This window comes from Camponotus floridanus, unplaced genomic scaffold (genome assembly GCF_003227725.1).
Source record: "Camponotus floridanus strain SB8 unplaced genomic scaffold, Cflo_v7.5 scaffold175, whole genome shotgun sequence".
Taxonomy (NCBI): domain Eukaryota; kingdom Metazoa; phylum Arthropoda; class Insecta; order Hymenoptera; family Formicidae; genus Camponotus; species Camponotus floridanus.
The window spans coordinates 282,404-343,456 of NW_020229298.1; the positions used below are offsets into that span (position 1 = coordinate 282,404).

General features: G+C 32.3%; 1 protein-coding gene across 1 annotated transcript; it reads left to right on the top strand.

Annotated features, from left to right (window-relative positions):
* Positions 1-43,861: 43,861 nt before the first annotated feature.
* LOC112637526 (histone-lysine N-methyltransferase SETMAR-like) lies at positions 43,862-44,890 on the top strand. Its single transcript, XM_025407432.1, has one exon. It carries the CDS (start codon positions 43,862-43,864, stop codon positions 44,888-44,890), a length of 1,029 nt encoding a protein of 342 aa, XP_025263217.1.
* The last annotated feature ends 16,163 nt before the right edge of the window (positions 44,891-61,053 follow it).

The following is a 61,053-nucleotide window of genomic DNA, read 5'->3' on the forward strand; positions in this document are numbered from 1 at the left end:
AATGACATCTGGTTTTAACCGAATGACTATTAAAGAATATGTTTCAGCATGCTTTTCTGCTATTAATAGCCACCATACCAAAATTTTTGAAATTAATAAACCAGCAGATACATATATAAGAGTTGATGTTGCCCATTTAATCAAACTCGTTTGTCATTGGAAATGTTTCGATAAAAAACATCCTGACATAAAAACATTTTTTGTAAGATGTGTTGCACTTATGATAAGTTGCCAATCATTCAAAACATTTGAATCAATTTTATTGCTTACATTAACTGTCAGTATTCAACAATATGAAGGATATTATAGTACAGGATTGCCTTCACCAGCAGAAGAAGCTAAAAACGAATTAGAAAATCATATTGCAACTGAAATTCATCATACAACTCTTGATATTGACCATGTAGAAATTACTGATAGAAGAGAAGAAAATGATATTACACTGGATATCAATGACAAAGAGAATGATTATAGTAACGATATTCATCGTTGGATTGAAAAATTAAAAATGCAAGCGGAAATAAATAGTGATAAAAAAGCTTCTCGTTTAAATGCTTTTTATTTACCTGAGTTCTATAAACAAATAATAAGATTATGTCTAGAATTTCCATTATGGTCTGGAGTTTTAGCTCCCATATTTAATTCGGAATATGTACGTGCAACATCAGCGCATTGTGAAGCATATTTTAAAGATTTACGTGAATATATTTTCAAAAATGTACAAACTCCTATGCGTGCGGACAAGTTTATCAAGATGCATTTACGATCTATTGACGGAACTATGAAAATAGCATCTGCTGCTATTATAACTTCTAATCTGAATAATATAAACAATATGAGTATTAATCGCAATGATATTAATATGGGTAATAGTCATATGGATAGTAATATTAATAAAGAAATTGAAAAAAATAAAGATATGCATCAATTTGAAAATTGGATGAATAAAGGTAAAACCGAAATATTACAACAAAATGAAGAAATGAGTGAAAATACCAAATTATCAGAACACAGAAAATTACGTAACACTCTTACTAACAGTAAATCCAAATATTTCAAACCGTATCCAGAAATAAAACATATTAAAAACAATAAGATTAAAAAATCAACAAAAAAATTCCTTCTCCGAAATGGTTCTTTCTTACAACCGTTGAAAATCAATAGAACTACATATGAAATTCGGAATACGTGTCCTTTTGATTCAATTGCTCAAATTATTACACTTGCTGCTTTAGAAGATACAAATTATTTTAATTATATTAGTAATTCAAATAATAGGTTTCTAAAATTGTGTGAATTAATTTTAAAAAATGGTGTCAATATCACTGTTTATAAAGAGAGAATCGCGGTTTTATTAGATAATAATGAATTAAATTTACCAACGACGACAGATGGCAATATACATATCATAGATGTATATAATAATATTGCTGTAATGTGGACAAATCTTACAAAAGATGAACCATGCATTAACAAAATATCTGAATGTTCCTCAAATGAATGTCAAAAAGAGACAAATAATATATCAGTACTTGGTGTTAATCATAAATTAATTCAAGAAAAGGGATTCATGTTTTTAGAAGAAGCACTTTCCTATAATTTTCAAATAAAGAATGTCAAATGCCAACACTCTGAATGTTCTGGACGTCGCACTGAATATGTTAAATTTAATGTACATCTATATATTGAACTTGACATTCGGGTATCTTTGGATACTAAAACAGGCATGAATTGTCAATTAAAAGATTTTCCTATAATAATAAATGTTTTGAAACAAGAATACAGGTAAGATTAATTATTTGCCAATTTAAAAATCTATCTTTATTGAGTTAAAAATTTATGTATTTTTAATATATAAAAAAAACTTTCTCGTTAAAAATAAGAAATTAAATATATTTAACCTTGTTGCATATATAAAACAATTTTATTATAGCAACTGAAATAAAAATTATGATAATATCATAATTTTAATTATGATAATAGAAATAACGAATAACAATAAAAAAAATGATGGAATGAACTTTCGCAATAAACTTTCTCATAAGATAAGTTTATTTTCGCAAGTATAATAATATGCCTGCACAATTGCACGTTTTTAAATAAAACTTCATGTTTTCTTTTTTTCTAGTTAAACTAATTACTTCCATTGTTTTATATAAAAAATATTAAATATATGAAAATTATTTATATACTTAAATGTATTTATTTTATAATTTAAAAATACATTCTTCTGTGTTTTTCACATTTTTATACTTATTTATATTGTTTTCAGCAAACATAATTTCAGCTTAATTTTTTTTAAGATGTGGCTATATAAATTCTTTTCACGCTCATTCACAATACATTGATGATTCATAGCTTTATATTAAATTTTTAGATTGGCGGGTATAATAGCATATACTAATCTACATTACATTGCATATGTAAGAAGAATACATGGCACTTGGAATGTGTATAATGATCTAACGAACTCAGTGCAATCTTGTAATGAAGAACATAAAATAGAACCGCATGGAGCAATATATGTAATAAGTTAAAAATAAACATATATGATATACATATATACATACATATATATATATATATATATATATATATATATATATATTGGGTTGATGCAAAAGTTCGTCCCGTTTTTGCGTTAACAAAAATTAAAAGAAAATTTTATTTATTACAAATTACATTTAATCAATATAGTATGTGCCGTTCTGTTCGATGACCTTTTTCCATCTTTTCGGTAGTTGCATAATCCCATGCTCATAAAAGTTCTGAGGTTTCTCGCTAAAGAACTGATCCAGGTGATTTTTGACGTCTTCCAAGGAAGTAAAGTTTTTATCATCTAAGCTATTTTGAAGCGATCTAAATAAATGGTAGTCAGAGGGTGCAAGGTTGGGAGAGTATGGTGGATGGACCAAAACATCCCAGTCAAGTTCTAAAAGTTTTTGTCGGGTGGCTAAAGACACGTGTGGTCTAGCATTGTCCTGGTGGAACGCAACTCCCTTTCTATTGGCTAATTCAGGCCGTTTTTGGTCGATTGCTTGCTTTAATTCACTTAATTGTAAACAGTATTTTTCCGAAGTAATGGTCTGATTTGCAGGTAACAGCTCATAGTAAATGATTCCCTTCCAGTCCCACCAAATGCATAGCATAACTTTTTTCGGATATAAACTGGCTTTTGCGCTGGTTGAAGGGAGATCTCCGCGCTTAGACTATGATCTTTTACGCTTAACATTATTATACACAACCCATTTTTCATCACCTGTAACCATTCGCTTTAAAAATGGATCGATTTCGTTGCGTTTCAATAGAGAATCGCAAGCAGAAATTCTGTCTATCAAATTTTTCTGCGTTAATTCATGCGGCACATACATCGGCTTTGCTAACCATTCCAAGTTGACGTAATCGTCTTGAAACTGTTGACTGGTTAATTCCAAGAATTTCTCCGATCTCTCGAGTTGTTTTATGTCGATCACTTTCAATTAGCGCTAATATTTCCTTGCCGTCAGCCTCAACCGGTCGTCCAGAACGTGGTGCATCGCTAAGATTAAAATTGTTTTCACGAAATTTTTTGAACCACTTACGACAAGTGGAATCGTCAACGGCACCCTCCCCGTATACAGCACATATCTTTTTTTGCGTCTGCGAAGCATTCTTGCCTTTTCGGAAATAAAAAAGCATAATATGTCGAAAATGCTCCTTATTTTCTGCCATTTTTAATGCGTAATAAAATATAAAAAACACAACCAAATATCACAATTTTTTTTCTCAAGTACTCGTTGATATTCCTTCTGTCAAACTGCATCAAAATTTTAAACGTGTGAAGTTGATAACACTTCGGTTTTGCGATGCAATGCCATCTAGAGCCAAAAACGGGACGAACTTTTGCATCAACCCAATATATATATATATATATATAAATTATATATTTATAATATATTTATAACTATATATCTACATATATTTAATAACATATATTTATATCAAAAATATATCTATATTAAATAAAATATTATATATATATCTATATTATGCATATAAATAAAAATATATAAATATCAAATAAAATGTAGTCCATAATAACCAAAAAATGAATAACAGATTTTACATACACATGCATGCATACACACACACACACGCGCGCGCGCGCGCACAAAACTTTTTATTTATTACAGAGAAAGCATGATAAAACTTTTTGAAATTAGAAGTAGACGAAATTTGTATGAGACGCATAGTTACTAAACAAATGCTTACAGTTATTGTTACTTATGCAGGAAAGACAAATTTTATGAAAGAAGGAGCTAATATTTCACGCGCGCATGCTTCTTTTTCGTATTATTAAATATAATTTTGGCTACCAATCATCGGGAATGGACTACCAAATGTCATTAAGCGACCACCAAACGAATGCATATAACTATTATTACTTATGCAGCCTGGAAAGCCGAATGTTATAAAAGGAGGGGCTAACTTCACGCGCGCATGCTTCCTTTTCGTATTATTTATTATAGTTTTGACTACCAATCATTGGAAATGGACTACCAAACGTCATTAAGCGACCACCAAACGAATGCATGTATTTATTATTACTTGTGCAGTCTGGAAAGTTGAATTTTATGAAAGGAGAGGCTAACTTCACACCGATATATTTTTTTTCGTATTATTAACTATAATTTTTGCTACCAATCATCGGGAATGGACTACCAAATACTACCAAACGACCACCAATCGAATGATAATGGTCATTTTTTAATTTCAAGTAGTGGGGGGGCTAACTTCACACAGCTAATTATAAGATATTTGGTGAAATTGGGTCTAGCCTTAGTGATCCTAACAATCTTAGTGATTCTAACAATTCTAATGATTTTGACTAACAATCTTAGTTGCCCTATTTGCTAGTAAACCCAGGGGAAACCCGCGATTACTTGAAGTTTAGAAAATATATTCTAATCAAGATTTTATCCATAAAGCACCGGTTATTTTTCTATCCTTGTCAATTTTTCGCGTTTCTATACTACATTTGCATTTACTACACCTATTTTTTATATGTTATCGTTTATTTTGTATAGATTACATGCCATTGCACAAAAATACATAAAAATACATGCATTTTTTTCAGATGTGTTTTTTATAATATATTCACTGACCAATTTTGATCATCTATCGTGCATATCTTACATCTAACATTTTCCAGTATTTGATCTATATTATTCTGATCGCAATCATTCTGGCTACATCTAATCAAAGATGTAACTTTAACTTCTATTAGAAATCAATGAAGGAGGAAATTTCTTCCGTTGCCAGATAATTATCATTGCTGAAGCATGAGCATGTAATTTTATGTTTGAATACGATCTTAAGATATAACAATCGTTTATTATGCGTCATTGAACTTAATTTTGCTTTATATAATGTCAAATTATCGCTCAAAATAATTTGATTGATATTAATATTGATATTAATGTATAATAATATATATAATATTTTATATAATATTGTTATATTATATATATATATATATATATATATAACAATATATATATATATATATATATATATATATATAACAATATATATATATAACAATATATATATATATATATATATATATATATATATATATATGTATGTATAATATAACAATATTATATAAAATATTATTTATTATAAAATTTATAATAAATTCATAATAAAATAAAATTAATTAAACGTACACATTATGATTTAATCGATAACTTGAATTTACATTGATCAAGACAAATTTTTGATATGTTAGCTAGATAGACTACAAAAAATTGGCATATATATTAAGAATAAGATATCTTTATAATACCTTGTTATAAGTAATAAAATTATTAACGCACGCGCACTTTAAATAAATAAAATAAAATGAATTAGTAAAATTTCTGGATTAAAATTTTTTCTATCTTTCTTTAATTTATGCTTTAATTTATACTTGTAATATGCTTTAGCTTTAATGTTGAAAGAATACATCAAAAGTTATGTAATTTATTTGTTCTAGCTCATCCATTTTAAGGCAATAGATCTATCTACAATCTATAATTTATATATATTTTTTTAATTCATTACTTCAAAATTAAATAGAAGTTTGTTACTTAGTGATGCGCAACAGTGGAGTTATTGATATTGAAGCTTGTCGGTAACATATAAAATCCAAATTATAGCGCTTAAAATAATTAATAGAAATTCAAGAAATTATTATTATTATAAACATCGAGTTTTATATCCAATGCGTATATTACTGAAAAAATTGTATTCTCATCTTAAGAATATGTCACTTATCCTTATAATATATTGTACTAAATAGACACCAAGAGGATCTTCTTAATTTAACAGGAAAATCTTCTAAAGAAATATTCTTATAATCAATTAAATATTCTTACTAAATATTCTTAACAGGTAAGAATATATACTTAATGGGATGTTTTTTATTATTTAATATTTGAGTTTTAGCGCAGAAGTCGCAAATTAAGATATATTCTTATTTATTAAGAATATTTATTAAGAGGACTTCTAAAATATACATTTCAAGAATATAATTTTTTCGGTGTAAGAATAAACAAATATATATAAATATGGAATAATTTTATAAATTCTAAACAAACTATATTTTAAGTAAAAATTTTTATATAATAAAATTTTATTATATAAAAATTTATTATATAAAAATTTTATATAATAAATTTATATAAAAGTTATATATTTATATATAATTTAAAAGTCTTTCTGAATCTGTTTAAATAATTTAATTAAATAAAACGAATTAATTTGCGTATATGATTTATAATAATTAATATGCAAATGAGAATACCTTGAAATTGTTCCGCCGAAATTGTTCCAAGAACCTCTTCCAAGCCTTTTGCTCCTCTCAGATTGTCAGAATCAGTAAACTTTGAATCAATAAATCACAATAATGAACGATAACTGAGTAAGAATTATGTCTTAAGTAGAAGAAGACAAAATCGATAGCGGAGTCCATTGGACTTTTGTCCGCACATGTTTTCATCTTAGGCCGACTTGAATTCGGTTAAGTAAGATTTCAGATGAGATCAAAGTACTCTACGACAAGCGACATCATAAAGCTAACAAGGAATAAAGTTACTAATTTAGAAAATAAAAGTTCAATTTCTTTTATGAGCAAAAATTCACAAATAGTAATTTAATAAAGCGATTAGTGAAGCAGCGATTAGTGAAGCAGCGAGCACAAAGAAATTAAAAAAAGTTTTAATTTCTGATATTTTTTATATCCTGTGATAATTTATTATTAATAGCAAATGTTATACACAGTCGAATTATTTAATTATTAATTAATTTTAATAAAAATTTGAATGGTTGATCACATCATTTAAAAAGAATTAATAAAATTAATTTGTAACTCTAATTAATTTAATCTAAATTTGAAATATAAACAATTTAATTGTAACTCTTTAATCTAAATTTGAAATATAAACAATTTAATTTTGTTTCATCTATAAGATGAAAATTATATAATTTATCATTATCATTTTAACATTCCAGTATTACTGTAGAGAAATTGGCATAATTTTGATAAAATAAGAAAATAAATTGAGACATTTAAATTGTATTATTTATTCATTAAAACAAAAGTTAAAACAAAAGTTAAAACAAAAGTTCTTGAGAAAAATAAGATAAATTTAATTCTCTAAGGAAAGTAAAAATTTACTATTATGTTTGCGATGATTTGCTCATCTATCGATATTAATTTAATCGATATTAATTTAGAACACAAGAAAAAAATACAGAAAGAAATTAATTAGTTTGCATTTGTATTATAAAATGTTAACTATTTCGGGGCGGCAATAAATTAACTCTCATTGAATTTAAATTTATAATTAACAATATTTGATCGTTTATTATAATACATATAAGATGTTATTGTTAATATTCATTTATTCTGTCAAAACAGTTAATAGAAATAATTATTACTATTAATTATTATTAGAAATATTATTATTGTTAGTAATTTGTTAAGGAACAATATTGAAAGAGTTTGCTATAGTTTGAAATTCTCTCGCTCTTGTATATACATATAGGTTATATACTATAAAAGCATTCGTAGCAATTATATCAGTTGTTTTACGTAAAAAAATTGCAATATTATACTATTGATGATTGATGATTAAATTATAATACTATTTGAGATTATCCACGAAAAAAATATTATTCTAAGGAGTTCAAAAGTATTTTGATTTGTTTTTGTGTTTACTTGAATGTTTTCTTAAAAATTCGTGATTTTCTTTTTCTTTACGTTTCATGTAAAATTATTTTTCTGTAAAATTAAAATATTTTTACATAAAATTACAACACCTTCTTTATTTCAAAAATGTTTCAAACTTCAATGTATTTGAAAATTTCTAATTTTAATTCTGAGATATTTGGAATAACTTACTAATAATCTTAACAATGTAAAGCAATTATGCATATAATTAGATTTTGTATAATATTAAATTTTTTACCATGTATATTGTTCAAGATATTAGAGATTTATATACATACAGCCATTATATATCTTTTATCTTTTAAAATTTGATGTTTTTTTTCTCTTAAATAGGATTTCTCTTAGATAGGAAATTTGATATTTTTTCTCTTAAATTTTCTCTTAAATTCTCATTTTAGGAATTTATCTCTCTTAAATATTTGTTTATCGAGACATCTGTTTTTCTTTGACTTCCTGTTTTTTTCTGTCCTGTATGCTCATAGAAAATTGCATATGCATTTTTAAATAGACGCAAGAATATGTAGAAATGTCATCGAGAGAGTGAATGAGAAAGTATAATAAAAAGAGGAAAAAAAGTACTTGCTTGTATGTGCTTTGCTAAAAGCTTCTTATAAACAGAATCTTTTCGTTCGGCTATAAATTTTGTTATTATTGAAAATCCTTTTCGCTCGCCTCAGTGATACATATGTGTTGGACAGATTGAAAAAAGTATCAATGTACACGTTTTAGAAATAATATAAATGAATAAAAAAAAGTAAAGATAAATATGTCGATGAAGAGAGCTCGCTTCGATTATCTTGACTTTGACATATGTTGTCAGGGTCACTGCCCTGTGTAACATCCAAAAGATTTTAACTGTTGCTCGTTGTTTATTAAAAAGTTATTAACAAAGGAATTTCATAATTTTAATCTCTGCTTGCTTTTTATCTCTGAAAATATTGATTTGAAAAAAAATTTTAAGCAAAAAATAAAGCCGTTGAAAAATTCTATAAAAAAGATTATATGCATTTTTTTATAAACTTATTATTTTAGCTGTTGTATAAAAAATTATAAATTTAAATATATTTAATACAATTTAAATTTATATAGAACTTAATACAATTAAAAAATATTACAAATGTATGTGTATCATAAAATTAAAATTTAAAATTAAATTGGATAAATCTAAAAAAAATTTAATTATATGTAAATATGTAATATATATAATTATATATACAATACATATAATTATATATACAATTATATATACTTTCTTAAAATTAAAAAAGTTATGAGGGTGGAACTTTTAAAATGGGACACCTTGTATATATATTATATATATAGGGTATCCCATTTTAAAAGTTCCACCCTCATAACTTTTTTAATTTTAATTGTAGAAAAAAATGTTTCAGACAAAAGTTATATGGCTTGAAGGAGGACATAAGATGTCATTAGTTTGATTTTGAAGAATCATTTGAAGAACACGTGAAGGTCACATCCAACTTTTTAAACGGGACATTCTATATGCTTTTGCATATTCTTATAGTTCTGCATCTCGAGAGCTTTCCAAAACGCTATAATTAAATTAGTTTTCATTAAATACTTTCCGAGTTATGAGGCTTGAAATCATTTCTTAATTTTACATAAACCGTAAAATATCTAGTAAAATATTTATTTTTCGATTAGCCTATTTTATGTACAAAATAATGAGAGGAATCAATTGGTGTAAAGAAAACACATAATTGTTTCGAAGAAAAAATGTAGAATTGTTAATTGCAAATTAAATATTTAAAGACTCGGGTTCGATTCCCGATTTAGCGACTTCGCCCCGATATTTTTCTTGTCTACATCTCTTTAGGGGGGTAAAGAGGGTTTTATAGAATTCTCAAAACATGAGAATCTATATCTTGGTATACACCAAGTAAAATATATATATATAAATATATATATATATATATATATATATATATATATATATTTAAACATGCACAAGGCATTTATATATATATATATATATATATATATATATATATATATATACATATATATATATAAATGCCTTGTGCATGTTTAAATTTTCGCAAACAATTAATGTTTATGAAATTTACGCATTACCATCCGCGTTTGGCTCTTAATCGCTCGTTTCTTAATTATAAAATTTAATTAAAATTAATTTTTAAATTAAAATTAAACTCACGAAAGACGCGTACAAAGTGCGCGTTGTATGCTAGTCCACTCTTAAAAAAGACATGTTAAATCAATACTTGCAAATATTGTCTTTGATATGCGATTGTCTCTGATGCTGATTATCTCAACGTTGCATTGTGTATTACTTTATATCGATTAAAACTTGCCATGGCTTAGCGACGCATTTGACATCAAACGTTAAGTATATATAAAATAAGTAAAGCAAATAAGGCCCGCGCTTTAACTAGTTTTTAAATTTTTCATTAAGTGAAAACGGAAAGATGTGACTATATGATAGTGTGAGTGCCTACAAGTGTCAAACATTTGTTTCGTCCAGTTCACTCAAACGCGAATTCGTCAGTGCCTGCAATAGTATAACATCAGCGGAGAAGTCCGCTCCCTTTTAAAAGTTGTTGCAAATATACGAGTATTTTTATTTGCATGAATATATATTTGATTTTTATTTACATTTTGTTTATTTAAGTATCTATCCTGTATGATACAGATACATTATTACAATATTTCTTGTACTTTTTGTTAAATGCATAAATATTTATTCATTTGATTTGAAGTTTAATATGGGTTTTATTAAGAACTAGGGTTCCTTATAAGGCTTAAAGTATGTTTTTTTAAAATGTAATGAAAGAAATGGAAATTTTTAGAATAAAGCAATTCCTTAAAGCTTTTTTAAGTTTAATAAATAAACACTTTAACAAAAATACAATCTTTTTTGCATAATCCTTTAACTTGTTAGCATTAACAATGAAAGGAGCTTATTCGATTCACCTATTTTTATTTTAATTCAATTAATTTTAAGAAAGAGAAGAAATGAAGAACTAGAATAATAAGTAATTAATAATTACTTCAGGAATGGGAAAGTTACTTTTTAAAAGTAACTCGTTACCGAGTAAAAAAAGTAATTTGTTACCGTTATTAGTTACTTATTTTTAAAAGTAACTAGTTATCGTTACCGTTACTTTAAAAGTAATGATTCGTTATTTTTCCCGTTACTTTTAATATTAAAACAAGATAGAATTAAATAAAAAATTTACTTTGGTAATATTTTTTATTAAAATATTAATATGAAAGCAACAAATTCTTTATTTTAAATTTACAAAATCGTAAAAAGTTTAAAGAGATATAGATTTTAAAACACTTAACATGTAACTTCACATGTAAATAGAAAAATTTTAATTTCCATTAAATTTATAAATACAGCTAAATTTGCATTCTTTTTGTGCTCCGATATTACGTCAAACTTAAAAGTTGGCCAATCACATTTATTTCTCAGAAGAATGAAATAACTGTGATTGACCAAAAACTGTCATTAATCGCTCCAGAGCAAGCAGAGAGATTTTTTAAATAATTATTTATAAAATAGTAAACGGTCGGAACTTTGCGTAAAAATGTTTCTAAAGGTTAGAACTTTTATAGAACTGTCCAGAATTGCCATTAAAACTAGTGAAAATCATCAGCACGACACATTTTCACTAATAATTGTCGTGCTGGTCAAGAACATTAAAAATTCATAAAAAATGATTAATTTTTGGAATATCGTTCTAAAATTGTATATATAGGCTAAACTATAGCAGAACTATCGAGAACTGTTGTCAAAAATAATAATTTTCATCGCGTTTTACTACTTTAGAAGGAGAGCGTCGTGCTAGATAATTGTAAAAAAATTGTTTAAAAAATAGTAAACGGTCGGAACTCTACGTAAAAATGTTTCTAAAGGATAGAACTTTTATAGAATCGTCCAGAACTGCCGTTAAAAATATGGAAAATCATCAGCACGACACATTTTTACTAAGTGTCGTGCTAGTTGAGGACATTAAAAATTCATAAAAAATTATTAATTATTGAAATATCGGTCTAAAGTTGCATATAAAGGCTGAACTATAGCAGAATTATTGGGAACTTATGCTAAAAATAATATTTGACGCGTTTTGGTTCTTTAGAAGGAAGAGTGTCGTGCGATTCGCGAAGTTAGCACGACATTTTTTCGATTTCGATTTATTAATATAAGGAATGCGGAACTCTAATTTTTATCAGAAACTGTAGAACTATGAAAACTGCTATTAGAACTCTTAGTATTTTTCTGAAAGTCATAGATTGTCGTGTCAGCTTCACAGACACCTCTCAGAGCAATAAATTTCATCCAAAATATTATCGAATTTTATATGAATGTCAGTCGATGACTAAAAATTAAATATGACAGAAATACGATGTCATAAGTATTTTCAAAATATGAAAAATAACGGTAAAAGAGTTCTTTACTGTTAAAAAATAGTAAGAATGATAAAAGAACATATTTTTTATAAGATTATATAAAAAATATTATAACTACATATACATATATAAAATAATAAAAAATGAATAATCAAATTAAATATTTTTATTATCTAAAAAAATGTTTATAATTAGAAAAATCGCTGTGCAAAAAATTTATCTAATATATATAAATCGTTCTAAATTAAAAATAAATTAAATAAATTTTATTCTAACGAAAATAGTCTCAATAGAAATGATTGTAATAATAAAGATGCAAGAATTTTATATTTTTCCGAAAATAAGTAGAACAAGCGCGTTTTGGGTCAAACGGAATGACGTTATTCGAATAATCTCATAGTGGACCAGTTCTGAATACATCTCATGCATTCATCGAAATTCAACGGTGATCGATAGGCAAATTTAACGAACATCAAATTGGAGGACCATGCATGAGAAGAGAATCCCGAAAATGGCTCTCGATATCGAGGGACATAAAAATCATTTCGATAAAGGAAGCGTCATTTCAGGAACTAATACGTAGATTATCACAAAAAATTCGAGTTTCTCTCAAAATAACCCAATGGATTTAGCTTCAGGAGCAAAGGAGTTTTCTCGAGGTATTTTAGATAGGATCAAGAACACTTGATCGAGCGTGCTCGCAATTACGACGACGGTGTTTGAAAAGAGGAACGAGTGATGGTACTCAACGTTTTAGTCCAATAAAAACTAAAAAATTCTCAGTCGTACAATGACTCACAGCAAAAATCTCCCTTTTATGCGCTAATTGTGAAGTAAACATGAATCAGCAAGCTTGTTTTTGAGATTTACTTATCCTTCCATTTTATTTATCTGTCACATTTTTACTAATTATAAACTCTTCCGCAATTATAAATGATTCATCGAATAATCTACTCTTTCCTTAATAAAGTAAGAGTAAAAACCTCTATTTGGATTGTATATTATATGTCCGTTAACATCTCCGTTGTTCACTCGTAAAAATATCGTAACTCTACCGTTCTCTATTCTTCCTTTCTCCTGGTGACAAATGCGACAAGATGGTAAAAGAAAGTGGTAAATCTCTCCGAAAGCTCTTTGCCTTACATAGAGGGTCGAGTAAAAAAAACTATCCTTGTGCGATGGTTCGCTCGTAATCATGGACGTGTCCGGATGAGAATGACAAACGAAATGACGCGCGGAAGTACCAACAAGAACACGAGTGCAATGATCTTCACTAGGTTACGTTCTCGTTTCAAAAAAGAGAATCAGTTTCTTATTGTATTTTTGTGAGACAGCAGAATTGTATTTAGAGAGTCGAGAAACGCAACATAGACTCATATAAATGTATGATAAAAAAGTTGAAAAAGGATTTGGAGGTTCATAATATCAATTCCGCTTTTCTCCCCAGAATTTTCCTTTTTCTCTTAGTATTAAAGAAATAATTGTCACTAAAATATATATAATCCTATTCCTTTCCAAAAATTGATCGGGGATTTTTAAACCTGCTATTTTTGCGAATATATAATCAATAATATCAACAAATTTTCATAATTCAATTTCAATAAAAATCAAAATAATTAAATGTTAAATGTATGAAATGTATGTTAGGTACTTAGGACTTTACTTTGATCGGAAACATATTAAATATCGAATAATAATAATAAAAATATTAATACATTTTTTAAATGCACAGTAGTATATCAAGAATAAAAAGCTAAAGAAATATAAAAAGAAACATATTTAAATAAATAATGTATCATTGCCATTCATATTAAGTTTAGTATTGCAGACTTGCAGATATATGTACATATAAATGCGACATAGTTATCAAAGTAAATAAGAAATAACACATTATGTAAATAGACATTAAATATATTCAATTAAAATAAGAAATGTTAGATAACGGCTGATTTAAAGGATAAGAGATAAAAAAAAGAGAAAAATTGAATAAATAACAAATTAAAATATTCTATTGCAATATAGAAATATCTTCTTACAGAATATACACAAGCATATGCAAATCTAATTACATTATTGGAATGCATTTTTCTTAGAAAGTGATTGTCGAAGAATAAAAGTAAAAACATGAATTAAAAGTGTTAGTTCCATGTGACGATACAAAGTATAAGCATGAAATTCAAACAGGTGCATGGATTAAGGAATTTTGGCCAAACTTAAGAAATTTCCCATTTTTCTTATGGTAAAATTTATGCGACGCATTATTCATGATAAACATAAAATCTCCATAGGACTACCTTTTATCGGTTCTCATAAAATGGTCGATTCGTCTCCCGACGTGCATGCGTTTTGGATCTTCTTCCGATAAATCTACAAGAACTTTCTCTTTGGGAACATCGATAAATATTTAACGTATCACCACTGAATCAGTTGCGAAAAAATGCTTCAGATTATGAATTTGTTTCCACAAAATAAAAAATTCATTTTATATTTTCGAACAATCTATTGTGTGTTCACTTGTACTTTATCTAGCTACAATAGTTTATCTATGGAATATCTAAAATTGATATTATATAGAATAGATGTAAGCAATAAATAATACATTTTTATATTAATCGAAAATGACTTATATGTCACATTTATTTTTTATATTTTATATATTTGGAAAATTAAAAAATATTATTAATTTTAGTATTTAAAATTAATTATGAATAAAAAATATTTAATGTGATGAAATTACGAGTAAATATTCAAATATGTATTATTTCATATAATAAGTATTCATTTTTCACTCAATAAAATCTAATAGTGAATGAAAAATATTTTTCACTCACTTATAAAACTATATTTTCTGAAATAAAGTTTTTTCAATTATTCTGACAATTAATAAAATTATATTAATAAAAATATAAAAATAAAAATATATTTTAGTTTATATATCTTCTCTCTCTCTCTCTCTCTCTCTCTCTCTCTCTCTCTTTCTCTTTCTCTATTATATATATATATATATATATAATATTCAATAAGATTTTCTATTCAAGGTACTCAATCTATTCTTTTTTTACTTAATCTCACATACATAATATTTTTGGAAAAATTTGATTTTATAACAAATCTTACGTCACGTAATACTTAATGCGTCTGTCTCGTATCCAAATGGCCTTGGATGTTCTTATGTTTTCGCATTCTTTCTATTTTTTTTCATTTCTAAGTCATACGCGAGGGTGCTTAAGAAAGGAAGTACTTATTCACATGTATGTGTGACGGAGAGCTAACACGCGTAAATGTTTGTGAAGCGGATTAAAAAGCGAGGAGCATCTGCTCGTAGAAAGAAAAAAAAGTTAGCTGTGAGTGGTAACATAGAGGGTGAAGAAAGGAAGGCGTGAAAGAAGCGGAGGGGTATAATTGCACCAAATGTCCTCTTTGCGTTTCAATGAAGCCGTTGTGACAGCTTTTTTACACCACCTGTCAGCCTCTCTGTCATTCTAATCCTTTTCTTTCCTCGCTCTTTCGTCGTCATTTCTCTTATTGCAGCCTTTTCATTTAATTTAGATTTTTTTATCATTTTTCTGGGAAATTTACACAACGTAGAATTACTATGTCCATGTATGTGAAATTTTCACGTTTCTTTCGTATCATATCATTTTAATGAGCAGCGAATGATACTATGTATTTATCTGTTGATTATAATCAAAATTTCTTCACCTTCACTTTTAAACAAATATCTATTTTTTGTATTATATTTTATATACAGGGTGTTTCATTTTAATCCGACCACCTAAATTTCTCGGAACCTAAGCAAGATAGAGAAAAATGTTTTAAACAAAAAGTTGTATGGTTTCAAGGGGGACATAAGATGGTATCATTAGTTTGATCTTGAAGAGCCACCTGAAGGACACGCGAAGGTCAGCTCCAACTTTTTAAATGGGACACCCTATATGCTTTTACATATTCTTGTAGCTCATCTCAAGAGCTTTCCAAAACACTATAATTAAGTTAGTTTTCATTAAGTACTTTCCAAGTTATGAGGCTTGAAATCATTTTTTAATTTTACATAAACCGTAAAATATCTTGTAAAATATTCATTTTTCGATTATTTTACCTTAATACTTTTATGTACAAAGTAATGAGAAGAATCAATTGGTGTAAAGAAAACTCATAGTTGTTTCGAAAAAAAATATGTAATTTGCAATTAACAATTACATATTTTTTCTTAGGTATGATAATCGAAAAATGAATGGTTTACTAGATATTTTATGGTTTATGTAAAATTAAGAAATTATTTCAAGCCTTATAACTCAAAAAGTACTTAATGAAAAGGTACTTAATTATAGTGTTTTGGAAAGCTCTCGAGATAATCTACAAGAATATGCAATGAAAAATAGGAGGTTCCATTTAAGAAATTGAATATAACCTTCATGTGACCTTCAAATGACTATCCAAGGTCAAATTTTTGCCACCCATCTTCTGTCCCCCTCGAAGTCAAGCAACTTTTATTTGAAACATTTTGTTGTATATTCAAATATAAAAAAGTTATTGGGGTGGATAAATTAAAATGGCTCACCCTATATACAGGGTGTCAATTAAGTCCCGGGACGGCTGAATATTTTCTCATGTAAGGTATTTTTGAAAAAGGTCAAGGTCATTTCTGAAGTAATTTTCAACGAGGAATTCAACGGTGACCTTCAATTTGACCTTGAGCTTGACCTTCAAGGTTATTTGAAGGTCAAAGTGTTTTTTTTAAATAGGAACCCCTATTTTTGATTGTATATTCTTATAGCTGACCTCGAGAGCTTTCCAAAACACTATAATAAAATATTTTTCCCTCAAGCATTTATCGAGTTATGATGCTTCAAATCATTTCTTAATTTTACATAAACCGTAAAATATCTTGTAAAATATTCACTTTTCGATTATTTTATCTTAATACTTTTATGTACAAAATAATGAGAGGAATCAATTGGTGTAAAGAAAAGACATAGTTATTTTTAAAAAAAAATATGTAATTGTTAATTGCAAATTATATATTTTTTTTCGAAACAACTATATGTTTTCTTTACGCCAATTGATTCCTCTCATTATTTTGTACATAAAAGTATTAAGGTAAAATAATCGAAAAGTGAATATTTTACAAGATATTTTACGGTTTATGTAAAATTAAGAAATGATTTGAAGCATCATAACTCGATAAATGCTTGAGGGAAAAATATTTTATTATAGTGTTTTGGAAAGCTCTCGAGGTCAGCTATAAGAATATACAATCAAAAATAGGGGTTCCTATTTAAAAAAAACACTTTGACCTTCAAATAACCTTGAAGGTCAAGCTCAAGGTCAAATTGAAGGTCACCGTCGAATTCCTCGTTGAAAATTACTTCAGAAATGACCTTGACCTTTTTCAAAAATACCTTACATGAGAAAATATTTAGCCGTCCCGGGACTTAATTGACACCCTGTATATATATATATATATATATATATATATATATATATATATATACGTAAAACTTTAGTAATTTTTATAATTTCTCATAATTTATATTTTCTCTTTCTTTCTCTAATTAATCGTAATATTATACATTTTTCTAATATTCTTTATATTTTAAAGTATGATGTGTGTATACTCTTTTTCCTTTACTTCTTTGTCGTTTCTTTCTTCTTTTGTTATGTTTTGCATTTCTACTTGTGATTATTATTATGTATATTTACCTCTTTTTCTGTTCACACACACACACAGTTCTTTTCTTCTTGTAACTCTTGAAGTCCGCGCTTTTCTTTATTCTCCTTATACCTGCTTTCTCTTTCTTTCTTTTTAGAGAGAGAGTACCTATCCTTACTTTTATACTCTCTTTCTATTTCCCCAGGGAGCAACAGAGGTCTCTCGATTCCCATTGGGAGAATCAACGACTTCGTGATCGAAGACAAAGCATGACCGTGATGTGCCTGGCTCATCTCTCAATCAGATAATTCGCATAGTATCCATCGACTAGAATTGATGTGAATGAACAAAATGACAGAATTGAGAATTGCATAAAACTCAGGGAATTACTAGCGTTAATAGAATGCCCGCTGTATATCATTAATAGTAAATAATTTTTAATCGAGAAAATCATGTACATGTAATAATTAGAAAGAGACAAGACTGTTAATAAATATAAATAAGATAAAATATAATCAATTATTAATATAGTTATAAAATATAATTAATCTTTCTTAAACTTTATAATAAAATCTTAATTAGAAAAATTATTTACTACGTATTTTGTTTAATATTAAAAGACTGTTGAAAAATTCAGATGTGGATATCAATGTTTATACTATTTCGAAATAATTTTTATTATATAAACAATTATTAGCAACAACAATGCTAATTCATGTAACAATATTAACCTTTGCAGAAATATTACAAAAATTTTATTCTGTACCTTAAAACTATTTTCTCAATTTAGATCGTACTAAAATTCGTTACATTTTCATATGATGACGTGAAAAACTGAAATACGTAAAAACGTATATGGTCAATTGTTCAAAGATATGATATTTTGCATGAAGAGTATTTCCACAATTTACTTAAGCACATCGATTATTATATCATTATATTGATAATCGTAAATTCGCTATTGATAATCATAAATTCATTTAATTTTCGTATATTGATTCCAATACCAATATCAATACCAATTGATTCCTCGATTCATGTTAACATGGAATTGCATCGAACTATTCACTAGGCCCAATCGATGAATACCTTTCGCGAGCTCGTATCTACGGTCTCGTTGTCAATCGTTTGCTTCTCGGGAAGGATTTATGACAATGATGCACATACACGATGACACGTTTAGATCGTATCGTGCGTCCGACGATTTGTTCTCTAGGAACATCGACATCCGCTGAGTTGCACTGACCAATGTCCGATTTCTCAAGATAGAAAGGCTTTGCATTATTTTCAAGCTATTTTTACATAATTAGAATTTCACGAAAATTCTCATGTAGTTTGTAATATTTATATACATATAATGATATTTTTTTACAATTGTCTAACTTATATTTTATCACAAAATATAAATTTTCTTTTAATATATTCTTGTATAAAATGTGAAAAATACAATAAAAATATTTCAAAATACAAAAAAATAAACATGCGCAAAAGAATATATATTTGCATAACAATGGAAAATAATAATGAAAAGTTGCGCGTGCATTTATATTAAAAAATAAATGAAAGAATATATTTTTGTGTGAATAAAATGAGAAATGCTTCAAGATTTCATTTCTAATGTAAGAATTTTGTCTTATGTATATATTATAGGCATATATATGTATATATATATATATATATATATATATATATATATATATATACATATATGTATAAACATGGTGTTCCATTTTAATCCATCCAATCGAATATCTCGAAAACCGAGCAAGAGAAAACAACTGTATGTTTTCTTTGCTCCAATTGATTCCTCTCATTATTTTGTACATAAAAGTATTAAGGTAAAATAATCGAAAAATGAATATTTTATTAGATATTTTATGGTTTATTAAGAAAAAGTAAAATTAAGAAATTATTTCAAGTCTCATAATTCGAAAAGTATTCAATGAAGAAATACTTTATTATAGTGTTTTGGAAAGATCTCGAGATAAGCTACAAGAATATAAAAATATATAGGGTGTTCCATTTAAAAAAATTGAAGTAACCTTCGCGTGATCTTCAAATGATTCTTCAAGGTCAAACCAATGGTACCATCTTATGGCCCTCTTGAAACCATATAACTTTTGTTTGAAACATTTTTCTCTCTCGGGCTTGAGATATTCGACTAGATGGATTAAAATGGGACACCCTGTATATATATACAGGGTCTACCAAAAGTGTGGAAACCCCTAAATATCTCGGAAAATATACGTTTTACAGAAAAGTGTTTCCAACAAAAGTTGTAGGGTTTAAGAAGATCTATATACTGATTCTATCAGTTTGACCTTGGATGGCGTCGTCAAGGTCAGGTCAAGGTCACATTGACTTTTTTAAATGACACCCCCTACATTTGATTGCATATTCTTATAGCTTAATTCAAGAGCTTTCCAAAACACTATAATAATGTTCATTTTTATTAAGTACTTTGCGAGTTATGAGGGTTGAATGATAGAGTAGCGCCGGTATTAACATTATCCAAGGTGTACTACATGGAGGTTACTCGCTCGGATTTGCATCTGTTGTGTGTGTGATCCAGCTAACTAAGGCAAGATCGGTCGTGGATCCAGTCAGCAAAAGCAAAGACCCAACCAAATTACAATCGAGCATTTAAAGACCTGGAAAGCAATCGACATAGTAAACAGTAAATAAATTTGTGGATGCTCATTTATCATAATAATTGTTCGAAATGTGTGCGTGTGCGTGCGTGCGGTGCGTGTATACAGAGATCAGGTTAGGTTGCACCAAACGATTGCAAATGTGTTTCAATGTGTTAAAGTAAATGCTGAAAGTGGCTGCCATTTACTTCCTGACAATATGCTAATCTTTGGTAGAATGTAGAAATGACTTTACGATTCGTTTCAAAAGGTATCAAAGCCATTTCATCCCTTATTCGCTGTATCAATTCGTGAATGGTTTTAGGTTTTGTTCTGTAAACCTTACTCTTCAGATATCCCCATAGATAATAATCAAGAGGAGTTAGATCTGGTGACCGAGGTGGCCAATCCTCTCCTCCCTCATTTCCGTTCCTTCTTCCTATCCACCGTAGCGGAAAAGTCTCATTTAAAATACGACGTGGTCCTGCACCAAAATGAGCAGGAGCTCCATCATGCTGAAACCATATTTCTTGGAAATTATTTGGAAAAGTATTCTGTATGGCTGGAATTATTTGATCAACAAGTAATCTCTCATACCTTTGAGCGTTCAAATATTCTTCAAAAAAAAACGGCCCTATTAAATAGCCATCTATTATTCCGCACCATACATTTATTTTTTGTGGATGTTGTGTGTGAGTTTCCCGCACCCAATTCGGATTCTCATCTGACCAGAAACGAAAATTTTGATTATTAACTTCTCCCGTTAAGGTAAAAGTTGCCTCGTCTGTGAAAACAATTTGATAAGGGAAGATGGGCCGGACATCTATTAGTGCCATCATTCTTTCACAGAAATGTATACGACGCTCCTCATCTCCGTTTTGCAATTCTTGAACGTATTGCAATTTATATGGATGGAACTTGTTCTTCTTTAAAATTCTCCAAACCGACATGGGAGCAATATCGTGAGTTTGAGCGACTCTCTGAACACTAGAATTGGGATCTTCAATAAATGTCTGCAGAACATCAAGTTGTTTTTCTTCGTTGGTTGCAGACAATGGTCTTCCTGACTTAGAGCGATTTCTTACGCTACCAGTTTGTCTAAAACGTTCTATTGTTTTTAACACAGTGGACTTATTAATTCGACGGTTCGGATACGTGTCATTAAATAATCGAACGACATCAGAGAACGATCTTTCGTTATCACCCCATCCACGCATCATGAGGATAGTGATTCTTTCACGTTCCGACAAGTCGCCAGCCATTTTTAAAACGTTTAATTTTAATTAATCGTACGTTGTATTTGGACGATAACAATTAATTTCTGCTTGCTCAAAGCTGAAGTTAGAAGGTGCTCGTTCTTTGATAGCTTTATACATTCTTAGTTGAATTTTAAATGCGAGTTAGACTGCATGTAGTGCGTCACATAGCGGTAAATGAAGGAACTAACGAGACGTTTCATACACGTTTTATGGAGCAATTTTTTGGCAATTTGACTTCAGCGAAATATGAGGATATGTTGAGGAATCGATCTTGCCTTAGTTAGCTGGATCACACACACAACAGATGCAAATCCGAGCGAGTAACCTCCATGTAGTACACCTTGGATAATGTTAATACCGGCGCTACTCTATCATTCAACCCTCATAACTCGCAAAGTACTTAATAAAAATGAACATTATTATAGTGTTTTGGAAAGCTCTTGAATTAAGCTATAAGAATATGCAATCAAATGTAGGGGGTGTCATTTAAAAAAGTCAATGTGACCTTGACCTGACCTTGACGACGCCATCCAAGGTCAAACTGATAGAATCAGTATATAGATCTTCTTAAACCCTACAACTTTTGTTGGAAACACTTTTCTGTAAAACGTATATTTTCCGAGATATTTAGGGGTTTCCACACTTTTGGTAGACCCTGTATATATATATATATATATATATATATATATATATATATATATATATATATACGTGGATATCTGCATGTGTGCGAGAATTTTTTTTATACAAGACTTAACTTTGTTTGCGACAGGAAGCTGCAGGTCGCGTAAGAGAAAATTGAATTTCCCTGGCGTCATAGGAGTTGCTTGAACGTTTCCTTTCTCTTCTTTCTGTACTCATTCCTTCGAAATCCTGGCTTTTTCATTTTCCGCCTCTTTCGCCTTCTCTTTTCCCGTTTTCTTTGCTCGGACCTTATCGAAGTGAAAGTTTCGAGGAACTTTTAAGGCAACGGTAACATTATTCCACGTGTACAAAGAAGACCAGATACCGGAAAATGATCGGTGAATGTAGAGTCATGAAAGTCCCCATGACAGAAGCATCACCAAAGACGCTTTGATCTCATTTTGAACTTTCATGAAGTTCGATTAGGATCTCAATTTTCATGTAACAATAATATTCAATCAATTCGTCAATTATGATGTACGAAAACGCAATGCTGATTATTTGAACAAATTAGATTCATAGAAGAAGAATCTCCCGTTTATGGGAATTTAAGAAATTTCGTCTATATGTAATATTATTTATTAAAATAAAAAATTTTTTATTTAGTTAATATAATAAATAAATCTAATATATATGTATATTATATTTATGCACACTTTAAATAAATATTATATGCGCTTAATGTTATTTATAATGTAATTATAAGGAGTTACAAAAAACTGTATTACTCAATATATCAAAACAAATTTGCAAAAAACCAATGAGCAATAAGTGTATTTTATCAAAATTAACAAGACAAAGTTTTAATACATACTTTCTGCTAATAAATATTTTGGACCATTAGCGTAAACTTATGTGGAAAAAGTTTAATCATCACATATGTTTAGTCAGTGTGTATAATATCTAGAGCAAAATAAAAAAATAAAATATATATTAAAACATATCGAAAACATATTATAAATAAATATATATTATAAACAAATAGATGAAATTTTTATATTTGAATAAAGGAATAAACTGAATAAAGCAGTTGCTAACCGCACATATATAGAATAATGAGAAATATAAAGATAAAGGTATACTATTCTTTCGAGGAAAGAAATTAGTTTTTATTCGTTGTTTTTAAGAACCTTTTCCCGTGGTAGGTTTTATACCACTCAAAAGTTTTATAAGATTCATTCAATATTTTGATCTTGTAATAAAGAGGATAATAATAAGTTAGTCTTCTTTGAAAGACGAAAAAACAAGATATGTTAAGAGAGTAAAAGCAGCATTATATTTAAGATAAATTTAAATTTTAAAAGTAATATTGTCATTTAACAAAAATGCAATATTGATATTAAAATTTATATTCTCTTATTCACTTTTTTTATTTCTTAATAAATGCTTTCCGCATTATTACATCTGTTATTATTTAGCACACATATTATTTATTATATGATATCAAGAGACACGGTAGTGTCTCGCGCCAAGTTCATGCGAAGCATTGCGCGGCACTCCGTGTATCTATACCCGAGTCGGAGAGTAACTTAGATTATCGGATTTCATTAACGGCTGAACGGATCGAATTCTTACTAGTCTTAATCGATAGAGCGAGTTTGAATTGTATAAAGAAAGTATCTTTATTTTTGCGCTGCGTGATCTATTAACAGAGATATCATAATGCAAAGTCGAAATATGAAAATTTTCAATTAAGAAACGTCTTTATCATAATCGTCGTCATCGACACACATGTACACAACACATGTACACACAGAAAGAGAAAACGTCCTTTTCCTACTCTCGACAGAAGATTGCGCTAGCATCGCTTTTCGATATTAATGACATGTGTCATATGTGTCATTAGTGACAGGTATCATTAACCGCATTTTGAGTAGTGATAAAGTGCAAGTTATAAATAATAATAAATAATTAAATTATTAATTAAAAATTGGCAAGAGTCAGTACGGTATGATAATTAGAGCAAGGTAAATAAATATATATATCTATTTTACAAGCTAAATATATATTTATATATATATATATATATATATATATATATATAATGTATATTATACCTATTCTTATTCTTATATATACTATATCTTCTTATATATAGTATATTACATATACTTATTCTATATATATTTTTATATAATTTGCTTATATATTAAAACAGTATACATATATATATATATATATATATATGTATATATACTTTTTTTAATATAATATCTCTTAGCAAATTAGACTAAAAAAAGAAGTGATATAATCCCCAAAAACTTACCTTTTTAAAAAAAGGGCGCCAAGTTCATGCACTAATTGTATCCAACTGTCATATTGTCTACAAAAATAGTGATATAAAAAAATTGCGCCAACTAAGAATAAAAATTTGTACAAGATAAATAGTAAAAAAAATTTTAATTAAAAAAACTTGGCGCTGCCAATAAAATTGGCATATATTCCAATTAAATATATGTTTAACAGCAAATATAATTGCTGGACATTTATTATTAATTCTCTTAAGATCTTCTGGATTTGTAAATTTAGACTTTTAAGCTGAACAATATATTAATAAAATTGGCAGCGCCAAGTTTTTTTAATTAAAATTTTTTTTACTATTTATCTTGTACAAATTTTTATTCTTAGTTGGCGCAATTTTTTTATATCACTATTTTTGTAGACAATATGACAGTTGGATACAATTAGTGCATGAACTTGGCGCCCTTTTTTTACCTTTTTTTAAAAAGGTAAGTTTTTGGGGATTATATCACTTCTTTTTTTAGTCTAATTTGCTAAGAGATATTATATTAAAAAAAGTATGTATATATATATATATATATATATATATATATATGTATACTCTTTTAATATATAAGCAAATTATATAAAAATATATATAGAATAAGTATATGTAATATACTATATATAAGAAGATATAGTATATATAAGAATAAGTATATATAATATACATTATATATATATATATATATATATATATATATTTAGCTTGTAAAATATATATATATATTTATTTACCTTGCTCTAATTATCATACCGTACTGGCTCTTGCCAATTTTTAATTAATAATTTAATTATTTATTATTATTTATAACTTGCACTTTATCACTACTCAAAATGCGGTTAATGATACATGTCACTAATGACACATATGATACATGTCATTAATATCGAAAAGCGATGCTAGCGCAATCTTCTGTCGAGAGTAGGAAAAGGACGTTTTCTCTTTCTGTGTGTACATGTGTTGTGTACATGTGTGTCGATGACGACGATAATGATAAAGACGTTTCTTAATTGAAAATTTTCATATTTCGACTTTGCATTATGATATCTCCGTTAATAGATCACGCAGCGCAAAAATAAAGATACTTTCTTTATACAATTCAAACTCGCTCTATCGATTAAGACTAGTAAGAATTCGATCCGTTCAGCCGTTAATGAAATCCGATAATCTAAGTTACTCTCAACTGTCCGACTCGGGTATAGATACACGGAGTGCCGCGCATAAATATATACTGGACATTATTATAACATTTTATTTTATAGAATTTAGATTAGTAATAGTCCGGATACGGTTCTGATTTATTTTATAGAACTAGAATATATATATATACAGATTGTCCCAAAAGTCCCGGACCGATCGAATATTTCATGAACTATGCACTTTAGAAAGAAATGTTTCAGACAAAAGTTGTATGGCTTGAAGGGGGCCATCAGATAGTGGCAATGATTTGACATGGAAAAGTCATTTGAAAGTCACGTGAAGATCACCGTCAATTTCTTGAATGGAACTCCCTACTTTTTATTAAATATTCTGATAGCTCACGTCGACAGCTTTCCAAAACACTATAAAAACACTATAATTAAATTAGTTTTCATTAAGTACTTTCCGAATTATGAAGCTTGAAATCATTTCTTAATTTTACATAAACCGTAAAATATCTTGTAAAATATTCATTTTTCGATTATTTTGCCTTAATACTTTTATGTACAAAATAATGAGAGGAATCAATTGGCGTAAAGAAAAAACATAGTTGTTTTTAAGAAAAAATATGTAATTTGCAATTAACAATTACATATTTTTTTTAAAACAACTATATGTTTTCTTTACACCAATTGATTCCTCTCATTATTTTGTACATAAAAGTATTAAGGTAAGATAATCGAAAAATGAATATTTTACTAGATATTTATGGTTTATGCAAAATTAAGAAAAATGATTTCAGGCCTCATAACTCGAAAAGTACTCAATGAAGAAATACTTTTATATATTATAGTGTTTTGGAAAGCTCTCGAGATAAGCTATACGAATATTTAATAAAAAATAGGGGGTTCCATTTAAGAAATTGAAAGTGATCTTTACGTCACCTTCAAATGATTCTCCAAGGTCAAATAATTGCCACTGTCTGATGGCTCCTTTGAAGCCATACAACTTTTATGTGAAACATTTCTTTCTAAAGTGCATAGTTTATGAAATATTCGACCGGTCCGGGACTTTTGGGACACCCTGTATATATATATATATATATATATACACATAGTTTATCATAATTCTACATATTATCTAAAATGATTGCAACGTTTCATATTTTATACACATCATCGACCATTCTAAAATTTTACCACATTACGAAACGAGCAACCATTTAGAAATAAAGCAATCAGAATGATGATAAATAATAATATTTACATGAGAAAAGTGCACAAAAATCATTCTATAGTCGATCGAAATGTATAGCACGTGCCGGTGTAAGGATTAATGACGGGCGCGTCGTTATCGCGCGTTGCTTCCGTAGCAGGATATACGGTCCGTTACAACCGCGGAATCGCTACCGCGAAGAAATTTTATATCGCACATTGGGATGCCTTATGGGAGTTGTACTTTTATACTGCGACCGCGGTACAATTTCGTACGAACGTAACGTGAAGAATTTTCACTCGGCATGTTGTAGAACTGTTATAAGATATATCGTTTTCGAGTATGGCGCATACACGAAATGATACAGAGTGTAGGGAAAATTGCAAGATCGGGATCACCTGTCGCGAAAAGTAAGATGACTACCACTCAACACTTCTTGGTAAATTGTACGCGAAATTTGCACGCCCGCGTTTTCCCATCTTTAAGGAAATTTTGATATTGATTAATGACAAGCATTGATTTCTTTTTACAATACTTAGTAAGTTTCAACGACAAATCTCACCAATCTTCTTAAAACTTCCGCTCAAGGATTGCTACGCGAACGATTTATCAATATTTCACAATTTGTTAACGATAAGAATGATTATCAATCATGTTCACCGATAATAAATCAAGTAAAGAGATTTACCATTTCAAATATGTTAGAATATTAAACTATCACTGGCATTTAATTTTAAAATTTCTGTTTTCTCGCACAATCATATTGAATTATGATGTTAAAAGTGTGAATTCATGTAAATTTGTTTTATTACATGTCAAAATAAATTAATCACTTTCATGCTTACTTACATGTCACATACGAGGTGTGTTCAAAAAAAAGGTGACTTTTCAAATTTCGCGGGCTACGTACATTCGATTTTGGAATTTTTTTTTGTTATGTTGGTACACATGTCCCCAACATATGTTGACATTATCAGCTGTTTTGCATGGTTGGTTTGTTTTTCACAGATATAAGAGTTAGACGTGTTTTGGTGTGCTTGGTGATCGAAAAAAATGGATCAAAGAATCTGTATTAAATTTTGTGTGAAAAATAAAATTAAGTGCTCTGACGTACTTGAAATGTTGACTGCGGCATTTGGTGAGTCTACTCTGAGCAAAAAAAAATGTTTACAAGTGGTACAAGCTCTTCACAGAAGGTCGAGAAGATGTTAATGACGATGCCCGCCCTGGACGCCCCAGCAACAATCGATGACAATGTCGAAGCAGTGAAGAAAATTGTTATGGAGAATCGTCGAATCATCACTATTAGAGAAGTTGCTGAGGATGTCGGCATATCGGTTGGCTCATGCCATGCAATTTTTTCGGGTGTTTTGGGCATGCAACGTGTGGCAAAGTTTGTTCCGAAATTGCTGAATTTCGACCAAAAACAACGTCGTTGCTTGTTCGTGATTTTTTGGCCAAAGTCAACACCGTAACCATGCCTCAGCCACCGTATTCACCGGACTTGGCCCCCTGCGACTTTTTCTTGTTCCTAAAACTGAAAAGACCCATGAAAGGACGGAGATTTGCCACGATTGAGGAGATAAAGACCGTATCGCTGGAAGAGCTCGAAATTATACCAAAAAGCGCATACCAAAAGTGTTTCGAGGATTGGAAAAAGCGCTGGCACAAATGTATAATATCTGAGGGGGATTACTTTGAAGAGGACAAAATAGATATTGATGAATAAATAAATATTTTTCGAGAAAAATAAAAAGTCACCTTTTTTTTTAACACACCTCGTATATACACGTTTAACACCATATAGATCAGAACCATATAGATCGGAAAAATACACCATATAGATCAGACCCATATAGATCAGAAAAATATAGCAAAATTCTCTTTTTCCTTCTTTCTTTTCATTTTCGCTTCTACGACTAATAGTTCAGAGTACCATTATGTAGTATAATGTAATAAATGTAAACAAACAAAATTTCAGTTCGATTTTGTGTTTTTATTAGATGAATGAAACTCTTCATTAATTAATAGTCTTGTTTGCGCCAAATATGCCAGTTTGCGTTCTATTCCGTTGATGTTGCAGTCTTTTCCTACTTGCAAAGAAATATAATAAATTGTTTAGTAATAATTTTGTCTTATAAAATCAAATAAAATTTGGATGTTGTATTTAATATCATTTTTCTTATACACGCAAACGCTTGTATATACTTAAATATAACTAAAATAAATATTTAAATAAATAATTAATAATTGATTTAACTTTGTGATCAATTCCGACAATATATAATAAAATTATATGTTTCAATTATTTCTAAAGTGATTTTATGGAATAGAATTTTTATTTATCATTATGAAAAAGAAAAGCTATTGATATTTATTATATATAATATTTATAAGACCATATTTTGACTAAAGAGTAGCGTACAAACTAAATTGACATAATCTTAATAATAAAGATAAATTATACTTTGTATTCCCCTATTTTGAAAAGAGTTGCTCTTTCATAAGATTGAATTTGCCATTCTAATTATAGATTTCAAAACAAAGAAAGATTTAGCTTATAGTAAATGTTTAATATATAATAATTCACTGAAATACTAGTTAATCAATTAGCCCAGTTACTAATCAAATAGCTCAGTTACTAGTTTATAACATAAATTTCTACATATACATATATTACGTCCGGTGGACTCCACGATTCTTTTCTTTCTTCGAAATGATACCGTGAAAGAAAAATCAAGGATCGGTTTGCATTTGAAACACAAAACAATCCTTGTTCGAAATGATAATGATTGCACATAGAAAAACGGAACCTAACCCGCGTATATAATCATTTAAACCTAATATTGAGAATGGCCAGTCGAGATAGCGCTAAAGAAACTTTAAATAAACTTTTGAATTATGAGACTTGGAAGTATATGAAATTCGAACCACTCGTATCCATGGTTATAACTTGGTTTATCTTAGAGATTTTAAACAAAGAGTCTGTGGTCCTCGAGAAATTGACCATAGTAAACATAAATTAATATTGCACGTGCGTTCGTTCGACAGGCTATTCTCAATCATCAAGCGATAAGATAATCAGCTCTTCGCTCCCACTCTCTACTGGATGGAGCTAAATCTCGAGCAAAAGGGCTTAACCAATTAGAATCTAAAGACTCCTCTCTTATTGAAAATCTAACTCCTTGGCCCTAAGAAGGGAGTAATAGAAATCATTTGATTCGATTTTCAAAGATTCCCACCATCCAGTAAGGAGGAGGAGCAACCACCTTAAAAAATGCAAGCGCAAGGCGCGAGAGCTCACTTGGTCTCTAGTTCATTAATTCATTAAGTTCTCTAGTTCATTAGTTCACTTCCTATCTAGTTCACTAAGCATTTACTAATAAGTACTAACTAGCACTATAAGCAGTACAGTTGACAGCTCCAGTCAAGATTCAGCCATTCAATTTTAACATTATATAGCCTCGGGGATCCTTTTCTTGCATTATGCAATTAAGTTATTAATTTGTTTTATATCACAGTGAAAATGATTTTGTTAACATTTAATTGTGCAACATGTGAAATTTCTGATGAGCATCTCCACTATTCGGCTCTTCATGTTATAAACCTCTGACTTCAGCCATTGCAAGTTTATCAACGCACTTATTTTTATGATCCCAACGAGTTGTGAGTAAAATTGAATAATTTCTATTTTCTCCCTTTCCCATATCTTACTATCTCATAATTTAAAAATCTATATCTGACTAATAATTTTAAACAATTAATAATCATTAAATTTTTACTAATTACTATCAATCCTTGTCTCACCTCTTCTCCAGTCTTATTCCTAGTTCTTTCTAATTTGCCTAGAATCTCCGCAAGGCGGTTCGCGAATAATTTACCTGTTCGTCGAGAATCTTCGCAAGGCGATTCACGAACATTTCCTTGTTCGTTGAGAATCTCCGCAAGGCGATTCACGAACATTTCCTTGTTCGTTGAGAATCTCCGCAAGGCGATTCACGAACATTTCCTTGTTCGTTGAGAATCTCCGCAAGGCGATTCACGAACAATTCTCCGTTCGTTGAGAATCTCCGCAAGGCGGTTCACGAACGATTCCTTAATTTTCATTTCCTTTTAATTGCCTTTTTTGATTTATTTATCAACAATTCGTATTGTTTTCTATCTTTATATTTCGTTTAAGCTCTTCTTTATATATATTTAACTCTTCATTTCTATTTTTCTTTACTCCCTTTTATTTTCTTTTAATTTCCCATTCCTTGCATTATTATTATTTTTTTTCTCCTTTTTTTCTTTCTTTTCCTTTATATTATTTTCCTATGTATTATCACTACTTTGGGAGAAATCATTGAAATAGATGAATAATTTTCGAACTTAGACTTGGCGAATCTTTTATCTTAATTTTATTATTGTATTTTAATTTGAACCTGTGTTTCGTCGAATTTAGAAAATTTTAATTTTAATTATAACATACTCGAGAATATATACTCACGCACACATACTCACTCATGCATAACTACAACTGCTAAGATGTATTTTTCTTTCCTTATATTTTGTTTTATATAATATATGTTTTTTTTATTATTTAATGTAGAATTTAATTATTTAACCCGTTCTCTTCTCTAAACCCCGAGATCGCACTAGGTCCTATCCCGCGTAAGAAGGATTAAATTCCTTTACCGAAAAGGGACCACCGAACGAATAGGCGTAAGAACGCAGAGTTAAAGAGACCTTTGGTCGCTGACCTGCGTCAGGCCCTTCATATTCGTTCGACCCAATTCATACACACATCCGAATAAAGTGTGTCACGGGGTAAGTAAGTTATGTTCTTCCATACAGCCCATCCTTTCAGGGTCTGTAACACATACATAAACAGATTTTTATTTTCCTTATGTGAAAAAAAAATTTTAAAAAAAAATATATATATATAAATTTGCTGACACCCTGTATATATATATATATATATATATATATATATATATATATATACAGGGTTGGGCAAAAGTCCGGAAACGGTCAAATATCTCGAAAAGGATCAACTATAGCGAAAAATTGTAAATAGCAAAGTTGTAGGGCTTAAAAAAATGTACCTAATGATGACTAAAAATTTTACTTTGAGTGGAGGACGAAGATCATATAAAAGTCAAATTGAATTTTTTAAATGGAACTGCCTACTTTTTATTGCATATTCTTATAGCTGACCTCGAGAGCTTTCCAAAACACTATAATAAAATATTTTTCCCTCAAGCATTTATCGAGTTATGAGGCTTCAAATCATTTCTTAATTTTACATAAACCGTAAAATATCTTGTAAAATATTCACTTTTCGATTATTTTACCTTAATACTTTTATGTACAAAATAATGAGAGGAATCAATTGGTCTAAAAAAAAAACACATAATTGTTCCGAAGAAAAAATATGTAATTTGCAATTAACAATTACATATTTTTTCTTCGGAACAATTATGTGTTTTTTTTTAGACCAATTGATTCCTCTCATTATTTTGTACATAAAAGTATTAAGGTAAAATAATCGAAAAGTGAATATTTTACAAGATATTTTACGGTTTATGTAAAATTAAGAAATGATTTGAAGCCTCATAACTCGATAAATGCTTGAGGGAAAAATATTTTATTATAGTGTTTTGGAAAGCTCTCGAGGTCAGCTATAAGAATATGCAATAAAAAGTAGGCAGTTCCATTTAAAAAATTCAATTTGACTTTTATATGATCTTCGTCCTCCACTCAAAGTAAAATTTTTAGTCATCATTAGGTACATTTTTTTAAGCCCTACAACTTTGCTATTTACAATTTTTCGCTATAGTTGACCCTTTTCGAGATATTTGACCGTTTCCGGACTTTTGCCCAACCCTGTATATATACACTAGTGTGTATATATATATATATATATATATATATATATATATATATACACTACGCAACAAAAGTTTCGCAACAAACGAAAAAGGCCAAAAATTGCTCAACATTGAAGGTCGATTATTCAGCTTTAAAACGTCGTAGCGGGGTCTATTTTTTTTGAAATAAAAGGTTGAAGTCTCTGTTTTTAATCTTAACATTTGCAAAAGTTTCGCAATGTGCACGAGTCTGGGTGATTTTTTTCAGCAATTTCGAAAAAAAGGTCTGAAAGTACAACTTTTTCCCTTGATTTCTAAAAAAAAACCGTCCCGCTACGATTTTTCCTGTCATTTTTACAGCGTTTTGAAAAAAACTTCAAAAAAACGCTAAAAATCGTGTTTTTAATCTCAAAATTTGCAACGTTTCGCAATGCGCACCGGCGTGAATGATTTTTTTCAGCAATTCTGAAGAAAGCATCTGAAAGTAGAACTCTTCCCCTTTATTTAAAAAAAAAATACGCTCTGATACGATTTTTTCTGATATTTTTACTGCGTTTTGAAATTATTCTTGAAATAACGTCAAAATTCATGTTTTAAGTCTTAAAATTTTCAGTTTCGCATTGCGTACGAAATAGCACGGAATTGCATTATTTTTGTTTGAAAATTCTAAAAAAACATTTGAAACTTCAACTTTGACTCTTTTTTAAAAAAAAAGGTCTCGCTAACATTTTTTCAATCAATTTGATATAACACTTTCATGTTTTTACCACTAACATTAGAATAACCCAATGCGCACCGCGAGGAGGTTGTTAGTTGGATTTGCGCATCATATTGGCCCTGAAAAGGGCCGATTGTATGATAGGTGTATGTACACCATTATCCTGTGCGCATTGGGTTATTCTAATGTTAGTAAAAACACGAAAGTGTTATATCAAATTGATTGAAAAAATGATAGCGAGACCTTTTTTTTTAAAAAAGAGTCAAAGTTGAAGTTTCAAATGTTTTTTTAGAATTTTCAAACAAAAATAATGCAATTCCGTGCTATTTCGTACGCAATGCGAAACTGAAAATTTTAAGACTTAAAACATGAATTTTGACGTTATTTCAAGAATAATTTCAAAACGCAGTAAAAATGTCAGAAAAAATCGTATCGGGGCGTAATTTTTTTTAAAATAAAGGGGAAGAGTTTTACTTTCAGAAGCTTTCTTCAGAATTGCCGAAAAAAATCATCCACGCCGGTGCGCATTGCGAAACGTTGCAAATTTTGAGATTAAAAACACGATTTTTAGCGTTTTTTTAAAGGTTTTTTCAAAACGCTGTAAAAATGACAAGAAAAATCGTAGCGGGACGTTTTTTTTTTAGAAATCAAGGGAAAGAGTTGTACTTTCAGACCTTTTTTCAGAATTGCTGAAAAAAAATCATCCAAGCTCGTGCACATTGCGAAACTTTTGCAAATGTTAAGATTGAAAACTTGACCTTGAATTTCAAGGTCACGTAATTTGGGTTATGCCCAATCGAAAATCTAATGATGGGATCAAAACGTAGAGACTTCAATCTTTTATTTAAAAAAAATAGACCCCGCTACGACGTTTTGAAGCTGAATAATCGACTTTCAATGTTGAGCAATTTTTGGCCTTTTTTGTTTGTTGCGAAACTTTTGTTGCGTAGTGTATATATATATATATATATACAGGGTCTACCAAAAGTGTGGAAACCCCTAAATATCTCGGAAAATATACGTTTTACAGAAAAGTGTTTCCAACAAAAGTTGTAGGGTTTAAGAAGATCTATATACTGATTCTATCAGTTTGACCTTGGATGGCGTCGTCAAGGTCAGGTCAAGGTCACATTGACTTTTTTAAATGACACCCCCTACATTTGATTGCATATTCTTATAGCTTAATTCAAGAGCTTTCCAAAACACTATAATAATGTTCATTTTTATTAAGTACTTTGCGAGTTATGAGGGTTGAAATAATTTCTTAATTTTACATAAACCATAAAATATCTAGTAAACCATTCATTTTTCGATTATCTTACCTTCATACTTTTATGTACAAATTAATGAGAGGAATCAATTGGTGTAAAGAAAACACATAGTTGTTTCTAAGAAAAAATATGTAATTTGCAATTAACAATTCCATATTTTTTCTTAAAAACAACTGTATGTTTTCTTTACACCAATTGATTCCTTTCATTATTTTGTACATAAAAGTATGAAGGTAAGATAATCGAAAAATGAATGGTTTACTAGATATTTTATGGTTTATGTAAAATTAAGAAATTATTTCAACCCTCATAACTCGCAAAGTACTTAATAAAAATGAACATTATTATAGTGTTTTGGAAAGCTCTTGAATTAAGCTATAAGAATATGCAATCAAATGTAGGGGGTGTCATTTAAAAAAGTCAATGTGACCTTGACCTGACCTTGACGACGCCATCCAAGGTCAAACTGATAGAATCAGTATATAGATCTTCTTAAACCCTACAACTTTTGTTGGAAACACTTTTCTGTAAAACGTATATTTTCCGAGATATTTAGGGGTTTCCACACTTTTGGTAGACCCTGTATATATATATATATATATATATATATATATACAGGGTGAGTCATTTTAATCAATACACTCGAATATCTCGAAAACAGCACTCTTCAGAAAGAAATGTTTCAAACAAAAATTGTAGGGTGTGAAGGGGGACATAAGATGGTAGCATTGGTTTGACCTTGGAAAGTCATTTGAAGGTCACATAAAAGTCACCTTCAATTTCTTAAATTGAACCCACTATTTTTCATTACATATTCTTGTAGCTTATCTCGAGAGCTTTCCAAAACACTACAGACAAATGTTTTTTTATTAAGTACTTTTTGAGTTATAAGACTTCAAAGTTTGCAGTACTTCGATATAAAATGCAAAATATCTCGTAAAATATTTAGTTTTCGATAGTCTTACCCTAATACTTTTATGCACAGGATAATGAGACAAAACTATTGGTGCAAAGAAAACGTATGATTGTTTATAATAAAAAATGTGTAATTTGCAATGCACTTTTTGTTATAAACAATCATGCGTTTTCTTTGTACCAATAGTTTTGTCTCATTATCCTGTGCATAAAAGTATTAGGGTAAGACTATCGAAAACTAAATATTTTACGAGATATTTTGCATTTTATATCGAAGTACTGCAAACTTTGAAGCCTTATAACTCAAAAAGTACTTAATGAAAAAACATTTGTCTGTAGTGTTTTGGAAATCTCTCGAGATAAGCTACAAGAATATGTAATGAAAAATAGTGGGTTCAGTTTAAGAAATTGAAGGTGACTTTTATGTGACCTTCAAATGACTTTCCAAGGTCAAACCAATGCTACCATCTTATGTCCCCCTTCACACCCTACAATTTTTGTTTGAAACATTTCTTTCTGAAGAGTGCTGTTTTCGAGATATTCGAGTGTATTGATTAAAATGACTCACCCTGTATATATACAGGGTGTCTCATTTTAATTTCCCCAGGCAAATATTTCGGAAAATAATGAAAAATCGAAAAAATGTTTCAGACAAAAGTTATATGGTTTCTAGGAGGACATAAGATGGTGCCATTAGTTTGACCTTGAAGAGTCATATGAAGGTCATTTTGAATTTCTTAAATGGAATACCCTATATATTTTTGCATATTCTTATAACTTATCTCGAGAGTTTTCCAAAACACTATAAATAAACATTTTTTCATCAAGTACTTTTTGAGTTATGAGGCTTGAAATCATTTCTTAATTTTACATAAACCATAAAATATCTTTAAAATATTCATTTTTCGATTATCTTACCTTAATACTTTTATGTACAAAATAATTAGATGAATCAATTGGTGTAAAGGAAAAACATAGTTATTTTTAAGAAAAAATATGTAATTGTTAATTGCAAATTAGACAACGGATTACAACAAACATGATAATGATACGTAAACGCGTCCGCTCAACTTAACAGCTGGCTCCAGACTTCAAAATGACGGCTGCTACCATCAATAATTCCTTGACAACGAGATCTTTTTTTTTCAAGACAGACTCGACCGCGACTCAAGCCAGATAATATATATACCATATTAAATAACATGATAAGAAAATTAGCGTCTACGAGCCACAGCGGATGATAATGCCTAAAAATTCTTTTTAATTGTACGCGAAATTTAAACGAAACACGGCATATGCATATATTTTACTTGGTGCATTTAACCAAGATATAGATTCTCATTTTTGAAAAATTCTATAAAACCATCTTTACTCCCCTGAAGAGACGTAGACGAGAAAAATATCGGGGCGAAGTCGCTGAATCGGGAAATATATATACCATATTATTAATCAAAATACTAATTCCTCTAATTAGTACTATTTTTACTGATTATAAAAGAGAGAAAGAAAGAGAGAATGAGATTATCGGGCCGTGTGTGTGTGTGTGTGTGTGTGTGTGTCACATATTTATTTGGAAATATTATTATATTTATATAATAATATTTATATTTAAAATATAATAATATTTATATTATTATATTTATATAATAATATTTATATATTATATTTATATAATAATATTTCCAAATTTTTGAAATGTTTAATTGTTTATGATTAAATACATATATTATTGTGACCTAATCTCCAAAATCATTTAAATTAAATTTAATAAAAGATTATTATTAGACAAAAAGTTGTATAACGCAGAATAATTTATTGACGCATGGCGATTATAATTTTTAGCATTGTGTAACTTAATTACTTCATTAAAAAAATCCAAGCCAAGAATTAACACATAAATAAATCTACAATTAGAGATTTAATTATTTTTTAATAACAATAAAAAATAAACTCACTCACTCACTAAGTCTCTCTTTCGTTTTCTTTCTTTTCTTTTCTCTCTTTCTCTCTCTCTCTGTGTTTTTATCTTATATTATAAAAAAATATCTTTTTGTCTTTCGATATTATGACGAAACATTAAACAAATCGTGGACTTCATCAAGAATTAAAATTAAACTGCCGCGAGTAACTTTGTGCGGAAAAGTAATCTGCAGTCGACGTTCTACAATCCTGAAAGAGTGGGTGGTAAGCTCACATAGGGTGAAAATGTCTCGGAGGTTTGTCGAAGGGTCGTGCAGGGTGGCACCAGAATGCGCTAACAATGGGTAAAATAGCTAGCTTGCGGTTCGTTTTACGCCGGTTGAGCTTTTGCGGTGCGAAAGGATTTCCGACCCTCCTTTGATTTGTCCTTCCCACCCCACTACCTTAAATCTCTGCATCTCTCTGTGCATCTACCCCGTTCCAATCACTAGCGTACTCTTTTGCGTCGAAATTGAAATTGCAAGTTCACTATTGAATTTTTTTGTATCGACGATAGTTGGATTTGTTTAAAAGATTCTAAGAGCGCAATCAACAATAATGCTTTAAAAGCAACGATGAGTCGCCATGTTTTTACAAACTTTTTAGAGCTTTGCTTTGTATTTCGCTTTTTTTTTATAAATCGCAAAAAATTATCCGGAAAGTTAAAGAAAGACGTATATCCTTAAAAAAATATTGGTAAAATTACGGAAATATTATAATCAAAAATATATTTTCAAATTTCTAAATATATGTATATGTATATATTCTTTTTCTTTTTTATATTAGCACTTTTTTATTCAGATTCGTGATTGTCTCATGAATTCTCATATATCATGATGCGGATTATGTCGTGCATTTTGCTACGCTGTTTAATTACATGATAGTGTTATCGGTTTCTCTCTAGTAATTACCAGTCTGCGTACCGCTTGCGCATTGCTGCACAAATTGAAATTGCAAATTTGCCATTGGAATGAGATCAATGATGAAAGAATGATAAATGTTGATCATGTCTAACTGCGATGATAAACAAACAGCATCATTTTATACTACTTATTGTTTGTTGAAGTTTGCACAAGGAATCATATAAAAATTTATTCTTCTACAATTTTTTCTATTAACTTTTTATTGCTTATCTCATCAAAAATATCTTTCTTTTAACAAGATTTATTACGTTACCGAAAACTTATTGTGCTAATTTTACAACAATGTATATATGTATACAGTGTTTGCTGTAGATAATTTCAAAATTATCTAGATAAAGATAAAGATAAAAATCCGTAAATTTATCTTAGATGAGATAAAGATGATTTTGCTTTTACTTAATCTAGATAAAAGATGAGATAATTATTGCGATAATCTAGATAATTATCTAGATATTTTTGTTTATTTTAGAAGACTATAAATATTTGTAAAAAATGTGACGCAAATTATAAATGGAATATTAAAATCATAAACACATATTCTTTCTCTTTTCCTAAAGAATATTTAAATATTATAATAGCAAAAAGGTATATAAATAAATATGATAAATAGTTATTTATTAATTTATATTTATAATATAGTTATAATATATTTATAATATATTAATAATAATAATATAAAAAATATATTTTAGACATTTTAGATAGATTTTTAGAAGCTTGCCTGGAAAACTTTTTTGTATAATGAAAACGTCATCTTAGACAATTTTTAGATAAGATGACATATATTTTTCATCTAAGATAAAGATAGAGATACTTTGTATTTCTTCATCTAGTTAAAGATAAAGATGATTCATTTCTTTATCTAGATAATTATCTAGATAATTTTATCTAGATACCAGCAAACACTGTATGTATACATATATCCAAAACTATTGCGCTGTGTGTTATGGCAGTGAAACTATCGATACTCTGTTTGAATTTTATATTTCGACATATCTGCCTCGTCATATGCCATGTTTTATGAAATAAACGGTGAATTGTGGATTTTGGGTTTGAAAAATTTAATTGCTAGCTATTGCCGTCGCATCAATGCGAATCGATTTTCATTGCAATCGACCGTTCAACTTTCAAAATCTGCTCGGCCATTCGACGCTGTTCCAGAATTGAATGCCCTATACCGGCCGTATTTGAGCAGTGCGTTCTGTAGAAACGTCCCGGCATATTGCACTTCATCGTCGAAAAGGAAGGTAGGTTCGTCGTTATTTGCTTGGTCGCATTCCGAATGAAATTTCCAAACCATTTCGACAACGTTTACGGTCGTTCATGACACTTCTTCCAATATCTTTTCTTCGAGAAAAATGTTTTCTTAGTTCTTAAATAATTCATATCGTAAATATCTTAATTAATTATAAAAGTAGCTAACATATTTAATTAAAAATATGTTGAATTTTTAATTCTTTTTTTTAAATCAATATTAAATTGAATATGAAATTAATCTCTCTTTTTCTGTCTATTTTAATAAATTCATGTAATTTCTATATATCAGTATTTTACATTGATTTATTAATCGTGTATACGAAAAGCGTTTAATAAAATGATATAAAAAGCAAAAAGTTGCAAATTTGCTAGCTAAATTTAAATATTAAAAGAGTTACATCAATGGCTAACTTAAATTTTAATGTAATACGTTTAATCAATTTAGGAAATTTATTAATTCCAATTCAATTTAGGAAATTAATTAATTTAGGGAATTTTTTTTCATATTTAGGAAATTTTATTAATAATAAATCACTAAGAACACCAATAATTTTTCCATGCAACTTTAAAATGTATCTGTGTCATTAATATTTTATTTCTTTGAAAATTACATCAGCAGCATTATCAATTAACAACATATAACTTAATTATATCCACTATCAGTTGCTATTATCACACATCCCCTTGAAAATGCATTAATAATACCAGGTGCGATTTAATACAGTTCTGTTACCATGTCAGAATATATCCGAAAAGTAGATTAGTGGCCGATTCAAACTGCGTCAATAAAAATGTTGCAAACGCTTGGCGGAAGTTAAAGAGGATTAACGGAAGCCGATTTCTCAAACTAATTTACTGCTATGCAATATACTCCGTACTCGGTTCCTCAAATATAAAAATTTTTATTTATGCCGCGTTTTATCCCGAAGTAAATATTACTATTTGCAAAACGCAATCCGAATCGTCGATCTTTCTTTCGTTTTACGGAGGTCCATCGCTTAATTCATATTGTTTCGACATTGATATTGCTATTCAATGCTACCTCTTTGTTTTGTATTATATATTCTGTACATATGCGTTACAATAGCTGTCGTATTCTGGCGCAAGGTTGATCAATTCTATTTATTGTGACTAGTATGCACTCGATAGTTATATTGCGCAAAAGTCTTCTAACAAATCTCGTAGTCGGCAAAACGTGATTTTCACAATGAATTTTTGTTTCGCCCTTTACCTCGTTCCAAGAAATTTCTTTTGACAAATTTAATAGTGTAAATTTTCTAATTACAGTCTTTTCGTATATTGTATTTTCAAAAGAACGATTTAAATTGTTTAAAAAAATGCAAGCATATGTGAATGCATAATTATGCTATTCATTAGGTAAAACCCACGAAAATAACAAAGATCGAATTAAAATTAAAATGTACAAATTTTATTTGTAATAAATTTTAATGTATAGTTTTATTATATATTATAATATAATTATATTCTATATCATTATATTCTATGGATATAATATTTTAATGTATAATTTTATTATATATTATGATATTTATATAATATTTTAGGAACAAACTAATTATATAATAAATATTTTCAACAGAAATTATTACATTTAAAAAAAAATGGTAAATGTTTACTTTACGTCACGCTCGAAAAATTTTTATCTTTAGATATGTTGTAGAGGACACATTCCTAAGTAATGTTTGAATTTTGTGCTTCGCTCTCTCTTCGTTCCTGAGATATGCAATTTTGAAGTTTCATACTTAGTTGTATTATCTTTTCGTTACTTTCTAAATATGTTTATATTTTTGTGTTTACATTTCCCGAGATCATCTTTCTGAATAACTTTCAGAAGGTTTTAGCTGTTTATTGTTATTTATTAAATAGTTATTAACAAAAAAAGTTTCAAGAATAGAATATAATTTTACGACATCATGCATATTTAAGAAGAAATATAAGCACACACACACACACACGCGCGCGCGCGCGCGCGCGGGGGGGGTGCAAGGGAGGCCTTTGGCCCCCCCTCCCGCAACCATCCCGTCGATAGGAGACGCATTGCGAAGAGTTCAATCACAATGTATATATGCTGTAAGTTGTAAAACGAGATCCATCTTGACTACCGGCGGTGTATACACATACATTTGTGATATCTTTTAATTGTATTAAATTGTATTAAATTCTTAGCAACATGGAAGTCACAACGAGCAAATGTAAACAAAAAAATATAAACACACAACGAAAATATAATATCAAACCGTGTTGAGCAAATGTAAACAAAAAATGTGAACACATAAATAGGATGTAACAAAAAAATGACATGAAAGTATGAAAGATTCAAAATTGCATATCTTAGGAACGGAAAGAGTGCGCCACAAAATTCAAACGGTGTATTACTCAGGAATGTGTTCTCTACAACATATAAAAATAAAAATATGAAAATAAAAATTTGTCGAGCTGTGTGACGTAAAGTAAACATTTACCAAAAAAATAACACGAAAAGAAATAAAAAAAGTAATAAAATATAATATAATTTTTAATATGTGTAGTATAAAACTTATACATCTTCTTCTTTCACTTTATAGTTAAACTTTAAAATTTGTATATGATATTTTCTTTTATTTTTGTCATGCGCTCATATTACAAATTTTTAATATTTTTTATTTATTTTTTAAATATTTATACGAATTTACGGAAAATTACACAAATAAAATATAAATAAAAAAGCATATCAAAGGTAGCCATACAAATTTTGAATAAATTACTGCATAAAATTTATTTTGTTTCCTGTTTGTGGCGCGATTCGTTATCTCTGGTATTATATAACAAGTTATATTTTTATCTTCCGATATTTGGAAAATTAAATAACAGGAAAATTTATTTCTCGCGAGAATACACAATCCGCTTATAATTTTATATTGCAGAATTGGATTGTACTTTATAATGACAATTATTTTCATTTATAATGACATTTATGTTCATGCCATCGATATCATAATATCTGCTAATTCTATGATTATATGATATAATAGTAATATTTACTTTCAACTAATTTATCTCTCATAAAAATTTTATCATATATATTTTATTATATATATTACTAATATTTATTTATAATTATTATAATTTCTATATTTATAATTATTATAATTATATTCATAATAATAATAATTATTATTTATTTATAATTATTATAATTATATTTATTATAATTTCATATAATAAATCTAAAATTTAAACATGTGTTTTTACTTTTATTTAAATATATTGGATAATTGCATAAGTTCGTGCCCGATTTTCATAGATGGCATTAAGTTATTGCATGACGGAGTTCTATTGTTTTCGTTTGGTAATATTGCTTGCACCGGATAGGTGACAGTGTCTTATGTCACTTTAGCATCAGGCATTGTTCAGATAAGTCCATTTGTGCATAAGAGAAATTATTAAAAATGGAGAACGAAAAGGTGCATTTGCGACATGTAATGCTATATGAATTTCGAAAAGGCGTGAGTGTTGGGACTGCACAAAAAAACATTCAGAGCGTTTATTTGGACCGTGCTCCTGCTCTCCGGACAGTCAAAAAGTGGTTTGGCAGATTTCGAAATGGTGATTTTAACATGGAAGATCAACCCCGCTCTGGACGGCCTTCTGGCATTGATGACGACATTGTGTGTGCCTTAGTGGAAAAAAACCCAAGGATTACAACTGAGGATATTGCTGAGAGGCTGAACATTGATAATTCAACCGCTTTTCGCCATTTAAAAAAGCTTGGATACGTTTCCAAGCTCGATACGTGGGTGCCGCATCTCCTGACTGAAAGGAATAAGCTGAACCGCATGACTGTAGCCCTTTCCCTTCTCGAGCGTAACAAAAAAGAGCCTTTTTTGGATCGAATGGTAACAGGCGATGAGAAGTGGATTCTCTACAACAACGTACAGCGGAAGAGGACATGGAAAAAAGCAGCTGAAGGAGCAGAACCCGTCGCAAAAGCTGGCCTGCATCCGATGAAGGTGTTGCTGTGTGTTTGGTGGGATTGCAGGGGAATTATTCACTTCGAGCTGCTCCGACGCGGCGAAACAATCACGGCGGACAAATACTGTGAGCAACTCACTAGACTCGATGCAGCTATTCGAGAAAAACGTCCGGTTTTAGCCAATCGAAAAGGCATCATCTTCCATCACGACAATGCTAGGCCACACGTCGCCCAACAGACGCTGCGAAAACTGCAGGAGTTGCAATGGGAAATTCTGCAGCACCCGCCATACTCTCCAGACATTGCGCCTTCAGATTTTCATCTGTTCCGGTCTTTGCAGAATAGTTTGAATGGCAAGAATCTCAATTCCGAGGAAGCTGTCGAAAAGCACCTTACAAACTTTTTTCAAAAAAAACCAAGTTTTTTCTTCAAAAATGGAATCGACAAGCTTGTAGATCGTTGGAAAACCATTGTAGAGGAGAATGGAGACTATATAATTGATTAATAAAAGTGTATTCTTTAAAATATAACCTATTGAAGTTTATCTTTAAATCGGGCACGAACTTATGCAATCATCCAATATGTCTTCAAAGAGAAATGAAAGATATATTTCTTATGTACATAATTTAAAGATAAATTAAAAAAATTATTATAATAATTTTAAATGAAGATACAAAATGTAAAAAAATTAATTAACATAAAAGTAAAACTTGAAAATATCAAGAGACACGGTAGTGTCTCGCGCCAAGTTCATGCGAAGTATTGCGCAGCACTCCGTGTATCTATATGCGAGTCGGACAGTTGAGAGTAACTTAGATTATCGGATTTCAAAAACGGCTGAACGGATCGAATTCTTACTAGCCTTAATCGATAGAGCGAGTTTGAATTGTATAAAGAAAGTATCTTTATTTTTGCGCTGCGTGATCTATTAACGGAGATATCATAATGCAAAGTCGAAATATGAAAATTTTCAATTAAGAAACGTCTTTATCATCATGGTCATCAACGCACATGAACACAACACATAGAAAGAGAAAACATCCTTTTCCTACTCTCGACAGAAGATTGCGTCAGCGACGTTTTTCGATATTAATGATATGTGTCATATTCGATATTAATGATATGTGTCATTAGAGACATGTATCATTAACCGCATTTTGAGTAGTGATAAAGTGCAAGTTATAAATAATAAATAATTAAATTATTAATTAAAAATTGGCAAGAGCTAGTACGGTATGATAATTGGAGCAAGATAAATAAATATATGTATCTATTTTACAAGCTAAATATAAATATATATAATATATTAATTATATATATATATATATATATATATATATATAAAATGTATATTATATATACTTATTCTATATATATTTTTATATAATTTGCTTATATTAAAAGAATATACATATATATATATATATATATATATATATATATATTATATTAAAAATAGTATGTATATATATATATGTATGTATATATATATATATATATATATATATATATATATATATATCTTAGCAAATTAGACTAAAAAAAGAAGTGATATAATCCCCAAAAACTTACTTTTTTTAAAAAAGGTAAAAAAAGGACGCCAAGTCCATGCACTAATTGTATCTAACTGTCATATTGTCTACAAAAATAATAATATAAAAAAATTGCGCCAACTAAGAATAAAAATTTGTACAAGATAAATGGAAGTACAAGGAAGAAAACTTGTACAAGTTAAATAGAAATATTTTAATTGAAAACATTGTTATACAAAATAGTTGCTTTAATTTTCAAAAGTAATAATATTAAAAAATTAAAAATTTATTTAAAAATTGGAAACTGCAAATTAATATAAAACAAGAAAGTAAAAAAAAATTTAATTAAAAATACTTGGCGCTGCCAATAAAATTGGCATATATTCCAATTAAATATATATTTAACAGCAAATATAATTGCTGGACATTTATTATTAATTCTCTTAAGATCTTCTGGATCTTCAATTAATAATTTAATTATTATAATTCTTATATTATTTTCACAAATTATACTTTTTACTTTAGAAATTTCTATGAGATTTATTCAAGCTTATATTTTTTCAATTTTATCAACATTATATAATATGGAAATTTAAAAGATTGGAATATATTCCAATTATTAGTCTGACATTTAAATTTAATGATCTAATTTATTTAATTAATTTATATTGATTTACATTTGAAAATTTAGGCTTTTAAGCTGAACAATATATTAATAAAATTGGCAGCGCCAAGTTTTTTTAATTAAAATTTTTTTTACTTTCTTGTTTTATATTAATTTACAATTTCCAATTTTTAAATAAATTTTTAATTTTTTAATATTACTATTTTTGAAAATTAAAGCAATTATTTTGTATAACAATGTTTTCAATTAAAATATTTCTATTTAACTTGTACAAGTTTTCTTCCTTGTACTTCTATTTATCTTGTACAAATTTTTATTCTTAGTTGGCGCAATTTTTTTATATCACTATTTTTGTAGACAATATGACAGTTGGATACAATTAGTGCATGAACTTGGCGCCCTTTTTTTACCTTTTTTTAAAAAGGTAAGTTTTTGAGGATTATAACATATATACGTTTGTATCATCACATGTATTTTCGAAAAATAAGCCAATTTAAATTTAAATATTATTGTCACAAAATATATACAGGGTGTCACTTAATTGGCGCTCACTATTTATATAGCGATATTTCTCGTGAAAAACTGAGTCATTTTTTCTATAAAAGCTGCTTAATAAAGCAGTAATTATTGAATAAAATTGCGCCAATAAGCACCGACCTTTAGCCTCCTTGACGAAATTTTCTTTAAAGCTTTTAACGAAAAAAATATGATTTTTAATGCAAAATAAAGTTTTTCGCATTATAGAAGAAAAAAATGGTTTAAAAAAAATGGTTTAAAAAAAATGGTTTCAAATTTTTTTCATTATAGGAAAAAATGGTTCAGGACTTTTCGACTCAGTTTTCCACCAGGAATATCGTTACATAAATAGTGGGCGCCAATTAGATCACACCCTGCATATATGTATGTATATGTATATGTATATTATATATATATATATATATATATATATATATATATATACATACAGGATGTCCCAAAAGTCCCGAACCGGTCGAATATTTCATAAACTATGCATTTTAGAAAGAAATGTTTCAAACAAAAGTTGTATGGCTTGAAGGGGGCCATCAGATAGTGGCAATGATTTGACATGGGAGAGTCATTTGAAAGTCACGTGAAGATGACCGTCAATTTCTTAAATGGAACCCCCTATTTTTTATTAGTAGCTTATCTGGAGAGCTTTCCAAAACATTATAATAAAGTATTTCTTCATTGAGTACTTTTCGATTTATGAGGCTTGAAATCATTTCTTAATTTTGCATAAACCATAAAATATCTAATAAAATATTCATTTTTCGATTATCTTACCTTAATAATTTTATATACAAAATAATGAGAGGAATCAATTGGTGTAAAGAAAACACATAGTTGAAAACATAGTTGTTTAAAAAAAAAAAAAAAAAAAAATATATATATATATATATATATATATATAATATACGAGGTCTGTAAATAAAGTAATGAGACTTTTTCGAGATGAACTTTTATTTATAATTTAACTATAATTTAACTATGTCTCCTTCAAAATAGTTCCCTTAAGAAGCCACGCAACATCTGAGATGTTGTTTCCAGTCTTCATAGCAGTACTGGAACTTAGAAACCCGAATGGCCTTCAGCTGGTCGGTTACGTTTTCGGTCATATCAAAGTGAAGTCCATTGAGATGAGTTTTCAATCTCGGGAAGAGAAAGAAGCCACAGGGACTCAGGTCAGGCGAATACAGGGGCTGGGGGATGACAGGAATGTTTTTCTGTGTCAAAAACTCCGTAATCGAAAGCGCTGTGTGACACAGCGCATTGTCGTGATGCAGCATCTAGATGTCTTTGATGTTTGACCGCACGCGAGCAATCCGTTTTCGCAACCTCTCCAGAACTTCATGGTACAATTCTCCCTCATTATAGTGATGCAGCAAAAAAATCACTTTGCAAAAAAGCTTTCACAATCCACCTGTTGACACGAACATTCACGCTGAAGCTACATAAGATGTTGAAGTGCGCCCATTATGGCGCGAAGACACGCAGTATTACCAATTCGTGCGGTCTGTGTCGTGATATCAGTCTCATTACTTTATTTACAGACCTCGTATATATATACAGGGTGGGGCATTTATCTTGAGACAAGATAATATTTCGATTGGAGTCGATTATTTTGAAAAAAGTTTTAGACAAAAGTTGTATGGTTTCAAGGGGGACATAAGATGGTGTCATTAGTTTGATCTTGAAGAGCCACCTGAAGGACACGCGAAGGTTAGCTCCAACTTTTTAAATGGGACACCCTATATGCTTTTGCATATTCTTATAGCTCATCTCAAGAGCTTTCCAAAACACTATAATTAAGTTAGTTTTCATTAAGTACTTTCCAAGTTATGAGGCTTGAAATCATTTTTTAATTTTACATAAACCGTAAAATATCTTGTAAAATATTCATTTTTCGATTATTTTACCTTAATACTTTTATGTACAAAATAATGAGAAGAATCAATTGGTGTAAAGAAAACTCATAGTTGTTTCGAAAAAAAATATGTAATTTGCAATTAACAATTACATATTTTTTCTTAAAAATAACTATGTCTTTTATATATATATATAACTATGTCTATATATATATAATATATAAATAACTATGTCTTTTATATATATAAATAACTATGTCTATATATATATATATATACAGGGTGTCCGTCGATTTTCGACCTTAATGAAATAAATAAGTAGATTGGCTCGAATTAAGAAGGAATGACCTGTATTGTTTTGGGATTGTCGCAATAATGAACGAAATATTAAATTAAAAAGATCGGCCAATCTGCGTGAGTAAAAGCGCGCGGCGACGAGAGTCGTCCCATCGTAATCCGATACTACGAGCGCGGCGAAGCGGTGGGCGGGTCGCTCTGCGAGACATGATGGTGGTTTGCGATATATCGCAATACCGCGCCGAAAAATGACCCGTCCCCCCTTTTCGTGGCGAGAAAATGATGCGCTATCATTTCCACACCACCTTGCGGTAGATAGCATGGTGCGCTTTTTTTATAGTGGTTTCCCCCATAGGCCTATTCCACTCTCAATTTAAAAATTATTCAAAATGCCATTTACTATACGCTGAATATATCGTAAATGTAAAAAATTAATGGACAGTACCTTTACAAAAATTGATTCGTGGTTGAAAATCCCTCGATAAAATGTATTGCACACGTTGATAATGTGATACGATGATAAAATTCTTCAAGAATCCTTTCTTTATCTCGTACACGAAGACGCACTGATGGACCGGTTATCCCAATATTATGCACGACACTCAGTTTCACATAATTATTGCACAACACGTAAAATTGTACGGCCACTTGGTTTTCGTGCACGCCCGAGAAATGATTCCATGTAAATTGTGGCCGCGCGATGAGTATTTTCTCCCACTAGCCCGTATGCCACAATCATGTCCGTATATTCCTGCGGAGTATACTTCATTTTCACTGGTAATTAACTGCGCGAACATAAGATTTTTACTAAGCGTCTTAGCTCTCGCACGCAGTTACCAGACTGCGTACGCCAGCAGCACGCAACTACAGCTGACAGCTGAGCGGACATGTGAGTGTAAGCGTACGTGTGAGTTCAACACCTACGCACTCTCTCTCTCTCTCTATCTCTCTCTGTGCGTGCGTGCGTGCGTGCGTGCGTGCGTGCGTGCGTGCGTGCGTATGTACGTATACAGGGTGTCCCAAAAGTCCCGGACCGGTCGAATATTTTATAAACTATGCACTTTAGAGAGAAATGTTTCAGAAAAAAGTATAGCTTGAAAAAGGACCATAAGATAGTGTCATTACTTTGATCCTGAAAAGTTGTTTGAAGATCATGTAAAGGTCATTTTCAATTTTTTCAATGGAACTATTTATTTTTTATTGAATATTCTGTTAGCTTACGTCGAGAGCTTTCCAAAACACTATAATTAAGTTAGTTTACATTAAGTACTTTCCGAGTTATGAGGCTTGAAATCATTTCTTAATTTTACATATACTGTGAAATATCTTGTAAAATATTCATTTTTCGATTATCTTATCTTAATATTTTTATGTACAAAATATTGAGAGGAATCAATTGGTGTGAAAAAAACACATATTTATTTTTAAGAAAAAAGATGTAATTATTAATTGCAAATTACATTTTTCTTTCAAAACAATTATTTGTTTTCTTTATATCAATTAATTACTCTCATTATTTTGTACATAAAAGTATTAAGGTAAAATAATCGAGAAATGATTATTTTACAAGATATTTTACAGTATATGTAAAATTAAGAAATGATTTCAAGCCTCAACTCGGAAGGTATTTAATGAAAACTAACTTAATTATAGTGTTTTTAAAATATTCGACTGTTCCGGGACTTTGGGATTATACCGGGGACAAAAGTAACATTTTTTGTATTATAGGTCATTAATTAATTATCGTTAGAGATATAACAAAAAAGATTCTATGTTAAAAAACTCCATTTATTGTACCTTTCTATTATTATACCTATGTTTCAATCTCAAATGATATTTAGAGAGATACTATAGCTTTTCGCAAGTACGTTGATTATTGCTTTTGTCTTGAGAGCCTGGGATGAAAGTCACATAGTCTGGGGATAAAAATACCAGTTCTTATTTTCGGGGAAATAAAATAAATATGACTTTTTTTCAATTTATGGCAACTTTTATTATAATCTTTTATTAAGCAAGATAACTTTTATTTAAAATTTTTTTTGTATTATATTATATTACAATAAAAGATAAAATAAATATTTATTTTTATCATTTTTGAAAAACTTGAAAGAAATAATCTTCGTTAAGCAAAATAATTATAAGTAATATCATAAAATAATTATACTTAATATCACACCAGTTTTGTACTTTTTGAAGATTAAATAATAGTCTAATTCTAAATAATAGTATTAACAAATCAGTTTCAATAACAATATGAGTCGAGTGTCGATGTTACAACACATTTATTTATTACACAATAAAAAATATGAAACAAATACAAAGACAAAGAAAGGATAGCGAAGAAAAGATAACGTTGTGGCCCTATTTTTGTGTCATCTTCAACGCAAATGTGATGGTGATATAAAAAATATATAACAAAGGTGTTAAATATCGGAAACGATTAGAAAGAGTGCCGTCCAAAATAATAATATATGTCTCGGTATCTCATTATTTTGATGATGCCTATGTAAAATAAAGAAAAGTGAAATAAAATAAATGGATAATGTAAACTCATATAGATGGAAATAGTATTAAAATGGAAAAGTACTAAAATTTAACGTGAAAAAATTAAGAAAATGCAAAGATTTAAATGTCCATTTTTTTAAAATTTAAATAAATATAAACTGAACATATAGTAAAAAAGAAACAACATTAAAAAGATAAGAAGTTAAAGCTATGAAATTGAGATTTATTTCCAGGCATCGAAGACAATGACGAGCCGAGGAATGGGAAAAAATCAACATCTCCGAAGACAAAGAATGACTAGTCTTTAACAGATAGATGTGACTTATTTATAAATGGTAAAATGAATCAAATAATATATAAATGTACACACACGCAAAGTCGCAGACCTATTTGTTATGACACAAAAAATTGTGTTAGATTTTTGGCAAGTTGTTGACAATATTTAAATAAATTTCTGATATACATTTAGTATCCGTTTGCAAGTTTAAACCATTTTTTTGCCTTTTTATATATAGCATTTCAGAAATCAATTTTTTACTCAAAAATAGTTCCCGATCTAAAATCTGAACGTCCTCTCAAATAAAAGCATGATCAAAACCAACTCTGTGATTAGTGATGACAGATTGAATATTAATATTGCGTCTAATGTGATTGCGATGTTCGTTGATTTTGATATGCAGTTGTCTGCTAGTTTGTTCAACATAAGACGCATCACAATCCATGCAATTTAATTTGTATATGACATTCATAGAATTAGAAGTAGGAAGAGGGTCCTTATGAACTCTGATGAAGCTTTTCATTTTATTAATGTTAATGTAGTCAACGAGAGTCAAACATCCTTAACGATATGTTTGAAACGCTCGGATATTGAAGGAACATATGGTATCGTGAAATAAGTAATAGGATCATGTGTATTTATGTCCTGGGTATTATTCACTAAGCAATCTAATTTAGAAATGAGTTTCTTAATTGTATTATGTGTAATGTCACACCGCCATATGTAGATAACTGCTTCAAGATGTTTAAAAATTTCACATCCGAGGCCTGTTAATAAATTTAAACTCTTCAAACATGAGTTTGCAAAAAGGCTATTACGTATTGAAATTAATGATCTTTGATCTTTATCCAGACTTGCACCTACTCAGATTTATAAAATTTCTAGGGCTATATATTCTCGCGTTCCTTTGTCCGTTTGCAACTCTTTCTTTTCTAAACAAATGAGACCATTACATTTCTTTTTTTACAATCTACAAGATAGATTCAACAAAAAATTTAATTTTCTACGATCTAAGCATAATGCCTTGAACCATAAGTTAGATTCCATACACTATTTTTGTAGTCTCTCTTTTACACCTGGCAACTTTGGAAATCTAAAGAATATGAAGTTCTCCTTTGAGCCTTCAAAACCGATCCTTCACTCTGATGACATTATTGAAATTAATTCTAATTCTTTTAATAATAACCACTTTTCCTTTTGAGACATTAGCAACAAATGATTTGTTAATTTATCGTCCATTAATATCTCGAAGGATGTATAATCCTTGCTACAGTTGGGCGAGAATTTCAGTCTTCCAATATGTAACAATGACATACTAACTATGGAGTTTATCAAAAGTATCGAAAACAACATAAGAAAGCTTCCTGCAGTCAATCAATTGGCTATTCAAAATTGATTGTTAGATATTGTAAACAATTTACCGTCTTACTCAGTCAACAGAGATGAACTTGATCGGATTCTGAATAGACTAACTTGGTTACAGTCAAGTTTCTTAAAGACAATAATAATTTAGTTTTGACTCGCGCAGACAAAGGTAACGTCACAGTTGCTTTAGACAAAGATAAGTACGTCAGAGAAATCGAAAAGCTTTTGATGGACACCGACACGTATACGGTGGTTGAAAGAAGCCCTTGTCAAGAAAGTTTACGAGAAATTTTAATGAAATGGAAAAATTCGAATTTCATCTCAGCTTTCACTTATAAGGCACTTTATTGTAGTGATGGCATTCTACCGAGAGCTTACGGTCTACCCAAAATACATAAACCGAATTGTCCCTTTAGAGTAATTGTCTCATCCATAAACAATCCATTGCATTTTTTAGCCACACATTTACATAAGATTATGATTAAGAGTTTTCCGGTTTCTCATAGTCACGTTTCTAACAATTATGATGCGGTTAAAAAACTGTCTAATACACATTTCGACAACAATTTTAGATTAGCTTCGCTGGATGTGATTTCTCTTTTTATTAATGTGCCATAGATCTGATTATTGATAGTGTTTCTTCCAGATGGAGTAATATCTCGCTAAATTTTGCGACATACCTTGCAATAAATTCCCTTTAGCAGTAAAGTTATATTGAATTCATCCTTTTTCACTTTTAACGATATCACTTACAAACAATCCTTTAGCACGCCGATGGGTTCCCCCTTGTCTCCTATTGTAACCGACATAGTTTTGCAGGATTTAGAAAACAAAGCGCTCCGTTCCTTAAATTTATTCCTCTCTTTTATTTAAGATATGTGGATAATGTTCTTTTAGTCATTCCTCCTCCTTTTTGTAATCACACTCTTGACACTTTTAATTCTTTTCATTCTTGTCTACAATTCACAATAGAAATCGCGGAAGACAATAAAATTAACTTTTTAGATGTGACTTTAATTTCCGACAATAACTTTATAATTTTTGACTGGTATCATAAAGATACTTTTTCCGGTAGATACCTTCACTTCATGCATCTTCTTTGTGCCAAAAAAGGGACACAGTTATCGGCTTGATAGACAAGGTTTTTTGTTTGTCCCATCCTGTTTATCATTATAAAAATATTACAATGGCTATCAACATCCTTTTGAACAATGGATATCCTTTAAATTTTATTTTCCACACATGGTTTGACCGCCTTAAGAAACTCATTTCTAAATCAGTTACCTAGTGAATAATACCCAGGGCATAAATACACATGATCCTATTACTTATTTCACGATACCATATGTTCCTTCAATATCCGAGCGCTTCAAACATATTGTTAAGGATTTGAATGTTCGACTCTCGTACTACAGCATTAACAAAATGAAAAGCTTCATCAGGATTCATAAGGACCCTCTTCCCACTTCTAATTCTATGAATGTCATATTAAATTGCATGGATTGTGATGCGTCTTATGTTGAACAAACTAGCAGACAACTGCATATCAGAATCAACGAACATCGCAGTTACATTAGACGTAATACTAATATTCAATCTGTCATCACTAATCACAGAGTTGGTTTTGATCATGCTTTTATTTGAGAGGACGTTCAGATTTTAAATCGGGAACCATTTTTGAGTAAAAGATTGATTTCTGAAATGCTATATATAAAAAGGCAAAAAAATGGTTTAAACTTGCAAACGGATACTGATCGTTTACCAGAAATTTATTTAAATATTGTCAACAACTTGCCAAAAATCTAATACAATTTTCTATCATAACAAATAGGTCTGCGACTTTGCGTGTGTGTACACTTATATATTATTTGACTCACTTTACCGTTTATAAGTCACATCTATCTATTAAAGACTAGTCATTCTTTGTCTTTGGAGATGTTGATTTTTTCCCATTCGTCTCCTCGGCTCGTCATTGTCTTCAATGCCTGGAAGTAAGTCTCAATTTCATAGCTTTAACGTCTTATCTCTTTAATTTTATTTCTTTTTGACTATATGTTCAGTTTATATTTATTTAAATTTAAAAAAAAAGAAACATTTAAATCTCTGCATTTAAAAAATTTTTTTACGTTAAATTTTAGTATTTATGTCCATCTATATGAGTTTACATTATCCATTTATTTTGTTTCACTTTTTTTTTATTTTACATAGGCATCGTCAAGATAATGAGATACCAAGACATATATTATTATTTTGGACGGCATTCTTTCTAATCGATATTTAACACCTTTGTTATATATTTTTTATATCACCATTACATTTGCGTTGAAGATGACACAAAAATAAGATCAAAATGTTATCCTTTCTTTGTTTTTGTATTTGTTTCATATTTTTTATTGTATAATAAATAAATAAATGTGTTATAACATTGACACTCAACTCGTATTGCTATTGAAACTGATTTGTTAATTTTATATTTTGAGTCTTATACTTTTTATTATTTCTAAATAATAGTGTAAAAATTGTATGATAACTTATACAAAAGATTGGGGTATTGTTATTTATTAAATAGTTATTAACAAAAAAATTTCAAGCACGCACGCACGCACGCACGCACGCACGCACGCACGCACGCACGCACGCACGCACGCACGCACGCACGCACGCACGCACGCACGCACGCACGCACGCACGCACGCACGCACGCACGCACGCACGCACGCACCGCACGCACGCACGCACGCACGCACGCCACGCACGCACGCACGCACGCACGCACGCACGCACGCCACGCACGCACGCACGCACGCACGCACGCACGCACGCACGCACGCACGCACGCACGCACGCACGCACGCACGCACGCACGCACGCACGCACGCACGCACGCACGCACGCACGCACGCACGCACGCACGCACGCACGCACGCACGCACGCACGCACGCACGCACGCACGCACGCACGCCGCACGCACGCACGCACGGCACGGCACGCACGCACGCCACGCACGCACGCACGCACGCACGCCCACCGCACGCACGCCACGGCACGCACCGCACGCACCCGCACCACGCCACCGCCGCACGCACCGCACGCACGCACGCACGCACGCACGCCCACCGCCACGCACGCACGCACGCACGCACGCACGCCACGCACGCCACGCACGCACGCACGCACGCACGCACCACGCACGCACGCACGGCACGCACGCACGCCACGCACGCACGCACGCACGCACCCGCACGCACGCACGCACGGCACGCACGCACGCACCCACGCACGCACGCCCACGCACGCACGCACGCACGCACGCACGCACGCCACGCACGCACGCACGCACGCACGCACGCACCAGCACGCACGCCACGCACGCACGCACCACGCACGCACGCACGGCACGCACGCACGCACGCACGCACGCACGCACGCACGCACGCCCGCACGCACGCACGCACGCACGCACGCACGCACGCACGCACGCACGCACGCACCGCACGCACGCACGCACGCACGCACGCACGCACGCACGCCACGCACGCACGCACGCACCCGCACGCACGCACGCACGCACGCACGCACGCACGCACCGCACGCACGCACCGCACGCACGCACGCACGCACGCACGCACGCACCACGCACGCACGCACGCATCCGCACGCACGCACCACGCACGCACGCACGCACGCACGCACGCACGCACGCACGCACGCACGCAACGCACGCACGCACGCACGCACGCACGCACGCACGCACGCCGCACGCACGCACGCACCCCGCCGCACCACGCACGCACGCACGCCACGCACGCCACGCACGCACGGCAACGCACGCCGCACGCACGCACGCCACGCCCACGCACGCACGCACGCACGCACGCACGCACGCACGACGCACGCACGCACGCCACGCACGCACGCACGCACGCACGCCACGCACGCACGCACGCACGCACGCACGCACGCACGCACGCACGCACGCACGCACGCACGCACGCACGCACGCACGCACGCACGCACGCACGCACGCACGCACGCACGCACGCACGCACGCACGCACGCACGCACGCACGCCGCACGCACGCACGCACCGCACGCACGCACGCACGCACGCACGCACGCACGCCACGCACGCACCCCCACGCACGCACGCACGCACGCACGCACGCACGCACGCACGCACGCACGCACGCACGCACGCACGCACGCACGCACGCACGCACGCACGCACGCACGCACGCACGCACGCACGCACGCACGCACGCACGCACGCACGCACGCACGCACGCACGCACGCACGCACGCACGCACGCACGCACGCACGCACGCACGCACGCACGCACGCACGCACGCACGCACGCACGCACGCACGCACGCACGCACGCACGCACGCACGCACGCACGCACGCACGCACGCACGCACGCACGCACGCAACGCACGCCACGCACGCCACGCACCGCACGCACGCACGCACGCACGCACGCACGCACGCACCGCACGCACGCCGCACGCACGCACGCACGCACGCACGCACGCACCGCACGCACGCCACGCACGCACGCACGCACGCACGCACGCACGCACGCACGCACGCACGCACGCACGCACGCACGCACGCGCACGCACGCACGCACGCACGCACGCACGCCACGCACGCACGCACGCACGCACGCACGCACGCACGCACGCACGCACGCACGCACGCACGCACGCACGCACGCACGCACGCACGCACGCACGCACGCCACGCACGCAGCACGCACCGCACGCACGCACGCACGCACGCACGCACGCACGCACGCACGCACGCACGCACGCACGCACCGCACGCACGCACGCACGCACGCACGCACGCACGCACGCACGCACGCACGCACGCACGCACGACGCACGCACGCACGCACGCACGCACGCACGCACGCCACGCACGCACGCACGCACGCACGCACGCACCACGCACGCACGCACGCACGCACGCACGCACGCACGCACGCACGGCACGCACGCACGCACCACGCACGCACGCACGCACGCACGCACGCACGGCACGCACGCACGCACGCCACGCACCGCACGCACGCACGCACGCACGCACGCACGCACGCACGCACGCACGCGCACGCACGCACGCACGCACGCACGCACGCCACGCACGCAGCACGCACGCACGCCACGCACGCACGCACGCACGGCACGCACGCCACGCACGCACGCCCCACGCACGCACCGCACGCACGCACGCACGCACGCACGCACGCACGCACGCCGACGCACGCCGCACGCACCGCACGCACGCACGCACGCACGCACGCACGCCACGCACGCACGCACGCACGCACGCACGCACGCACGCACGCACGCACGCACGGCACGCACGCACGCACGCACGCACGCACGCACGCACGCACGCACGCACGCACGCACGCACGCACGCACGCACGCACGCACGCACGCACGCGCACGCGCACGCACGCACGCACGCACGCACGCACGCACGCCGCACGCACGCACGCACGCACGCACGCACGCACGCACGCACGCACGCACGCACGCACGCACGCACGCACGCACGCACGCACGCACGCACGCACGCACGCACGCGCACGCACGCACGCACGCACACGCACGCACGCACGCACGCACGCACGCACGCACGCACGCACGCACGCACGCACGCACGCACGCACGCACGCACGCACGCACGCACGCACGCCGCACGCACGCACGCACGCACGCACGCACGCACGCACGCACGCACGCACGCACGCACGCACGCACGCACGCACGCACGCACGCACGCACGCACGCACGCACGCACGCACGCACGCACGCACGCACGCACGCACGCACGCACGCACGCACGCACGCACGCACGCACGCACGCACGCACGCACGCACGCACGCACGCACGCACGCACGCACGCACGCACGCACGCACGCACGCACGCACGCACGCACGCACGCACGCACGCACGCACGCACGCACGCACGCACGCGCACGCACGCACGCACGCACGCACGCACGCACGCACGCACGCACGCACGCACGCACGCACGCACGCACGCACGCACGCACGCACGCACGCACGCACGCACGCACGCACGCACGCACGCACGCACGCACGCACGCACGCACGCACGCACGCACGCACGCACGCACGCACGCACGCACGCACGCACGCACGCACGCCACGCACGCACGCACGCACGCCCGCACGCACGCCACGCACGCACGCAACATTCTAGTCCGACGCCTTACTCACTACACCACGCCGCTGCTCGTCAAACAACACTAACCGTTCGGACATTATCAACATAGAAATCTTTGAATGCATTTTCTCGCGAATGCTTGAGAGGCGCATTGTATCCTTTTACCACATTTAGTGGGAGGGCTGAACTATAATATATATAAAATTCAGCCAAATCGGAGGGGGCCAATTCTGGTGTTCTCCTTGTAAGCATTAAAACATGTTACTTTCGTCTACAGAGTGTCGTGTTACTTTTGTCCTCGAACACATTTTTTAGAATAAAAGCATTAAACTAAAGATGATGCAAGACTTAGCCAAATCAACTATAAAAACTTATGAATACATTTTAGAAGAATGCACCAGCAAATAATTACGTCAATATACGAGGTGTGTCCAAAAAAAGGTGACTTTTTATTTTTCTCGAAAAATATTAATTTATTCATCAATATCTATTTTGTTCCCTTCAAAGTAATCCCCTCAGATATTATACACTTGTGCCAGCGCTTTTTCCAATCCTCGAAGCACTTTTAATATGCGCTTTTTGGTATGGTCTCGAGCTCTTCCAGCGATGCGGTCTTTATCTCCTCAATCGTGGCAAATCTCCGTCCTTTCATGGGTTTTTTCAGTTTTGGGAACAAGAAAAAGTCGCAGGTGGCCAAGTCTGGTGAATACGGAGGCTGAGGCATGGTTACGGTGTTGACTTTGGCCAAAAAATCACGAACAAGCAACGACGTGTGAGCTGGCGCATTATCGTGGTGCAATATCCACGATTGGTTCTTCCACAATTCCGGGCGTTTTTTTCGTATGCGCCGTTATGTGCCGTTTGCTTCACATAAACGGCGCATAACTTCAAGGTAATATTCCTTATTGACCGTACGACCGCATGGCAAGAACTCACGATGCATCACGCCATTGTAATCGAAGAAAACAGTGAGCAAAACCTTCACATCTGACCTAACTTGACGAGCTTTTTTCGGTCTTGGCTCTTCTGGCCGCTTCCATTAGGATGATTGGGTTTTGGTTTCGACATCAGCCATATACCCATGATTCGTCACCAGTTATGACCCTTTTGAGCAAATCTGGATCGTCGTTGACGGCATTCAACAGCTCCTGAGCAATGTCTACGCGATGTTGTTTTTGGTCGAAATTCAGCAATTTCGGAGCAAACTTCGCCGCCACACGTTGCATGCCCAAAAACACTTGAAAAAATTGCATGCATGAGCCAACCATATGCCGACATCCTCAGCAACTTCTCTAATAGTGATTCGACGATTCTCCATAACAATTTTCTTCATTGCTTCAACGTTGTCATCGGTTGTTGACATGTTGGGGCGTCCAGGGGCGGGCATCGTTAACATCTTCTCGACCTTCTGTGAAGAGCTTGTACCACTTGTAAACATTTTTTTTGCTCGAATAGACTCGCAAATGCCGCT

Excerpts from the sequence above, each read along its gene's own strand:
- LOC112637526 (XM_025407432.1), top strand. The coding sequence starts at position 43,862 with ATGGAGAACGAAAAGGTGCATTTGCGACATGTAATGCTATATGAATTT.